The 65,877-nt window shown below is 40.4% G+C and overlaps 2 protein-coding genes across 2 annotated transcripts; one reads left to right on the plus strand and one right to left on the minus strand.

The window, feature by feature from the left end:
* Positions 1-2,436: 2,436 nt before the first annotated feature.
* On the minus strand, positions 2,437-8,760 carry MRPL44 (mitochondrial ribosomal protein L44). Its single transcript, XM_011364087.2, has 4 exons — positions 8,514-8,760; positions 5,459-5,927; positions 3,570-3,748; positions 2,437-2,742 (listed from the first exon to the last, which is right to left on the minus strand). The coding sequence occupies exons 1-4, from the start codon at positions 8,693-8,695 to the stop codon at positions 2,571-2,573; spliced, it is 1,002 nt and encodes a 333-aa protein (XP_011362389.1). The 5' UTR covers positions 8,696-8,760; the 3' UTR covers positions 2,437-2,570.
* A 3,640-nt stretch (positions 8,761-12,400) lies between these two features.
* Positions 12,401-56,259, plus strand: WDFY1 (WD repeat and FYVE domain containing 1). Its single transcript, XM_011364088.2, has 12 exons — positions 12,401-12,623; positions 26,879-26,946; positions 31,658-31,731; positions 34,474-34,528; positions 35,954-36,104; positions 38,190-38,302; positions 40,109-40,235; positions 41,254-41,359; positions 46,323-46,424; positions 50,675-50,805; positions 52,145-52,253; positions 52,906-56,259. Exons 1-12 carry the CDS (start codon positions 12,487-12,489, stop codon positions 52,963-52,965), a joined length of 1,233 nt encoding a protein of 410 aa, XP_011362390.1. The 5' UTR covers positions 12,401-12,486; the 3' UTR covers positions 52,966-56,259.
* Positions 56,260-65,877: the final 9,618 nt, after the last annotated feature.

A 65,877-nucleotide genomic window follows, 5' to 3' on the forward strand; every position in this document is an offset into this window, starting at 1 on the left:
GGGAAGACAGATGAGCTGGTTTCCGCAGACATAGTCATAGGATATTAGAGCTGTAAAGGGCCTAGAAAAGGCATGTTTCACTGTAATCACATGCCCTATTCATACATAATCTTTCCTGTATAGGGAGAAAAGGCAGTGTCTCCCATAGACACTTTGCACGCTACTTAACTCTAAAGTGGGACTAGGACACCATCTTGTGGCCAAAATCTATAACATTCTGAACACAACGAACAGCCCCTATCCCATTCTTACTTGGAAATTTAATAGTTCACTTTCTCATGACCATATAAAACACTTTGAGAATCATAGTCCCTATTTTATATACACATATAATAAAAACGTAATATTTACTAAAAAGAACAAGGCTTATTTAATTGAATCGGTAGCCATCAATCTTACATCTTGGCCTAAGAACTTTTTTGGTGCCATTGTATTTTGGGCTTAGGGAACTGGAGAGTGGGAAAAGGTGAGAAAGGTGTCAGAATTTCAAAGTAAATGACTAATGTCTTTCTCTGGTGCCAATTCAAGTACCAGTGTTTTTACATCCTACCAACTTCTATAGTCGTCAACAACTGTCTTCTCAAAATGAAGTATACCTTAGTCGAAAAGCCAGTCCTCCAAATGATCACTGAATGCTCTTGGTTACACACCCCTTGTGACAATATCCTCATAACCTTTGTGTTCCTCTTGCCCACACATCAAACTTATGCAGGATTTCTTCTCATAGAGCAGATTAGCTGTCCAGGTTGGTTCCAAGTTTCTAACTATTCATATGGAACAGCAAAAGTATGTTAATTTGTTTTCTGCATCCCAGCCCATCCTATTTTCACGGATGCTCTTAAAAAGTGCAACTTAATTTAGGTTCGATGACTTTACTTAGAAATGTGTTGAAATCACATTCTTTATAAGGGATTTGGATGTCTTTACTTGCAAAGCTGTGTTTACGAACTGGAGCTGGATCTGTTCCACATGCACATCTAAAAGCTCTCAAGGTTTAGGAGCTTGAAAACCTAAGGCTGAGGACTGTTTCCCTCCAACCTGGTAGGTTAAGGTCCCGCTAACCACCCTAAGCAGGAGAAATTTGGGGTCACGTTATCAGTAATATCAATGGGGGTAGAGATTATTGACTTTGCAACTAAATTCTCTAAAAATCTTTAAAAAACTGTTTACCTAAAATAAAATTCAAATACTCTAGATAGAATCTGACGTTTTCCATATGCCGGATGAGTAAGTGGTTGGAGGACATTTACTGTCTTTTGCTTCCAAGAAACCTTCTGTAATCTCTTTTCTCCTCTGGTGTCAATGAGACGCTTATCAAATGTTTACTTGTTGTGAATGACACACGTAAGTGTGGCGTTCTACTACTGTGTTAAGTCCTCTGTGTCAGGAATTGAAGTTAACTCTCAAAAGAAAGGTGACAACACTTACATTTAACCTACCAATTCAAACAACTATGTAATTCTCAAAACTTCCACTCCAAAAACAGTCTCTGCATTAGCTCCGATGGCTGTAAACCTCTTACATATAAGTTCCACTTTCCTACCCAGTCTCAGGAAAGGAGTTTCAAAGGTCTTTCATCTTCCTTTATAAAAAGACTACATGGCAAAAGTGCTGTCAGTTTAAACATATTACCTTTTCTATTCTAAGCTCTTAATTCCTACTCTTTGTGTTAATTCCTGGAATTGACTACTGGCAGACTGAAACTAAAAATTATTACTGTTGCTGAAAAGTTAAAAAGAAATAAATCAAAGGGAATTTGCAGTTGGAGAATTACTGAACTGAACACAAAGGGTTAAAGAACCAGAAGGACACACTCTCAAGATGTGTTCTCTACCGAATTAAACGTGTTACAGTAACTAAGAACAGTGCTTGCCACAGTGGCTACGATTATGACTGTGGAATATTAAATTGACAAATATACACTTTACTCTTCCATTAGCATCAGCATCAACATTTTAGCTGCTTTTGATTTTCATGTTTTCCTTTAAAAGCCTAAAATGTACCTGTTCTGCCACTTGTTTTATAAAAATTGAATAACTATGTAGCTACTATTCAGAATTTTAAACCTAGAAGCAATCTAGAGATCATGTAAATACCTAATTGTTAGAATTTGTACCTTGTACTTCTAAAAGTTAAGAGTTATATAACATTACTATTTTAGCTAAAATTGTATTAGAGAAGCAAAGTTCACCAACCTGGGTATATCAAATTAAACTACAGTGAAACAATTAGAGGAAGTAACTTTTTTACTGGTATTACAGTAAAATATAAATATAAAATATATCTTCAAATTATGATACCTCAAAGTAGAAGGAAATAACATTGTACGAGTTATATACAATAATAAAATCAAGGACTCTAGGAAAAAATTATTGGGAAAACATCAAAAAAGACTTTTTGACAAAACAGAAGTGATTTAAAAAAACAAACACGTGATCTGACGAATACTTGTTTAATTTTAAGAATAAGATATACTTCTCTACAATTTGAAAAATGTCCAGCTTTGAACATCTTTGACACCTGTCTCATTGCTATGCTGACAAATTTCAGGTTCCCACATCTTTGGCTGGTTAGCTGGCAGCGACAGTCTTCTCTGACCTTAAATTCGATTTGGGCTTGGAGTAGTCCCAGGGCCGCCTGTTCTCAGCAAGTCCGTAGAGTTTCCTAAGTGCCACTCGAGCAGCTTCTTCTTCTGCAACCAGTACTGTCTCCCCAGGTCCTTCTGCGATCAACTTTTTATCACTAGAAAAAAAAACCAACAGTAGCCCAGACTTACACCGTGCATCAGAAAACGCAGTCCACAATCAGTTTTGCCTTGAAAATCTCATTTTGGCACTAACATCCAGCAGAAGTAACAGAAATGTTGTACCATTTTTCTACCAGCAGTAGTGTATGAACTACCAATAAAGAGTGCGTATAAGGTTTGCCAATCAGATAAGCAAGAGTATTTTATTGTTTTGCTTTGCACTAATTAAAACTAAAGATGAAACTTTACACCACTATTCATTTTCTCCTTTGTGATGTCTTCCATTGCTTTAATACCTATAAAATTTTATATAAAGAGTAGAAAAATATTTACCTAAATTCTTAGTTATCTTAGATAGTCACTGTTTACATTTAACACTTCAATCCACCTGAAATCAATTTGAGGCAGGTCAAATGTTTATTGAGAAAACCAAAAAAGCTCTGAATATAAGTTGATTTATACATTTTGCTGGACAACTAAACTCTTCCTTTTCCAGTTCTAGGCTCGGCTAAAGCTGTTACAAGTACGGATTAGGGTTATATCTGTAAAACTCATGAGTCAAAACTTTTATTTTTCTACAGAAATGTCCATGAAATTCTATAGTGCATAGTTTGGCTATCAAAAGCTACTATTAGCAAATCATAGATTATTTACCTTCCCCTAAGAATGACCAGCAGGAAAGGAAGTAGTAAATAGATCGTCATGGAAACGAGATTTTTAGAAATCTTTTAATCCAAGTAGAGGTTCTCTTAAGAAATTATAAAAAGTCAGTTTTTAAGGCTTCCAATCAATACTATGAAGTTGAGATTAAGGTTTTACTAACCAGTATAAGCCAACGAAATACACAGCCAAAGCTGTGGTGCTTCCAGACTGCCTAGTAAGTCTAGATTCCGGAGCTGAAATATTCCTTTTCTTCAGTTCTTCCACCAGGAGACCCATGGGATTTGCTATCTTCCAAATCTCAAAGAGTTCTTTTCCAGTCATTTGGGTAATTAAGAAGTCCTGCATTAAAAACAAAAAAAATTTATACATTTAAATTAGTATAAAGAAAATAAGTATATTATTAACAGAAATTAAAAACAATGAGAAATTTTAAAAAATGTATATTCGTTTTCATGCTCATATAATTTTTTCAGCTAAATTTTATTATAAAAATAGTGGTCGAAGGTGAAACCTATTTTATAATTTAGAAATACATTCTTATCAATAAGAAAAATATTTTTAAATAGAGTTGAATTAATGAATAAATAGTAATAACTTCTGGCAAAAACTCTTGTAAAAAAAAAGCACTAAGTGCTTCTTAGTCTAAGTTCATGATTTTAAAAAATCATTTAAATAATTTCACATTAACCGCCTTTTAAAAATGTTTATGATTTGATAATACTTTCATTTAATAAGATTAAAAAAACTGAAGAACAAATTATGAATATTCAAAGCAGAAGAGAATTCTTTTTGGCAATAAAAAATTATGTTGTATAGAAAATATGGGAACACTGATTTTCAAAATACACTGCATTTAACTCATGTTAACAAACAGTATATAACAGGATAAGTAAATGACACTGGTGAGCAGAAATTAAAAAAGATCTCTTAGTTCAAGAAGTAGAGTTAATTTCACTTCCTCAAGCATCAGACCTCTATTTTAGCTTTTGAATCTTTCAATTTCAGAGATAGAGATGCCTTATGACAGGGATCCCCAAGCCCTGGGCTGCGGGGTGCAGTGGCCTCTGCATCTGGGGTGAGGGATGCACAGTCTACTGGCGGCTAACACACACTCCTGGCTTAAAGGCAGTAGGCTGGCAGAAGCTGCCTGTACTAGGGCAGAAGTCTGCAACTGATGTCAAGGGTGTAAAAATCCTTACGACCTGATGTGGAACTCACAGAAGGGATGTCATTTTTAAAGAAATCCTTCCAGGAAACCAGAAGCTGAGAAAGGAAGGAGCAGCCAACAGCCATGTCAAGGAACATGGCTGGAAGGTTCCAGCAAGGGACACGATGCCCAATAGTGTGTTTTCAACATCGACCAGGCTCAGAAAGCACTACGCCGGCGCAGAGTCATCAAGTAAAAATCTGCTCTTTTTCCTTCTCCTTCCCTGAGCTCCCACTCCAGAGGGGTCAGTTAACATACCTGCTTCCCAAAGGCAGACAGGTACCCATCTATTATAGGCCCTAGTTGAGGAAGAAGACAGGTTTTATCTGTGAACGATGCCCGAGTATTGGTTAATACAGACATCACTGTCTATAAAAATGATCAAATTTATTAACAAAACTAAATGAACAGATTCCAAGGGACGCTGGTTTAAAGGACCCAACATTCAAATGTCTGAATCAAGATGCACAAAGGTCCCTATGCACACTAGTTCCTCCAGTGGTGTCCTTTGTTCTCATTCATTCACTAAACATCCACTGAGCATCTACTATGAAGGCACTATTCATGTACCAGAGGAGGTTAAAGCTAGAGACATTGCTTGTAGTCCTTACAAACTCACAGCCCAGCATGTAATATTCATCTGTGATGATGCCCCCGGTAACAGATAACTGGAATAATTAAGATACTACCATAAAAAAGCTTTAGGTCTTTCTTGGTTTTGGTAGCGAGAAAGTTTCACATGTCACCTTCCAAGGTCATATAGCACAGAAATGAATCACTAAAAGAAATGTCTCCTTCTGTGCACCTCAAGTATGTCCCAGTACTTGCAGTTAGTGACCTACCCTGATGAAAAGTGCAGTCCTCTCAGGTCCGCTGCTCTGCAGCAGGGCTCCGATTACCGCAAAGAAAGTCTGCTGTAATACAGCCGGGGGGACTGGAAATTCTGCACTCAGTGTTAACTGCTCCACAGCCAAGTTTCTGGCCACATGACACACGACTTCCTCACCAGAGAGAAAGTCAACAAGACTTTGAACGCCTTCGGTGGGCAAGTCTGGGTATGCGTCCTCAAGAAACCGTGTGAGGCACGCTTGTGAAAAAGATGACCCTTGGTCAGAGAGTTCCTGGTTATCTTTAAGGTTCAGAAGAACAGCTTCTTTCTCTATTCCAAGTTTTTGGCGTTTGGCCTCCTCACTTTTAATATAGCAGCTATTAACAAATGCAGTTTTGAGAAGCTCTAAGGAAAAGTTTTCCTGTAACCGATGTCCAAATGCTTGTATTTCAGCATGGTAATCCCAGTTGGGCTTCTCTGAACTGCAAATGTAAAAAAGAAGACAGTAAGAGGTTGTCAAGAGAACGAGATGTTACAGGTATAAAGAAGAGGCATGAGAACTACAAAAATGGACTAAATATTCACCCAAGCTGTATTCCAAGCCTGCAATGTGCTGCCAGACCATGGAGAACCTATAGAACTCAGGCTGAGATCACTAACATGTCTTTAACGATGCATACTCATCCCATAAAACAGGGAAACAAAGTCTTTAAACTGTAACTCACAGAAACTAAGAATCACATATAAACTGAATTCCTTGAACACCTGAGGTCTCTTCATTCTCTGTCTCTGAGAGAAGACCGCGTCTGGCATTCCTTCTGTAATAAACTTTCCTTTTGTCTCTAACTCTAGCTTGCACTTGAATTCTTTCCTGTGCCCAGTGAGGAACCCTCTCTCTGAGTGCAGCACATTGGGGCAGGGTTCGCCCAGCGCGGCATCATTGCAAAAATTTTGCATTGCGAGGCAATTTAATTAATTATACAAAGGAACTAAAAAAAGATTAAGTTTCATTTTAATACCAGGCTTTGATTTTCTAAGCTAAAATTCAAATTGGATTACCTTTCTTTGCTAGAATTATTGTTGAATTAATTTTCCCTTTGAACAACTGCCACGCTGAAGTGGTTCTTCAACATCAGAGACTAACCCATTATCCTAACTTTTAGTTTCCTCATTTTTGCTCTAACAATGGAACTACACTTAAATACCTAGGTGTGAAATACGATCTATAATTTGACAGGTTCAAGCCATAAACAATTAATTGTATTTATCTTACAATTTCTTAAGTTTTGAAAACATCTATTTAAATAAGCAATTAAACAGTTCAGCATCAAGATTATAAATAGGTTAAAAGTCATAATCATTCCCAAGAACTACTAAAAAGTCTTTTTTTTAAAGAAAGACAATAAATCCAAAATAAAACTTGTTCAAGTAAAAAACGGGCAGAAAAGTACAAAAGTCTAGGTCATAAATCATAAAATGTATACAATCTATATAATCCATAGTTTCTTCCAACTATAAAAGCCTAAGATGACCATCCTCACAATAATCAAAGAAACATGAATTAGGAAGAAATTCTACTTTTCTTTGCTTATTAGTGAAAGAACTTATTACTCTTTGCTTAAAAATAAGTATAAGAATATGAACATGTATAGTCCTACCTGTAGGTGTATACACTGAATTAACTTTTTTTTGAGGGCAATATTAAAGTAGCTATCAAATTTTCATACTAAATCTCCAAAGGAATAATAACTTCAAAGCTATTCATTGTTACACTGTAAAAACAATAACATGGAACTCAAATACCCATAAATGGAGCCATACAAGAGTGAAGTGCATCTATTTGTGCTGCCATGACCACATATCAAAGACACATTAAAGAGATAAAAAATGCTGTGGATGAAAAGGGGCCACATGCTAACCCTGACAAGCTCAGGGAAGGTCGGCAATACAAACTCAGAGACAGAAAGTAACCACATAGATGATCTGAACATAAAAATTCCTAAAAGCAAGTCATGGAGGATAGTCACACCCTAGCCTGGAGCTTCCTTGACAGAAGTCAAACTTTATCTTAAGGGAAGCTGTCTATTGCCTATTTGCATCTAAGATCACAAACTCTTGAAATGTCAGAGTAATCTCTTCCAGACCCTGAGGGTATAATCAGGCATCAAAGTATGTGACCACAGAACCCTCATTGTTATGTTGTAGCCTGCATACCATCTCTATGTGCTGAAAATGTTCATTATTAACTATCCTGTACCCAGTAATGTAAAAGTATCTCTCCATTTGACTTTTTATCCAATCCTGGAGATTTCCCCCGCTTTGCTTTTTCCCACTTCCCATTGGTAAATGGATTTCATGGAATCTTCTTTAAGTCTCCTCCTTTGATTCTAATGCATAAAATAAGCCACAAACTGCCATTCTCTGGAGTGTTTTCTCAATCAGCTGAGATTTTTGCTTTCCAGCAACTGTCATCAGTTTGGCTCAAACTCATAAAAATTCTCTACAGGTTTGGACGTGCTGACAACGCAAAACCTCATGTATAGTAAGATTTCATTTGAAGCTATAAAGATCTGCATCTCTTTCTGCTAGACCTTCCTTCTACTGCTGAAACAAGGTTAGGGCAAAAATCTAAAGTTGAACTGTTTCCCTTTAATTCTGGACAGCGGATTTGTGGCTGCATACACTTATTATTATTATTTTTTCTTCCTCTAAATCACAATGCTGTGAAGTGCTTTCTTCCTTCTCAGTACCCAACAAATTCTCAGGCATTACAAAACGGGCTACAACACCCACGCCCACATAAAGGTGACCCTCCAGCCGGCCTCATTTCTCAGAACTCTCGGTTGACAGGCTTCTAAGTGGGAGCTCGGAAGCGTCGGGGGGCAGACCGCGCTCTAACCCTCAGTCCACCCGCCCACGTCACATGGCTTCTATATTGTAAACGTCCTAGGCTCAAACCAGGAGCGCATCAGTGACGAGCTACCCTCCCCGACGCTGCCGGCCGGATGCCACGCAAGAGGCGGCCCCGGGGCCAAGCCACCACGACCCCTCCCCGAGGCGGCTCCTACCGGCGCACGGGCGGCGGCGGGGACCGGAGCAGGCGCCACCGCTCTAACTCCTTCTGGAAGCGGAAGGCGGCCCGGAATCCTTTCTTCACTCCCCGAACCGGCGGGGCGGAAGTGAGGACGACCGGTGCCAGGAGGCAGCGAGGCCCCCGCAGCAACAGCAGCCTCACCAGCCCGGATGCCATTGCAGGGGAGAAAGCAATGGAGGACGGAAGGAAAAATAGTCGGAACAGTGTCGCGGTTACACAGTTCCCCCGGAACTGGGGAGCTGAGCGAGGCCGGGGCGGGGCCAGCATGCAGAGGGCGGGGCGGCTGCGGTTGGGTTTTACTGCGCGTGCGCGAACGCTTGTTCTTGCTGAACCTAGTTCGCGCACGTTAATGTGGGGGGATGAAGGACGTTTGAATCCAGAAGTTTGTGAAACAAATTGCTTCACCCTGTCAGTTGCTCTCTTGTTTCTTTCTTTCTCATTAAATCAGAAAAAAAGGTGTTTCATGTTCAGTTTAAAGGAAATACTAGTTCTCAAGAAAATACTTCTTTTCAACTTATAGTTTAGTTTTAGTTTCAGACTATCGATGCAGCCACTGTTTATGAGCAAATATTTACCAGGCACGTCTCCAAAAGACTTTCTTTCAGGAGCCATGGAATAAGAAATACTGACTTATCCAACATTAAAGTTTTTATTTAAAAACAATCTAACAGTACAAACGTTTTTTAAAGCATAAAAGAAAGACTGGGGAAAAATACATCGAAACGAGAATAATGGAATTATAAATCGTTTTTTTCTTTATCTCTCACTCTTTAGCAATATCATATTGCTTTCCTACCAAAAGGTTAATATAGCTTTTAAAAAATCTAATATTAATTTACAAAGGAAAACTTGCCTGAATTCTCAATTTTGAGTTGCCTGCTTAACATCTAATCCCTCAGCGGAGCACCTCTCTGTGATCTCTCTACTTGTTAAGGGCATCAGTGTCCCCTGCAATCACCCAGATTGGGCTCCTATGTCTTCAATTGTTCCTGCTTCCACAAACATCTTTTATCCAGTTGCCAAGTCCTTTTTCAATTTATTTCCACAGCAGCTGCCTGATCGCTGGCCTTATCTCTCTCTCAGGTTATTGTAATCAGCCTCCAAACAGGTGTTATCGCTTTCTCCCTTAACTGGACACTGTTCACCTACACTTATCTCCCTGAAACACAGACCTGAGCATGTTACTACTTAGCTCAACAATTTCATTAGCCTCCCGATTGACACCCCCTACTTTTAAAATCGAAGGCAGATTAAGCCTGCTCAAACCCTCCAAAGGCTTTCCATCTCAAAGTAATAATTCAAGTCCTTACCGTGGCCTTGACGTTCAACGTGGTCTGTCTGGTGACCCTTCTGTCCTCATTTCTCTCTGTAGTCTTCACTCACTCTGCTCCAGCCACCCTAGATGCCTTGCCAATCTAAGAAACACCCAAGGATGCTCTCACCTCAGGGCCTTGGCACTTGCTGTTCACTTTTCTAGGACAGTACTCCACTCATATTTTTACATAGCCTACTCCCTTCTCTCCTTGGTTCAGATGTCACTTTTTCCATGACATCTTCCCTGGCCACCTGTCTCAGGTTACATTCTCTAGAAGTAGATGCTGACACAGAGGTTGGCACGCAAGGTGTTTATTAGGAATCAATAGCTGGGAAGGAAGGAAGATGTAACAGGACTAGGCAGATGAAGTCAGCTGCAATGCAGGCCTCACAAAGCCTTATCGAACCCAGGAGAGAGATCTGGAGCAAGTATTGCCCATCAGTGTGTCCTTGATCAGGTTGAAATGGCCAGGCCTTTATATTCCTGTCTCATCTAGTTACTGAATTCGGTTGTCCAGTGGAGGGTATGGCTGAGCCACGGTGGTTCTCTGAAGCTGAGGTAGATTCTGGAAGAGGTGAAAGCTAGAGATTACTGACTGCCCTCCTTCCACAAAGGTGGATCTGTGTAGTATATCTCGGATCTATCACACTATCCTACATAAAAGCTCAACAACTCCTATAGTCCCTATCACCCTTTCCAGCTTTATTTTCTCCACAGCATTTAACATCTTTTAATATACTATGTAATTTAGTTATTTATTTTGTTTATTATCTGGTTCTTTCACTGGAATAGACGTTCTAATGATAGAGTGATTTTGTCTCGCTTAAGCACAGCAGCATTTAGAATGGTGCCAGGCTCCCAGAGGCACTCAATAAATATTTGTTATTTGAAATAAACAAACAAACAAACAAACAGTTCGATAGCCTGTCTAGCCATTATACTGTACAAGTCTTGCAAGAACCATGTCTTATTCATCTTGTCAGTGCATGGCGCATAGTAGGTGTACAATACACACTTGTTGAATAGATGAATAATGAATGAATAGTATTAACTTCATCATAAGAAAGTACTAGTACAGTATTGTCCAACAGAAACACTATGTGAGCCACATATGTAATTTAAAATGAATAAGCTGTATTAAAAAATAAGGAGAAACAGGTAATATTAATTTTAATATCTTATTTAACTCAATGCATCTAAAATTTATTATTTCAACATGTAATCATTATAAAATTATTTATAAAATATCTTACATTCTTTTTGTTCTGTACTAAGTCTTTAAAATTTGGTATGAATTTTTCACTCACAGCACATCTCAAGTAGGACTAGCCACATTACAAGTGATGGATAGACATGTGGGTAGCACAGTTCTAGTGCAATTCTGCATCTCAAGAGTCAAAATAATATAGAACGTTTGTGAGCAGGGGGTAGTTTGGAGAGTGGAGGTCTCAGGAGTCAGTGACATCCTGGGTCCCAATCATGAGTCTTTAACTTACTAGCTGTTGATGTTCTCTAGCTAAAAGCCACCAGGAACACACTTGTAGTTGAACAAGTGGAATTAATCGGTTGTTGGAGGGAGAAAGCATATAATGGGAACTAGGGAAAGTCGGTGATAGAAGGGACTTGTAGGATTTAGGTTTGTGTTAGGTGATTTAGTGGAGTGTTTAAGGGAAGAAGGGCTTCCCTCTGGGCTGGATGTTGTTGGAGAGTGAGTGTAATTTATGATTGGATGTCTTAAATTTTCTCTAGACGCAGGAAGACTAGACCGAGGCTAACGCTGTAATTGGTAAAAGAAACAGGAGTCACTCATATTAGCCAGAATAGGGGAATAATGGTCATTTTTGTGGTTTGGACAATGTTCATGTTCTGGCTGTGTTTAGATATGCTTATGAAGTCGCCCTGTTTAGTGTTTACATTTCAAAGGAATGAGCTGAGAGCAAGCAGCCGGCTCCTAGCAACACGGAAACCTGGCTGATAACAGCAGGCCAGCTCCTGGAAGTCAAGAGCTACTTTTCTTTTTCTCATAGCTCTGTTACTTTAAGGAAGTTATTTAATGTCTCTGCAGTTTATTTTTCTTATCTCGAAAATAAGAATACGAGATCACTTATCTCGCCGTCTCTTAAGGTTATCAGTATTAGAAGAGATAATCCACGTAAAGCAATTGGTATGTCTGGTATGTAGTCAACAATCAATGAGTGTCACGTAATGTCTTTCAAAGATTCTAAATTGCACTATATTTTTTCACACTAACAGCTCTGAAATGGAGACGCCTTCCAAATAATGGCTTCTTAGGATGAATACAATGTAGTATCATTATTTTCTGAAGGCTCTGGCTTGGGGGACAATTCGTCTTCCCCAACTGCTCAATCTATTCTTGGGTGAATGCCTTTTCAACCTTCATAACTTCCCCCTCTTCTCGGCAGGCGTCCTCTGTGGCTCTCTCCCGTCCACGTAAATTTAGTTGCGCGGCTTCCCTAGGCAATACGGGCGGCGGCAGTACTCGGGAGTTTACGGCGGCGCAGCTCCCACGCGGCCCCGGGAGCCCAAGCGAAACCGGCGCGTCCCCGCCCGCCCCGCCGTCAGCTGATGGGCCGTCCGCCCGGGAGGCCGCCGCCGCCGCCGCCGCGCGAACATGGCGGCCGAGATCCACTCCAGGCCGCAGAGCAGCCGCCCGGTGCTGCTGAGCAAGATCGAGGGGCACCAGGACGCCGTCACTACCGCGCTGCTCATCCCCAAGGAAGACGGCGTGATCACAGCCAGCGAGGACAGGTGGGGCCGGCAGGTCGAGCGCGGGCCAAGGCGCGACAGGGGCAGCCAGTCCTCCCGCCCGCGACGGGCCGTGAGGGCGGCAGGGTCCGCGGCCCAGTCCCTCTCTGCGTGGGGGCGTCCACGGCCCCCTGGGCGCGCCCCTCTCTCGGCTGGGCCCCCCAGTTTCCACCCGCAAGTCCTCCAGTCTCGACCCCCGCCTCTCCCTTCCCATCTGGGACCCTGGTCCCTGCCACGCCCCTCCAGTCCTGGACCCCTGACCCCCGGCACCCTGCCAGCCGGAGAACGCCCCATCCCCCGGTCCCAGTGCGCCCCTCTAGCCTGACTCGCTTTCCCGCCGCGCCCCTCCAGCTCCGCCCTCGCCCCTTTCAGCCAGACCCCCGCCCGGGCCTCTCTTTTGTGGGATGTCGCCTAGAGCTGGAGGCGTCCCGACCTTTGGGGGGTTTCTCGGCTCTCCCTGTTCCAACCCTTCCCTGAGAGCCAGGAGGACGTGCGGCCAGTTACCGCGCATCCCGGTGCCCCGGTCCCCTTAAGCAGCAAACCTCTAGGGCTTTCGCTCTCTTCCCTCCGGGCTGTACACCTACCTCTCTTGCGCAACACCAAGGTCTCTAGATCATTTATTTTTCCACAGCTACTAGAACCACCTGAACTCTTATTTACTAGTTTTTTGTTGTTTTGTTGTTGTTTTTTAATAAAAGCGACCCATTTTTTTTTTAAAAAAAAAAGTCTTAGATGCTTATATTTTAGAGAACATTTTATATTTCCGCCGTTAATGGAAAACCAATATCATTTGCCATGACGAATTAAACTGATAGCTAAACATGTTAAGCTGTGTGCATCTGAAGTCATCTCTTGTACTAAGGTCTTGCACTGAATGCCCATTGTACTTTGGGAAACGCTGACCTGATCCGATTTTCTTTTTACCCAAGAGTTACAGAGAAACTAGAGAAGCCAGAAGGGCAACCCAGGACTCCCCACTGCAGCAATCTGGTCTTCTCAGGACTCTGTAATTGATTGGAGAGAGATTTGTTTAAAATTTTAGCGTTTTTAAAACCCTAAACGTTTAAAAGCTTAGTGCTTTAGTGTGGGAATTTGGAGGAAATGAGTGATGTTTATTGAGTGGAACTGTTTCCTCGGTACAGTGAGCGGTCTTAAATGGTGATATTTCAAAAGTCGAAAGCCTTTCTGGAATGTGGAAGGTCTTGATATTCTCTTAAAGCCGAAGGCATAGTGACCAGCCTTTCATAATTATCTCTTTGGAAATAAGTAACTTTGAGAGCCTGTCCTGAATGGGAAAAGAAAACCTGAAGCCCGCAGTGCCTGTTTGACCTCTGAACTTTGCTTCCAAGTAAGATTGTTGTGAGCCGGCAGTGGCCTCTCCCTGCTGCTGCTTTACGAGTTTCTGGCCTCAAACGAGGCAGGGAGTGATTTGGTGTGTGTAAGCAGGAAGGGAGTGGGAGAGAGAGGGGCGCCCCGGGAGAAGAGGGGAATGCGGAAAAGAGGCGAAGTTCAGAATCTGCATGATATGAACATAGATGTGGACAACACTTTATAAAAGTTTTTTGTGTTTATCCAGAAGAATATTGTATTCATGACTCATGCTTGTGGGGGTAAATTGCTGGCTATTTGAGATTACTGTCCAGGAGCAGTGCTGATAAATATTTTGTGGGACGTGATTACTTAGCTGCTCTGGGACTAAAGTGTTCTCGGGGAGCCTTAGATCTGCTCCTTTTTTCACTCGGGCACAGCGGTGCCCTAGCAGATGACTGAGGGTTGCCACCTTGGGTTTTTAAATTACGTTTCAGGCCCATGGAACGTCATTGAAGGTAAGACATCCTTTTTCGCATTTTATGAGATTTAATGAAAGCATATGGCTATGGGGCTTTTCTGGTTGTTGATCGTGGTGGTTTGTTTTTACAGTCATAAGTATGTGTCATACTCTTCAATCATTCATTATTTACTCATTCAGATATTTATAAATACTGTGCTCATTGAGTACCAGGCCCCTGAGAAAAACAGAGAACAAAAGCCATAGTACCTGCCCTCGTATAACTTCTGATTCAGTGATTTTTGTGGCCCCCAAGTACCTGACAGAACCAACATGTTGAACAAATAGAACGCTGACCACCTTTTTCACCAAACAAGTATTTATTGCTAGACTTGTGGGCTGGAAAGACACCTGATTCCGAAATCACCTTCCAGAGGGCTAGACAGTATAGTGAAGAGATGGCCCAGGGCTGTCCGCTTCCAGGTTGCTGGGAAGACACCGAGTGGCCTTGGGCGAGGACCAGGGTTCAAGGAAAGCCTCCTAGAGAAGATGCCGTCGGATAGAGGAGACTTCTGTGTGAAAAAAGGAGGATGTGCATCCACGTTCCAGCTGGAGGAAAAAATAGGAGGGAATAAAAAGCCAGTTATTTCTAGGGGACCAAAGCCAACGCGTATGGTGGCCATGGCAGGAGAGAGTAATGAGAGCTGGAAGGCCCAGTGTCCAGTTTTGGAAGGGCCTTTTTTGTGGGCCACTCTTGGGAATTTGGACTTTATTTTGTAGGCAGTGAGGAACCATCATAGTTCAAAGCAAACAGATGACATGATCAAAATTTAATTTGTACTTTAGAAATAACAATAGCTAGCTAAACTTTTAAAAATCTTTTCTCTGCGTCAGTACGGAATTAGACCTTACGTATGTTACTGCATCCGGTCCTATATGTCCCCGTTAGGTGGGTATAGTACCTTCCCTTAACAGCAGTTCCAAAATTCAGTACATTCTAAAAGTCAAAAGTGTTTTTTGTTTGTTTTTGTAAATTGGGCCTGAAAACTCTTTGGTGCTAAAACTTGACCTGAGTAGGTGAGATATTTATAATCTTTGTTTATTCCATGCAATATGAATATTTGTTTTTCTGCAGAAATAGCAATGCATTCAATTGCAGGTGCTGTCCCAGGTCTCGCTGGGAGTGTTATGGAATGTGTAGTATGCATATCCTACACATTTGTGGACATTGGACAGTTTAGAAATCAGAGGCACCAAAGCCATTGAGGTAACTGTCCATAGTAACTAATAGGACAGATTTTGATCCCAGGTCTGGCTCTGAGGCTTTAGTTCTTTCTGCCATGCGTCCAGTTTTTCCACATATTTGGAGAAACTGAGCCTGGGCAGTATCAGTCAGTGATCGACTACTCTGGCAGTAAGTAAAATATTAGGATTCACTTTTTGCTATGAATCATATATACTGCTTGCTTTATACTAGTTTTCAGGGCTAAAGAAAATTGGCTTTCACCTTTACAACTTTTTTAATGCTAAGAAAAGTAACTTTTAACCTTTAAAGTAGAGTCCAGCTGAAGTTAATTCATTTATAAAACTAAAAGCAGTGAGAACTAGCTGAGAGCATTGTGAACGGAAAAGTGAAAAATGAGAGGGTCATCCTGAATTTAGTGTCCATTTTTCTAAACTCTAGGCCAGTGATTCTCAGCCTGGATTTTGTCCCCCAGGGGACATTTGGCAGTATCTGGAGACATTCTGGTTGTCATTCCTGGAAGAAGATACTACTGGCACTTAGTAGGTAGAGGCCAAGGATGCCACTCAACATTTTATAATGCACATTACAGTTCCTCATAAAAAGAATTCTCCAGCCCCAAATGTCAGTAGTGCCAAGGCTGAGAAACCGTGGTCTGGGCCAGTGCACTTGTTCATCTCTAAAAATGCTTCTCAAATTTGAGCGAGCATCAGAATCACATTGGTCTTGTTAACACACAGATGGCTGGGCCCCACCCAAAGGTGCTGATTCAGTAAGTCTGGGGTGGGCCCTGAGAGTTTGTGCTTTTGAGGAGTTCCCAGGGATGCCGATGCTGATGGTGCTGGTCCCGGAACCACACTTTGAGAACCACTGCTCTACAAAAAAGGCGAGTGATTAGACACTGCGCTTGCCTGCGTAGACCCACTAGGAGACACAGCTGTTTACACTTTGTCCACTTGTTTTGTCAGCTTCTGGGATATATTTACTTGGAGTTTGCATGTACCCACCTGCTTCCCAGTAAAACCAAACTGTATATGACAGACCTAAATACAAATAATCCCCCCAAATGTATTACACCACTGGGGACTGTTGAGCTTAATTCCATCACACCTGGAGTCTACTGGTCATGGTTTGGGCAGGGAGCTTAAGGGTCTAATCAGAAACCTTCAGGGTTTCTGTGCTCTGACGGGGTGACAGTGGGGCGCTGATCTTTTGTATGCGTTCATTTCTATCCTGTGGGCTAATAAATGCCCTAAGCTCCTTTGCTTAAACTTGGTGCTCCCACTAAACCTAAATCAGTATTTTTAACTTTAGTTTTAAGTTGCCTGCACTTTGGAACTAGAGTATTTAAACATGCAAAGCGTAAGAATGATAAATTTGTCAAGTTTAAAAACAAATTCTGGATTCAACAAAGTATGACTATCTATTCTAGCCAGGAAACTGTAAAAATAAAATAACCTGAATAGTAAGTTGCAGAATTTGAACTGTAGCCGTCATTTTCCCAATGGGGAAACAGAAAATGAGACTCCGCTTTCAGAATAGAACTGAAATGTGGTGACGGAGCAGGAACCGATTCCCTAGGCACAGTTGCCTTTTGAACTTCTTTCCTATGGAATGCACCAAAAATTTATACGTCAGTTGGTTGAAGGATAGAACTTTTAAAAGGCAAAAACTTTATTATAAAGACTTATAAATAAGTTAAGGCCATAAGCCTGCTGTCTTCGTTTTTGGAAAATAGAGTTTGGAGATGAGAGTGTTTATACTATTTATTGCTTCAGAGCCAAGATTGATTTCTGCGAGAAACTCAATTTTACCTGGCCTAAGTCAAACAGAGACATCTTGTGTGTTTTAAAACATCTTACGATGTTTTACTTAGGCTGGCAAACAATAAAGATTACAGAAAACCAACTTTAAAACCATTTTGGTAGCATCATCTTTTTTGTCGTTGTTATACCTTAATATATTTGTTTCTCCTTAAGACATTTCTAAACATAAGAGGGTTTGAGGGGAAAGTTGTATATCTACTAACTGTTCACAGGGAAACAATCTTAAATAAGCAAGTTGTTCTTTTTTTTTTTTTTTTAAGTGTGATGCTTAGGAAACCTGGCATAGCTGGAAGTCAATAGTTTATCCAGAAAACCAGGGTGCTAACTGCTTTATTTTTGTTGTCGTGCAGTGCCTAAAAGTGGACTCTTAATCTGTGTTGATGAGTGAAGAAGTGAGAAGGCGGCGGCCCGGGCGGCCTTTATTCCTCTGTCGTTACAAACTTTTTCCTTTTATAGCATAGCTAAGAACAGATTCTGGGCCCAGAATGCCCGAGTTTGAATCCCAGCCATGTGACATCAGGCAGGTTACTTATTCTCTCCGTATCATAGTTTTCTCATTTGCAAAATGGAGATAATAATAGCACCTAGCTCATAGGGGTTTGTGAGTAATGCATGAATTAATATACGTAAAGCACATAGCACAGCACCCAGCACAGAGAAAGCACTGGTGTTTCGGCTATTATTATTTTCATTCTCTTTTAGTTTCCATGTAATTATTTCAGTCCCATCAAAAGCTAAAGATGTCTCTGTTTACTGGGTATATTTGTGTATGTCTTTGTGTGTGTGCAAATAAAATAAAAATTGCCCTGTCTGAATAAGACACAGTAGCATTTGGGGGGTGCTTAGAGACGTAAGTTCTTAGACCTGTCGTTGAGTCATGCCTTTTCATCATTTCCATATTTGTTCACTCACAAGTCACATCAGTCATTAGTTTTCCGCTATAAAATCTTTGCCCTGCTGTGTTAGGGGGCTCCGAGACCATCCCCAAGTTCGTTGATTCACTAGGACTGCCACCGTATGGTCGTCCTCACTGTCATGACTTATCATAGCAAAAGGACACAAAACAAAACCTGTGCAGTCTCAAGGAGACCAGACCGGAGTTTCCAAGAGTCCTCGCCCCTTAGAGTCACACAGGAGGTGGGTCCTTCCTCCCTGCACTGAGTTCTGACCACGTGTGAGGTGGTCTCCCAGGAAGCTCATGAGAGATTAGTACCCAGGGTCTTCATGGGCAGCTGATCACGCAGGCACCCTCTCTGTAGCACTTGCCAAAATTCCGTATTTCTAGAAGGAAAGGCGACGTTCAGTGGTCTCTCAAATGTTAAGGTTAATTTAAGTGAATCGATAAATAATCCTGCAGGAATAAGGAAGCAGTAGACGTGGAAGTTTAAAAAAAAAACAGACTACTCTTCCTTTCTGTGTCAAACTGTGCCTCTTCGAGGTTAGTTTCACCTTGTGTTTCAAGACTTTCAAGCTATGGCTAGAGTTTGAACCTTTTTTTTTTTTTTTAAGCTAATTAAGAAACAGTGAGTGTTGCATAAATCCTGCATTAACTCCATCCTGTCCAGATGACTCCTGCTCTTCAGAGGCCGATGGTTTTACCGGTCTCTGTGGCACAGAGACCACAGAAAATCATTTTGTTGCTAAGTGAAAAGATAGCAGGATGGTTTTTAAGCAAAAAGGAAACATCTGCAGGTAGAAAAGCAGCCGTCTGGCTTCAGAAGAGGCACATTCCTTTAGGTTCTGGTGCAGATGCCACAAAAGTGGCCTTGCTCCAGGGATGAAGAAAAATCTGCTTGTGACAAAATCAGCAGTCTAAGCGTCAGCATTGTCACGGACCCTTGAGGCTGTCCTGCATTCCTCCCTATTCTGTAGAAGGGGATGGAAATTTTAATTTTTTTCAGCCAATCTGATTCTCTATAAAAAGAGTCTGGTTTTGCTCTGCCTTTCAGTTTAGTTAATTTGGTAAAAATCTCATGCTTTCCCCTTTTGTTACCAAAGCAGAAAGACTTCTTTCTGCAGCAGGAACTCAGAGGGCAGAGTTCAGGAGACTTGGCTGCAAGGAAATTGCTATTTGTTTGATAACGTTTAATAATTTTTTTAAAAAAGTTTGCACTAATGACCCTGCCTGTTCCTCTTCATTTCAGGCTAACATCTCAGTGTTATAGAAACCATCCAGGCTATCAGAATTACCCCTTTTCTGTCTGTAGCCCCTGGCGGGGGGGGTGGGGGGGTGTCAGAGTAGGAAAAATATCCTTTTCTGTAGAGAATAGAAATGTTTGGAGATTTACCAAGATATGAAATAGTATCAGCAGCCCTAAGAGTGACCGGAAAATCAGATTTCCTCATACTTAAACTATTTGCTCACAGTTTAAAAGAAAGTTGGCCTTGGGGCTTAATTTGTAATGTATGCCATACTCTATTCTCTTTTTATTTGATTAATTGAATAATCCTTATATGTCAGTTTATAATTTAAAGATGGTTAAATTGCTTTAATTTAGCTGTTTGGGGTTGATTAGTCTGTTTTTTGAGACATTTTTAAAGAGTTCTGGTTTTAAGAATGCTGATATGTCCGGAGGGGTAGAATTTGGCCTCGTGATTTTGCAGAAACACTTGGGTGCTATTAGAATCTATCCATCCAAGTGTGGGCATGATTTTCAAGGTGATTATACTGGACAAGAACATGAACTGAACCTAAATGTAAGTTTTCATGGAGTTATAGATTTAAAAATGACATCGTGACTCTCACAGATGCCTCCTGGCTTGAGAACCAGTGCTTTTCAGAAGAAAGAACTTGCTTTGAATCTCTCTTTGCTCCTACTGTATTATAGCTTAAGTAGATGAGGCTTTATAAATTGGGTGATTCCCTAAAGTATATTTTTAACTTCCTTATAATCAAGTCTTTGAGGGAGTTCAACAAAGGGGCTGTAGGAAATTAAAAGGAGCCTCTATGCCTATTCTGATCATCAGACATATCTCTGAGCAGATCAAAGATCAATCTTCCTGGAATAAATACTGCATTTTAAATAAGAACTGTGGGTTTTAGTCTGCTTTTCATCTATCTACTGTAGTAAAATAAGAGAACATACAGAATTATTATCCTTGGTAAACAGGATGAAAAATCTTGAACAACGTTTGAGTAATAATTCATTTATGCTTTTACAGTAATTTCTTCAGTTTCTTTGCCTTCAAGTTAGCATCTGCGCAAAGTGAGGATCTTGCATTTCAATTAATATTTAAGTGGAGTTATTTGTTTGCTAAGTACTTTGAAATCGTTGGCATTCAGTAAATGCCAAAGGCAATTTTTAATTTTTTAAGTTCAGATTCCTAAGTATTCTTAAAGGTATACTATTTGTAACAGATGACACTGTATCAGTTAGTTATTGCTATGTAACAAACCACCTCAAAATTCAGTGGCTTAAAACAGCAAGTATTATCAAATATTCATGAGCCTGTGGGTCACCTAGACAATCTTTTTGGTCACAGCCAGGCTCACGCATACGTGTGTCAGCCCTGCTGATCTTAGCTGGTCTTTTTCACATGTTTGGGGGTTAGCTGGCTACAAGCTCGTGGAGGATGGCTTCCGCTGGCTCATGAGGAGGTGTTTGATTGTTGGCTTGTTGTAAATGCTTACTGGGTGGGGGACAGAGAGCCTGCTCTTCTTCCCTTCTCAGCTTAGCTCCAAGTCTTTTTTTCTCGGGGCCCCTACGAGGAGCCAAAGGAGCCTGCCTCTCAGGTAGGTTACCTTCTCTCCTACCTGTCCCAATCAGCCTCCACACCTGCCCTGCCCAGACTGACTCAGCATAGTTATGGAATTTAGTTATATCATTTTATGTTATGCTTTAAAAAAACTTAACGTTTCAAAACTTTTTCCATAGCTCCACAGTCTTCATCTTATTTTTAATGACTGTATGAGCTATTGAATTTATATGTCATTAACCTCTTTCATCACTTAACATTTTCCCAATTTTTATTCCTTTGAATAATACTCATATGAATTTTGTTTAATGTGTAATTCCTTTATTTCTTATTAAATAATTTCTTCAGAATAACTTGCCAAGCCTGGAAATCAATTTATCATTGTTGTCATTGTCATTATTATTACTATTATTAGGTGGGAAATATGTTTCTCACTATATGAAGCAAAATTCTTGCCAGCGAGTTAGTTCTAATTTACAATGCTGGCAAAAAATTACGAGAACCTGCAAAATAGCACTTTATTATTGTTTTCAGCTACTCCTTTGTTTATCCCTGCACAGCAGTACATTTTTAAAATGTTTCAATTTGAAGTATTAAAATATAGAACTACGATCCAACTTCGGCATTTCACTTATCTCAAAAATAAATGGGTCATCTACCACATCAAACATGGGTAGACAAGTTCGTAGTTATGTATAAATCACGCATTACTGCCTTACATACAGATTCCTTTTTTTTTGTGTTTCCATGGAAAATATTGTAGAACTATGTGAGTCTGTGCTTCTCTAACTAGAAGGCCAAAGAATATTGATGGTAGAGCCCTTCACAAGGATTTCAGTAGCGTAGGGAAGTTTGGAAAACATTTATTATGTAGGCTCTGAAAGAAATGACACATTTCCTTTCTAAGTACCTTTTGGAAAAATATCAGACTATTGTTTTTAACTTAACTTAAAAATAGAGCTTGGCAAAGAATCAACATGGTTCTAAGGTTTTGGTTTTAAGAGAAGACTTCTTTTCAGTTTGATATGGTCTTGAACTATCGGAAAAAAAAAAAAAATTCATCCACTAGAAAAATGGGTCGTATAAGCAGCAAGAAAAACATAAAATGAGTTTAGGTGAGTGGGTATAAAGTCACAATATTAAAGGAAAAGTTAAGCTATTTTATCATAGTGGAGAGAACAGCTTAGATATCCATCTAGGCAGAAAATATTGTGTTTTTTTGTGAAAATAAAGCCATCTGATCTTGACACTCACTGTAGTGCTCGTATGGTTTATTAATATCATCCTGGAATTTTTAATAGTTTGCTCCTGTAAATTAACGAAACTCTATTATTGCATTGCTTTCAACTTATTGAATAGTAGATTTTGTTTCCAATTTACTGAATAGTAATTTTTTTGGTCTGTGGAATTTGTTGACTTTTTAATAAGCAGCACAGCTTAAGCCTGTTTTTATAACCATTTGTTAAACGATGTATTAAGACAATACAAAACAAATTCCTGTATTACTTAATAGAAATTATACCGCTTTGTTCAGTTCTTAGGAGTGCTGGAGTGTTAGGGGTCAAACTTAACGTTGTTTTGATTTAATCTTGGATGTAGGAGATTTTAATGCATTGTCTAAGGAAGGGAAAGAATATGTCTTGAAAAAGAGAAGGAAGGGAATCCCAGGTAGAAGGTGTGAGAGGTAGAGCTGACTGTCCAGGTCAGGTGCCTAATTTGGAACCTGATTCCCAAGCAGAGAGGATGGTTTTCTCTCAGCCTGGATGTGGTAAACAAGTTTCGAATGAAACACCGCATGAGATCATTTAAGTCTTGCTAACTTCCTAGTGTGTCAGCCACGTACAGACTAAGTCATAGTACTAATGTTTGTCCCCCAAAGGAAATAATATTGTGCTTCAAAAGTGCTGGGGTCTAGGTGGGTTCCATTTTGACCCCGGGCTAGTTTAAATATTATTCTGACGCTGCATGAAATTAAAATTTGACTTTTCAGATTAGGTGATTGGTTGGAAGAGACAAGCCTGTAAGGTTTCCCACTCACAGTGGACTTCTCTGCTATCTGAATTTGCTTGTCTTTCAAGAGGACACAGGAAAGAGCATGTGCCGCTGAGTCCTCCATTGAGCTACCTGCACATTCATAACCTACAACTTTTGGGGTTGATTTGAAGAGTTTTAAAATATATCAGCATTCTTTTCTTTAGAATGTTAAAAAAAAAAAAAAAAAGAACTAACAGGTAGCTAGCAGATTTAACCCCTTTGTGATCCCGTGTGTGAATGAAGGCCAGTGAACTTGACAAGGCACTGCATGATGCCCTGAACTTCAAATGTCCTGGCCTTTGCTACTCTCTCTGGACATGGAGTAGAATCCTTGAGCCCGTTTAATGCTGGGGAGCGAGCCTTTCACCTATTACACCTCCTTTGGCTTTATCCCCTATGATGAACATAAGCTACAAAATGTATCCATAAGCATTCTGTGTTAAGTAACATAGAATATAACCAATAAATGCAATATTGTGTTAGTAGTTCAGGCCTCAGCATCAGCATTATAAGCTCTGGGAGTCATGCAGAAACGGTACTCATCCTGCAACGTACCTGGAGAGAAACGCCCTTGGTAGGGTGGCGAGAGAGGAGGGCTTCGGTCGTACCCGGAGTTCGCCATATTCGGGCCACTTGAGGATCACAGCTCACTGGGATGCAGAGTCTGGGTTGGGAGGTCACAGGCATTAAGTGATCAGTCAACTCCCTGATTTGAGACAACCAACCACTGCATGCAGGATGGGCACTGCATGCAGGAGCATCGGGGATGCCTGGCTCCTGGGGGAGATGCTGTAGCTGGTGGTTGATGTGCCCAAAGTGGACCAGAGGGAAGAGCCCACCAGGTCATCTGAGAAGGGGCTGCACTGTGATGTGAGTGACGAGGGCCAGACCCTGGTGGGTTTGCTGAGAACAGAGAACAAGGGCCAGCATCTCATTTAGGAATTATTGCTTCTTCCTAAAAAACAAACAAAAACCTACAACACCATTATCACACCTAAGTAAATGAACAGTATTTTTAATGTCATCAAAGATCTAGTCAGTGTTCATATTTTTTGTTCATGTTTTCAATTGTTTCATAATGATATACGTGTATTCAACAGTTTGAATCAGCATCCAAATAAATTATGCATTGTGATTACTTGATAACGTCTCTTGAACCTCTTTAATCATCAGCTGGTTCTCCATCTCTATTTTTTTTACCCCTTGTAAATTTATTTGTAGAAAAAAACTAGGTCATTTGTCTATAGACTTTCTTGCAAACTTGATTTTTGCTGAATGCACCCGTGGTGATGTTTATTGTGTTCTTCTGTGTTTCCTATAAATTGGTAGTTGGATCTAGAGGTTTGATCAGATTATATTTTAAAATGAAATTGGTATTATACTGCACTTATCAGTCTTCTACAGGGCTTTCACTTAACATCATATTGTAAACATTTCTCCATGCCATTAAATATTTTTTACAACTCGATTTAAATAGTTTCAAACTAGAAAGAGCCATATCAAGAAAAGTTGTAACTTCTGAGGTTTGTGAGAGTAGAAAGCCAAGTAATTAGGAACAGTAACCAAGAACCCACAAATAATAATAGTGTTTACACATTATCTCAAAGAGTTTTAAATTTTGGTTTAAGATGTCAGATTACAAACTGTAAAAATCATAGATCTGGTTATACATGCTTTATAGTCTGATCTTCCTCTCTTTTAATTTTGAATTTGAACTACTACTTTCTAGAACTACCTGTGACAATATAAATACCTCAAAAAACAAGCAAACAAAGAAAAGTCTGCCTGATTTCTTGCCTTGTGAACCTTGCCATGTAGGAGCTTAAGCAGTTATGGTGTTTGAACGAAGAGGCTGTGTTTGGGATTCCTCTTGGTGTCTCATGAAGACATAGTATATTAGTCCCTGCTTATTGCCAGCAACAGAGATAACGTAGGCTGGCTTAAGCTGCCGAGGGTGTTTATGGTAAGGACGCTGGGGTGTCTGCCTCACAGAACCCAAGTCTTGGGAAATAGCTCAGCGTCATGAGCCACTGTCACGAAGCACTCTTCCTGGACTGGCTTCAGCTCATTTCGGCTTCTCCATACGTTGCTTCATTCTTTCTCTCTTTTTTTTTGGGGGGGGGGCATAGAATATTCTCCATTCCCAATTGTAATACATGTGACCAGAAACAACCATTTCAACTACTGGAGATATACTCATCTGTTTTTCTCTCGCTCCTGGTTTCCAGTTTCCTAGGGAAGGAACTGATTTATCCACCTAGGATCAGATGCCATTTCTGGTCTAGCCAGTTGTGATCAAGAATGGGATGTGAAGAAAAATTCTGAGTGGCTCAGCTTGGCAAAGATTCTATTACGATCAGAAGCGGTGGCCAGAAGACAGGGCATGTTGTACAAATGGCTGCTCTTACAGTAAGGCCTGTATCCAGTTCACATGCAGAATGGCATCACACCCACTGTGCTGCTGGGTCATCTTATTTATTTATTTGAATGAACGAAGGTCAACATCTAGTCTTTGTTTTCTTTTATTGCAATTTAATCATTTACAGTAATCTGTGCGGATCTTAAGTATAGTCGGGCAAGTTCTGACAAATGCATACACCCACGTAACCAACTCCCCAGAGCTTTGCCATTACCCTAGAAAGTTCCCTCATCTTGCTTTGCATTCTGTCCTCCCCTAGCGGTGATTACTAGTCTGATTTTATCCTCATAGATCAGTCTTACTCGTCTTGAACTTCAGTCAGAATGGAAACATACAGTGTCAGCATTTAGTCTTAATATGTTTTAGTCCAAGATTGTAAACAGTAATTTAGTGCTGGCTGTGTGCCGGAATCTCTATTGCTGTTAGAAATACAGGAATGAATGTTAACAGCTGACAATAAGGGACAATAAGTTCGTTAGGAGTCATCGCAGAGGCAGAGCTGGGCCACGCCGTGAGAGGCAGCGAGCGTCCTGGGGATTCTGAAGAGGAAGAGGCCCAGGGTCTCGAGGAGGTTCTGAGAACAGGAGAGAGAGGTCACAGTCTTCTTTCTTATTCTTCCGAGGCGATAAGCCAAAATGTTAAATTTTGGCTGTTTTAGTGATGTGTCCTTTTCTTGCCTGTGTAGCAGATTTTGCCCTCTCCCTGTGTGTGTGCTGATGAAAGCAGAGGCCCAGAGACCGGTGGGGAATGTTTCCTCCCAGGGGTGCGGAGACCGGGAAGTTTTGCTGGATGAGCAGGGGCGTGGACGCCGAGTGTATCACAGCTCCCGGGTGTCAGTCCGTTTCCGTCTGCTGCTCCTCATGCGGCTCACATGTCAAGCAACCAAGTTCAATTTGTCTTACCAAGAAAAGCAGTTAATAGTTCTCGGTTTTCTTTGTATGTGTATCATTATATAATGAGCATTTTCTGTATTGTTAATGATTTGAAATCCTGATTCCTAGCTACTGCATAACTTAGCATATATGGTGATACTATATGTAACAAGCGTGTATATATATTTATAGTATATGTACTGTATATAAATATACTATATACGGTATGAATATTTGTCCCATGTATTTGTCCCATGTCCATGTATTTGTCCCATTTGCCTAATTGATTACAAGGTCAGTTGGGAAATAGTATTGAAAATAAAATAAACAATTAAGTTTTACAGGAGCACAAAAGCAAAGATAAAATTAACTACTCTTTTTTTCTTTTCTTTCTCCACAGAACCATCCGAGTATGGCTGAAAAGAGACAGTGGCCAGTACTGGCCCAGCATTTACCACACGATGGCCTGTACGTAGCTGAACTATAAAACTTGAGAAAAATGTCTGTAATGTCTTCGATGATTTAAAATTCAAGCTGCCTGATTAAAAAGCGCTACTAGATTTCAAAACGAGTGTCTTAGTTGCCTAATAGCTCTGACAGGCTGTGACAAACTGCAGGAAAACTTTTCTTTTGCAAAGAAAGTTGTGTCTACTGGTCTAACTGAAGCCAGCTTGAACAAAACTGAAAGGAAAAAAGGAAAAAGGCATACCCCCACCCCTGGATTTCCTCCAGTTTGCCAGTTTACTTCGGTAGTGACTTCGTGCCTAGTAATAGCTGGGACTGACACCGACACAGGGTTCTGTCCACTTAACACCCTCATAACCGGCCTTTTGCCCACCCTTTTCACAGACCTTGGGGTACTGTTGAGAGAGTTGGTCCAAGGTATGGCACATTCTAAGTAGAGAATTTTCTCAGTAGTTAAGTCTGTTCTGAAAATAAATCTAGTAGAAGATGGAGCTTTTTGCATTGAGATTTTAAAACAGCCTTGAGCTGTAGTGATATAAAATCACATTTAAATTCTACCCCTTCGTGCAGAATCTAAGCAGCATCCCCATCCTTCTCTCTCCCTTCTTTTCTTAATCTTTCTTGAAAAGATAGCCCTGTGGAGGATGCCTGATTACCACCTAGGCCCAGGTAGGGGTAGAATCCTTCTGTCTCCAGTGGCCACACAGAAGCGTCCAGAGCTGCTAATTTCTTTGTGGTTTGGTCCTTAATGAGGAATCTTCCTCAGTTAAGGGTTCCAGTGTTCAGAGGCCCCCCGGGAAAAGAGAAAAGGCTTTGGGGCGTCCTTCATGGTTTTACTTCTGAAGACCATTATGAAATTCTCCAAAGAAGACCTCTTGCCAGTTGTTCTAGACCCTGATGACACTGTCAGCTTTCCTACGAGTTCTTCCAGAGACAGTGGAGTTTGTTATAAACACAGCACAGCCACTCATTCAGCCAATTCCATATCATGAGTTTGAGTCCTCCTTCCAGGCACCTCCTTTCTTGGCTAGCACTTTCTCATTTGCACACTTCTTCCAATGTGTGTGCACTGTTCAGATCCTGTCATTAGTTTTAAAAATTAGCAGTTTATCAGAATTTTTATTTGTTCTACCTTCCACTGACAGCTTGGGCAGACTGGTCTATCTTGATAATCAATGAAAATAAAGTAGACTTTTTAGACTACTGGTGTAAATATTACTATTATAAGAGGAACCATAAAACTTTAAAATCTGGAGCCCATTAGAAGACTGCTTGAGAACCTAATCATAACTTATCGTGCCGAGCAGCAGTGTCTCCTGTCATCCATGTGCTGTGGATGCAGGACCGACCTCTAAAACGCAAGGTGACCGATATCTTTGAAAAGGTGCTCGTGCAGCCCATTTGATGAAATTACTTTGGGATTTTTCTTTTTTTTTGGAGGGGTGGGGGAGTGGGTGGGACATCTTGGGCCTCTGAGCCCACCCTTTACCCGACCCAAAAACAAAAAAGCTTCTCTTAGACTAATAACTCCTTACTTCCAGTGGCCTGGTGATCAGTCTCATAGCTGGAAGTAGCAAAGCCTGAGCAGCTCATGCCTGTGCTGGGGAATGCTTCGTCATCTTTGTGGACAGTCTCCACAAAGCTATTGCTCTTTTCCTCCCATCCCTCACTTCCCCCGCACTTCACATTTTGGCCATAGCTTAATCTCCTTGAGTCCTCACCTTGAAGTTTATACTCATTAGAATAGAGAGAGAGATGGATATGGATTTTGTTCTACATTTAGTTCAGTTGTTCCTTGGCTTGTATTTTCCTCAGATATTTAGTAGAGCTTTGTAATTGATTTTTGTCGCAGGGCACCAAACCCTCGCAGTAGAAGTGAGCACCCTTCCTTGGCACTTGGGCCTTGGGTATGCGCCTTTGGCTCTCTCTGTCGCCATCCCTCGCCAGCTTGGTTTAACGTATCCTCTGGAAGTAGCTCCCAGAATGCGGTGGCTGGAAAGACTGGTAAAAACTGGAAAGAATGAGCACAGTGACTCTGCTATTGGTGGCAGACGCCCTCATGTTTGTACATAACACAATTCAACTTGTTGCTTCCAGAAGCTTCTTTATCGCATTCATCTGGAGTGGAATATACTGATGAAACTGCAGAAACATTGCCAGAAGAAGAAGAATGAATGAATGAATGAATGAATGAATGATGAGAAATAACTGTCTGTTTTACGATGACTTTTATTTTAAAATGAAATTCAAAATATGAGAAGAAAAGTGCCACGTTGGTTCCAAAAACTCTGTAGATTTCTCAATTTAGGATATTTTAGTGGTCATCTACCAATGTAAACTTTTTCCTGAGACCTGACCGAGTGAGCAAGGAACCAAACCTTAGTGTATTGATTGCTATATGTTTCATAACGTTACCTCACATAACAAAAACAATTTTCTGAATCTGCTTTAGCTGAAGAAAAATGGAAACTCTTAGTTTCTATATCTATGTGCCTCGTGCATTTTTTTTGAAATATCATTATATGAAATCATCACAACAGATATGCAAGGTAGATAATACTTTCACCATTTCATCGATGGGGAAACTGAGACCAGAGGGGTTAAGTCCACTGCTTGTGGCTGAAATTCTAATCCATGCCTCTCTGACTCAAAGCTATGCAGTCAGGTGGGTCCATGAACTTTTTCTGCAAAGGGCCAGACAGTAAATATTTAGACTTTGTGGGCCATACGATCTCTGTAGCAACTATTCAACTTTCTGCCCTGTATCATGAAAGCAACCATAAACAATGCATAAAAGAAAGAGCCTAGCTGTTTAACACAAAAGCAAAAAAACAAAACCTTTATTTACAAAACTAGAGTTTAAGTATATACTTTCAGACAGAGTGATGCCTTTTTAAAAGGCCACTAATTTGTATTTTGTTTGTTTATCAAATTATGTGAATATCCACACTTTTTTTTTTTTTTTTAATTATATAACTCATCTCACTAGAAACTTCCATTCTAGGAAAAAAAGACAGGACATCTTTATATACAAAACAAATAAACTAGGGAAGCTTTCTTTTTTTTAACTGTAAGAATTCTCTAGCGTCATAAAATTACTCAGCACATTGTAGCTTTTACACAGAAGAAGGATCTGACATGCTTATGTATACTTTGATTAAGAGTTAGGCTTAAAAAGAATTGAAGAGAACCCTAAAGCATTAAGATTTAGTAGCAACTAAAAAGTAAACAAAAATAATTACAATGAATCTTTGAAATCACCCAAGCATGATTTGATTTGTCAGATAATTTTATGCAAGGTTATTGAAGGGCAGTTTCCACATAGTTCGTATGAAGATTTGTATATCTTTGTGGTTATAATTCTTAAACACGATCATTCTTTACAGTCTCCAGCATCGATAAAGTGGGTAAAGGTGTATAGGCTTCTTGTCAATTCTGATTGTTTTGTGTACAGACAATTGCGGTACCTACCTTCTTTGAATGCATCTCAGTCTCTTTCTGTGGTCTGATCGTGCAGTTAGCTGTGTTTTTGATTTGGGTACAATCTAGTATTATAGTTTATTTTCTTCTTTTGGTGGAGAATATCAGCCTATTGTAGAGAGAGACCTTTAAACAATTTTTAAACGGTAACTTCATGTATAAGGGGTTTTTTTGCAGGGAAGAGGGAGGAAGACAGGGATAAAGGGGGTCAAATATTTGGTGACAGAAGGAAATTTAACTGGTGAACACACAATGCAGTATATGTACAACGTATTGTAGATCTTATTAACTAGTGTCACTCCAATAATTTTAATTTAAAAAAAAATCTAAAAATAACTTTTTTCAATTATATTGATTTTCTGACTTGAAATACAATCACACCTTTAAAAAATAAAAAAAATAATTAAAGAAGATTTTTCTCTTTTACTTTTTTTGAGCAGTTTTATTTCAAAGTAAAATCAAGTTTGTTTGTTTCCTGGCATGCAGTTCCTTGTTGTGGTTCTTCCATAGTCAATTAAAATTCTTTAGACTGAAATGAACCCCAACAATTCTTTTTTCAAATGTTCCATTTTCTAAATCACTTTCTCATCTGTAGCAGTGGGAGACGATTTGCAGATTCTCCTTTCTGAAAGTCATTCTCTGACCCGAGCTTTCTGGAAGGATAGGTAGAACCCACTGTGGACAAAAAAACAAGTCTGTACCTCACAACTCCACTTACTGTAAACCGGTGTTGTCTGTGTCATTGGAGAAGGGAACATTTTTTTGGACATTGGGGTAAAAAGTAATTCCAAAGTGGCTTTCCCAGCTTGCTCGCACATACCTTGGAGTAGGAATTTTGATGCTGGGAACTCCTCTTTCCTCAGATCCCAGCTTCTCTTTTACCTGTGATGGAGAAGGACGGGCAGGGGCAGGATGACTTGCTGAGTTTGGGGTGCAAATCACCTACTGTAAGCACAGGTGCCCAGGCCTTTCCAGAAACCGGTAGGAGTTTCAGTCGGATAAAACTTTATGCCGGAACACTTTATCCATAGCTTTAAAAATAACTTTATATGAGAACTTAAAACAACAGAAAGAACTTTAATAACATTTTCAATTCACATCATTATTTTTTTATAAAACATTCCCCCCCCCGCCCCCTTTTTTAACCTAACTTGTGTAGGTGTTTTCAATAACATACTTTGAACAGTGACAGGCTACTTAACTTGGCCAGTAACGTGGTCTTTGTCTTCGACAGCTCCTTGCTCCGCCATGGCTTACCACCATGACAGCAGGCGGGTGTTTGTGGGCCAGGATGACGGAGCCGTAATGGTAGGTAGCTTCCAGAACCTATTCTTTATGTTGACAGTGTACTCCTTATATTGACCTCCATGTTCATCCCTGTGGACAGTTTAAATAAAGTTACTAATGAATACCTGATCGGCATAAGAAATGTTGAACTCAGTATAGGTATTAGACCTTAAAATGGGCTAATTTAAATTAGTGCTTAATTTTAAACTATTTCTGTGGAACTCAGTGCTGTCATAGTTGATGGTTGAATGCTCAGGCTAGCCCACCAAACACAGTCTCCATACAGTGAATGTGAGACTGTAGCAGCCCCCATTCCTGAACCAGGAAGGAGGGAGGGAGGGAGGGAGGGAGAGAGAGAGAGAGAGAGAGAGAGAGAGAGAGAGAGAGAGAGAGAGAGACCGACCGACCAGTATTTTGGGGGATTGAATTGTGTGTTTATGTATATGTACGTATATTTTTTCTTAATTGAGATAGAATTCATTTTAAAGTATGGAATTCAGTGATTTCCCCAAGATTAGTATATTCCCAAGATTATGCAACCATTAACTCTCTAATTCCAGAACATTTCATCACACCCCCTCCCCCAAAGAAACCCCAAACCCATTAGTAGTCGCTCCCCATTCCCCCTTTCCCCAGCTCCTGGCAATCTTTTTGAGCCAGAGATTTGCCTATTTAGATATTTTATGTAAGTAGAATTATATGATATGCATTAACTTTTATGTCTGACTTAATGTTTTCAAGTTCATCTGTATTGTAGTTTGAATTAGTACTTCATTCCTTTTTTGTTTTTTTAATGTAAAAATACTTTGTTTATTCATTCACCAGTTGATGGACATTTAGGTTGTTGCCACTTTTTGGCTATTATATCCCTTTTTGGCTATTATGTCCCTTTCCACTGCAGATCTATAAGAGTTTTTATATGCCATCCTAGAACCTATATATACCGTTGAACCAAGAGCCACAAGAAGGGTCCCTGGAAAAATAAATGCACAACTGCTGCCGTCACTGGAGAAGCTATTTGAAGCTTGCGGTTTGTGGCTTCTGGTTGTATTTGTGCATGCACATCACCATGATATTCCTATAAAATGTTGCTATGAACATTTACGTGCAAGTTTGTGTGTGAATCAAAGTTTTTAATTCTATTAGGCATATATAACTGCCAGTGGAATACGGTAAGTCTGTATTGAACTTACTGAGGAACCGCCAAACTGTTCTCTAAAGTGGCTGTACCATCATCGTACGTTCCCACCAGCAATGCGTAAGGGATCCAGTGACTCTGCATCATTGCCAACACTTGTTATTTTCTGTTGGTTTTTTTTTTTTTTATTAGGCCATCCTAGTAGGCACGAAATGGTATTTCATTATGGTTTTGATTTGCCTTTCCCTAATGACTAGTTATGTTGAGGAGCATCTTATGTGCTTATTGGTCATTTGTATATTTTCTTTGGAGAAATATCTATTCAAGTTCTTTGCCCACTTAAGCTTTTTTTATTTTTTATTTTATTTTATTTTAATTGTTGAGTTGTAAGAGATTCAGACTTGCAGCCTGGGAGAATTCACCGCTGAAACCATCTAGTCCTGGGTTTCTCACCTTGGAAAGTTTTTTGAGTACAAATTTAATCTCTTTACTTATTATATATTTTCCGTGTTTATTGTTTGTGCCTTTCTGGGCCATGAAACAAAGAGCCAGTACAAAAGACAGGCTTTCTGCCCAGGCAGTTCATGCAGCAGTAGGCAGGTGGTGAGGACTGGGGGCTGCGGGGCCAGGGGTTGATGCGCCCCATGCCTTGTCAGCTTGGGGCTGCTGTAAATAAATACATTATGTAGCAGGAAATGCCAACATTCTCCTTTTCATTCTCCTGTAAATTTTATAGGAATATCATGGTAACACATACCCACAAAAATAACAAGAAGCCACAAAGTGCAAGCCTCTCCAGTGGCGGCAGTGGTTGTGCATTTATTTTTCTAGGGACCCTTCTTGAGGCTCCTGGTTCAAGGGTATATGTTCTAGTATGGCATACAAAACTCTTATAGCTCCTCAGTGGAAAGGAGCAATGTAAATCCAAGTTATCATTAGTTAGCAATTGATCTATCGATCTTCCTCTCAGTAAAGATTAGTATCTCTAAAATGCTAATACATTTTTATACTTTGCAAAACCAAGATGGAGAACAATGGTTTTATGTTGAATTTCATTTTTTCATTAAGAAGTATATACTTTTAATTTTTCCTAGTTATAAAGTATTACATAGTCTATAAAAAATTGGAAAATACAAGCGTATAAAAGAAAACAACCCACGGTCTCTTCATTTGCCTTTTTTGTGAGTTTGTATATTAAATATGTATGATTCTCCCCTTACATTACTGACATGCCCTATGTTTCACTGTAGCTGAGAACTCTGTTAGTAATGGGTCTTTCTAATTGTGCTTTATATATGTCATCTTGAATTTTTGGTGTAGCCAAGAGAGAAAAATTAACAAGATGCCTCCTTTGCAGTTAGAAGGAGAGGGAATTCAAAGTGCTCGCTTGTGGAGGAAGAACTGGAATGCCGAGCTTCCTTAATGCTCTCTGGTCCCCAAAGGAAAAGGTGGCCCGAGGACAGGTCTGATGAAAGAAACAATCCCACATTATTGTTGTTGTATAGTTAATCTGGAGTCCCGAGTCTGGTGATAGCAACTTTTGTATTTTACTTTGTTTTGAAAGTTAAGTTCCTGTTATTTTTAAAACCATAATTGTTTTTCTTGTTGCATATGTTTACTTTTAGGAATTTCACGTTTCTGAAGATTTTAATAAAATGAACTTTATCAAGACCTACCCAGGTAATTACAATACTCACTCACTTGCAGATATATACATAGATCTGCATACATAAAACTAGCACGTCTCCTCTTATGAAAAATTAGGTTCAAATTAACTTTTTAGTTTTGTTACCCCAGTTATGTGAGGGGCTCTGACCTCTTTGGAGTTATTTACCATCTTTTGCCTGCTTATTAACATTTAAAATTTTGTATACTGTTTCATTGGGTGCATCTATCACACTTCACCATTCTTCTATTTTTGAACATGTGTACTGTTCCCAGTTTTTGATAGCACACACAAAAACACTGTATATGTGTGTGTGTGTGTGTGTGCGTATATATATGTATGTGTATTTCATATATATGTTTATACGTGTGTGTGTCTTGACTGTTACTCTGACTCTACATCTATTTAAGACAGAGTCATAAAAGTGGAGTAACTGGGTTAAATGTTAAAAAGTTTTTTAATGCTCTAGATGTATTTTGCAAACACCTTCCCACAATAGTATAAATTTTACAACTCTATGAGTAGTGGTTGAGAGTACCTGCTCTTTGAGTCTTGACAATAGTGGTCTTTGTGGGGTTTTTTTGCCAGTTTGATAGTCATAACAGTTCTCAAGCTAAAAATGATTTAAGCTTTATTTAACGTTAACCCTTTGTCATCTTTGATGAGTGTCTGTTCATGAATTTGCTCATATACCCAGAGAGTTGTAATGTCTTAACGGTTTATTTATAAGAAAGAGTTCCTTAATTTTTCTGAAGCTACCTGTATAGCTGAGAGCAAGGTCGGAGGCTTCTCTCTCTAGCCTCTGACTTCATTCATCAGACCAGGCATTTATTTCAGCTTGCATGCAAGGACCTGTACCAGATGTAGACAGATCACTGCCCCAGTGTGCCTTATAGTCGATCTGGAAACACAAATATTCCACAATTTAGGTCATAGATCGAATACTTTTCTCATTGTCAGCTATTATTTTGGAATACAGAACTTTACAAATATTTTGTCTTTATAAATAATAAAAAGTTACACACAAATTATTCCAGAAACAAAATACTTACACTATTTTTTAATTTCAGAAAATTGTAAGTGCTCTTGTTTACAATGCCAATATTTTCTAAAGGGTCAAAACACTAAAGTTATAAACAATAAAAAAAATTTGCTGTTTTAAGAAGAGACTGCGACTTTCTATATGGAAGTCATTGGTGGTGAAGGATTTTCTAAGAACAAAGTAATGTTCCCTACTTGGGGTAGGGCGGATTATCTGAAACTGTTCACAGAGGCAGGCATTTCCACGATAGGGCTGTGCAGGATAGGGCTGTGCAGACCGTGTGTCTCCGGGCCACCCAAGTTGAGAAGCTCAGCCTCAGTTCTCACCCCACGGGACCTGATTCTGAAGGTCACGTTTCTTCCTGAAGGCTGCAGACTTTTCCTTTCTGTTCCTACAGCGCATCAGAACCGGGTGTCTGCGATTATCTTTAGCTTGGCCACAGAGTGGATGGTCAGCACCGGCCATGACAAGTGTGTCAGCTGGATGTGCACCCGGAACGGGGACCTGCTCGGGAGGCACTTCTTCACGTCCTGGGCTTCGTGTTTACAGTATCCTTCCAAGGGCTGGCCCTTCGCCTGCCCTGGGCCTCCTTGTCCCTATAGTTAGTTTTGAATCGGATCATAAATTGTTAATTGAGATTCAAAGACTGAATGATTCCTGTATATTTCACATAAAATCCAAGAATTTCTGTATCTACTTTTCTTGATATAGAATTGATTTATCGAAAATAATTATTAAATGACATTTTTAATACAAAATCCTGGAAAACCTAAACTTTATTAATGCAACCTTCTGTCATTACATTTCAAAGTGAAAGAAAAGACTCTTTGTATAAAAAAAGAAATAAAAAGTAATCGATCTTCTAGTAATTGGTTATTAGCAGACACTGCAAGAGAATATAATAAGGGTTATTACCCTGGAGTTTATAACTGGGCTACAATGAGTTTTATAGCTTTTTGTATGTGGAGAGGGTTCATAAACCTTATAATACTCTCAGAGATGCCTCAGCATCCCCCAAAATGTTAAGAAATTGCTGCTTTAAAAACTTTCTACTACTAAATAGAATTCGTTTCATATAGAGCTCACCCTTGCTTAAGTCTATCTGTGGTGGCTGTGTATCTTAATGAAGACAAGATCAAGGCTGTCAGCAACAGGCAAATACCCCGCAGTGGTTTCTCTTTTAGAATTGGGCATCTGCTGTAGTAAAAATTTTTTTCCATCGAAAGCCTTTATAACAGATGCTTACTACAAATGAATGCACAACATAAGATATATAAAATAAGCATTTAAATTGTCCCATACACTGTAGAATAAAACAAGGGAAAATACTCAGATGTATCATGTGCTGAAGAACTGTTTCTGTTAGGTATTAGGCTTTTCATATAGATCAGGAGAAGATGGCACAGAAGAATCACAGTTGTCGTGGCCCAGCCTGCGGTGTTCGCTCGGACCTGTGTTTTTGAATTAAAATAGTGGTTATGCTATTCTGATTTGCCACAAATTTCTCTGGTCATAAAGTGACTGAGAAAGTAATAAGTTGTTAGCAATAGTTCATATATTTTTAAAATTGAAATTTACTACTGCCCCAAATAAGAGTCTTTTGGATGATTAAAGTGAAACTTTTCACAGCAATTTAAAGTAAACCATCCTTTTTACTTCACGCTGAATCATCTAAGCCAAAAGAAAGATGGGTTCATGTCCATATGTGCTGTCAGTTTTATATTATTTCTAGATATATTTCATGAATAATCATTTTCTGTTTTTTCTTGCTTTTTTCATTATTATTTTACTTTTTTGCACTTTATTATTATTTGATTATAACTGCTTGTTCTCATGTCTTTTCTATCAGCTTTTATCTTTTTTATTGCCAAGTTCTAGGATAGTAACAAGTACTCAATGAATTCTTGTTGAACAAATGATTAATAATTTTTCCAATAATTCCAGCTTACAATTTTTTCTTCAATATTTATATATTACATAGTTTTCAGTTAGGAGTTTCCTTTCCACAGTTTTAGGTTTACACGTATTCTCTTTAACTTATTTCCTGTTTAGAAAAAGTATGGCTCGCTGCCAGTGTTAATTTAATTTTACATAAACATGCTCTTTGAGGCTAAAACAAATCTAGTTTTCAATGTGAAAATAAAACATAAATAACTCTTCTAGGAGTTATTTCTAAACAATTTCTAGAACTTGTCTCTAATCCTAATGTAACAGAAATATGTACATAAATCGGATTTAAATGACTCTTTAGCTAACAACTGTTCCAGAACAATGTTAACATCACGCGCAGGAATGCTGCATTTCCTAGGATTTGACATTTTCAGCGATCGAGAATGACTATATTTTATCAATGGAGATACTACTACTAAAAACAGAATGATGTAAATGGAATGATGTCATTTGTTTCCAAAAACTATTGATATACTAGAGTGATTCGAAAGTAATAATAAAAGCCAGATATTTCATGGCAGACTTTGGGGGTGATGTTGGGACTATAATCCACGAGTTATCTCGGGGTAAACGCTGCAGCCACAAGCATTGCTGGCAAATGTTCTCAGGGCAAACGGGAAACGGGTTAAAGTACACATTTTCTACTTTGAGATGGATTTAGATCCTTGACTGCTTCTCCACAGATATGATTTTGATACCCAGTATGCTTTCGTCGGTGATTATTCTGGACAGATCACACTGCTAAAGCTTGAACAGAACACCTGTTCAGTCATCACAACCCTCAAAGGACATGAAGGTAGGCTGTGTAATCACCCACAGGTTTTCCACCTATTTGGGCATCCAGATTTAGTTCTCAGCTCCGTGGTTTCATGAATGATCAGCTCCTTATGATCTGGCAGATTTCAGTTCGATTGGCGAGATGGGGGATTTAGATCTCAAACAGAGTGAAAACTTAGCGAAGGTAGGGTGTTCGGATGGGTTTTGTCTTGTCAAGATCTCTTCCAGATTGCTTTCAAATTTGTTGACCTTTTTCATTTAAATTATATTCAGAAGGCCTTTAAATTTTCCTGTAGATGGTAAGAGCTTCAGAGGAATGTTGTTGTTGTTGTTATTATTTCTTTTTTTTTTAATTGATTAGTTTCAAGAGTGCTGAACAAGGCCGGGTGGATCAATACGATTAGGAGAAACATCCGGTTCGGTTCAGCCTCAGCTTGAGAAACCTCCCAGGATAGGGACTGAGGGAAGAGAATGACGAGGTGGCATTTCATTGTTTCTTCAGGGCAGTGAGTTGGTGAGCCTCTGTGGAAGGGTTTTAAAACTCAACTGGCTGTATTGGGTAACAAATGAGAAACTTGGTGGCCATCTGGTTTAGATCGAAGAATTGAGGATTTACTGAAATAATCAAAGACTTTTATGAAAATGTTTTAAGTTTAACAAGTTAAATGCTCTCTATGCTTTCTAGACAATCTGTTTAGGTGAAATCTAGTCTGTCATATCAGGGACCTTGTAGAGAAAAAGAGAAAAAGGAAGAACAGTAAGTTAAAATAGATTTGGGCAAGAAAGCACAGCCCTTGAAGACACCAGTTTCCATCTGTAACTAATGGTCTCATGACCCAGGTTCTTCAGTCTTCTCCCGGGTGCTGAGGACAGTAGGTTCTGGTAACCACTGAGTTGAGTTCTTAGAGAAAGACCATGTTTATTTTATCTGCCTTTAGGCCTCTGGCTGTATGAGCCACAGGATTAAACAAGGCCAGGATTCATGCAAAATTATCCCTGAAGCCAGTTTTGCAAAATACTTTTCTATTCACTTTTGTTGTTTCTGTGAGAGACCAGTTCTGTTGTTTGCTTTTGAATATGGCTTCATCCATTTTCTATATACCACCAAAAATATTACCAGCTTGTGTGACTGGTTCAATTTTATTAGGTTTATTAATAATTTTTTATAGACAAGCAACAATCAATGGAACAATGAAGAGATTTGTTGGAAGAGAAATCTGTAGAAAGAAAGATTTCTCAAGGGTATCAAATTTGATAAGTTTAGCCAATATAGAGTACAAAATGTAAGATTTGGATTTTTACCTAAATTCTCTGGCATAATTGTGTGGTGCACCTACAAATTTTTTTTTTTTTTGAGACACAATTTAATTTTCCTAAACATAGTCATCTTGGGGTGAAACCACCTACAAGGTCCCAGAGACCTGGAATAAGCTAGATTTTTATCTTATATAAGATGACTGAAGTAATCTTAACTGCCTTTTCTCATTAAATATTAACAGCTATTTTTTCAAAAGCTTTTACTAAACTAACCCTTCATGTATAGCTGTTCACAGTTTTATGGTACAAAACAAGGAAAAATTTCTTTAAACATCTTTGCATTCAGTTTGATATACAGCTGAACATCCTAACCTTACAACTCTGGATCATGAATGTGCAGTGTCTTCTTTGTGACTCGTGATAAAGCATTGAATGGGCCTTTGCACAACAAAGATACAGTTTTACTGAAAGACTCAGCCGGTGCCAGTTCAGTCTTAGCTGTCAAATGTGGGTGTCCCAATGTGCGGTTATAGTTAACACCCCACCTCTGTCTCCCTCTCACCCCCAGGTAGCATCGCCTGCCTCTGGTGGGACCCTATCCAACGGCTGCTCTTTTCAGGAGCCTCTGACAACAGCATCATCATGTGGGACATCGGCGGAAGGAAAGGCCGCACACTCTTGCTCCAGGGCCATCAGTGCGTGACTGGTCACGGGGGTGGGGGAGAATCTGAGTTTGGGCGAGGCAAGGGAGACATTAGTACTTTGGAGACGGCCATTTGACGAGTCTACTATTGACTGTTTTTCTGTTAGCCCTGAGCGCCTGGTGTTCTGTAGCAAAAGGGAAAAAAAAGCACAGGGTCTTTGTAGTCAAGGAGCACGTCCACGTTTCCATCCCAGTGAGCCACCCCATGGAAACGTCTGCTTAAGGCTGACGTGGGTCAGGGACCCCAGGTGCCGACTTTGACCACGGAAGATTGCGTGTCATGCACTACTGAGCCAGCCTCGGACTGGATGTCTAACTCATTTTCTTAAATTCAAAGATGTTTCATTGCAAAGTAACGTGTGATTTGATGTAGTCATTTTCGTGAGCTATGACATTAGGCTCGTGCCACTTAGTCTTAAAAGGAAAAGGAAGCCTTTCCTCCTTGTTGGTTAGGCTGTCCTCAGTCACTGTGAGCAGCCAAGGAAGGGCTGTCCACACAAGCCTGCAGGTCAGGAGACTGCATTGCGGGCACCAGCGGAGCATCAGGGAGGGGCCGATCGCTTCCCCCCACCCCCCACCGGTGTGCGTGGGCAGGGGCGTGCGCGTGCGTGTGTGCCAGCAGCCTCCGCAGTGTGTGATTACTCGCTCCTAGGACTGTGTGCCGGTGAGGGAGTTAGGCCTCCTTTGTTCCTTGTTTCTGACAGGCAGGTAAATCTTGTACACCTGAAATGGGAATCATGGTGATTGGTCTAGAAAACTCTAGTATCATCTCATCTCTGACTACATCTCTTAACGACTGACTTAAAAGTAGTGTTTACTTCCTAGAAACTATTATTCTGTACAGTAAGTTGTAGACTGTCAGGTAGTTTATGCTAGAATCCAAATTACCATACCAAAGAGCGATAAAATGCCAGTGGCTGATTCTAACCAGGAAAGAGAGTTGAGCCTGAATGAAGACGGTTGCTGGTTTCCCCACCAAGACAAGTGACTGTTGTGTGTGTCGCTTGCAGTGACCGGGTGCAGTCACTGTGTTACCTTCAACTCACGAGGCAGCTCGTCTCCTGCTCGTCAGACGGTGGGATTGCGGTGTGGAACATGGACGTTAGCAGAGAGGAGGTAAGAGAAAGACCAAGGCAGGGCTGGCCAGGAGATGTCTCCAAGCACCCGCGTGGCCTTCCACCCTGCCCGCTGTAAACGCTGACCACGGTACAGACAGTCCTGTGCGTCACTTTGCATTGCGTCCTCTGCTCATTTGAGTTTCTCCAGTGACAAGAAGTTAGCATTTAGGCTGATTTTCAGCCTTGAGAAGTACACTGAGGGGACACTGGAGACAGCCTCCAGCACAGCCAGGGAACGGACTGCACCGTGTGGTCCCACAGCACAGCTGGTGCGCAAACTGAGAGGCGCGCCGGTGGCTAGCACGGGGACGTAGCTGGGTGCCTGGCGTTTTCTGGAAAAATATGTCTCTCTTCTCTTTTCCACGGAGTTCTGTTTCAGAGTCCATGTCGACAGTCTTCTTTTCAGGAGATCTGAGCTCTGACTTATTCGGGCTGCTAACTAGTTGTGGGCCCTAGTTTAGACAAGTGCCTCAATTTCCCTAAGTCTCTGTTCCCTCTTCCACAAAGGGAAACGGCTGAATGACGTGACTTCTAAGGTCCTTTCAGTTCTTTAGACAAACACTCTAATCATCCAAACAATCTGCCTTTTTCCTTATTTTAAATAATGCCGTAGTGAACATTCTTGACCTTGTCATTGTGTGATTATTCAGTTATTTATTTCAGACAAATTGCTGAAAATAGACCCTTTGGGCCAAGGGTATGTCAACTCTTAAGGCTTTTTATAGATGTTATCACATGATTTCCAGTCAGAATTTCCATTCTCGTCTTTGCTAGCAATGATGTTATCTCTCTTTTCCAAATGGCATTGATAGCCTGTGACGTAGATAGCAAAAGAGTTGATTCCAGAGAAGATCTGAAAGTATGAGCGATATTAAAGACTTAGTGTTTAGCTTCAGAAACATTAATTGAGCACCTACAGGGCGACCATAAAATCTGGAAACTTAGTGAATATACATCAAAAACGGCTTATTGATACTGCATTGCATTGCAATGCTGTGTTGCCTGACGTCACATAGTTTGCTCAGTGTGCAGGTCAGCGCGCTGTGCAGCATTGCAGTAGATGCACCGTTGCCACTGTCCCCTGCATGCCTGCTACGGGTCGCCTCCGATTGCTTGTGAGTCTGATTCCAGCTGAATAAACCTACATACCACAAAAATGTAATCAAGGGGGTTTAACCTGTTTTTTAAAAAATAGTGACATTACTCACTTCCAGTCTTATATTTACCATGTTCTATACACAAATATTCTTGCCTGCAAGACGCTCGTAATCTGGTAAAGGAACTATACTACCCTATAAATAATAAAATGCACTCCATAATATGGAGAACTTCTGGTTGCTAGTTTTTTAGTGATCTTGTCAGATAAGTCGAATAGAGAAAATCTTGATTACGTGTTCACTGGTTAATTACTTTTTGAATTTTCTAAAATCTTTTAGTAGGGCTTAGAGTAATTTGTTATTAAACATATGTAACAGTGGCTTAATAGTACAGAATGTGTCATATTTTCTCTGGAAAGAGTTATCGAACTTTGTTTTGTATTTACCAACTGCTAGTTACATACGTCAGGAACAGCTAGTAGACCATTCTGTTTTCTAGACTCTTGGCCTGTCATGTTTCAGTACTCTGAGGGAGTGGGGAGCTCAGGAGAGAGGGGACCTTTGGAGCCCAGTGGCTGCTAGTGGCTCTTCCAAGGGTTTAACAACTTGAATTTCAATCCACTATTCTTATCCTTGGTAAGTCCTTTTAGAAAAAATAGTTAGAAAGTAGAAGCAATATCTCTACCTTCAAGGTTACACGATTGTGGAATTTATTTGTACATGAGGGGAAAGAAAAGACAGTTCTATCATTCAAGGTGCTTCCTGTGTGGGCGGTTCTCTTCCTTGTAGTCGCTTTTGGAAGATTACCTCAAACCACATGCGTGCTGGCCTGGAACATATTTTGCTCTACTGGCTTGTCTGTCTCAATGGTTGCTAGTGTTGGTGGGAAAGCAATTTGCGCCAAAAAGATGCATCATATTTAGTAGGTTTTTTTTTTCATTAGCTGAATAAATATTAGTGCAAAGTAAGCAGCCTATAATCTATAAGATTTTGACTACTCTGAGTTAGAGTTTTGTACAATTTGTAGGACTTCTTTAGGCAAGGGCAGAGAGGATGAACCCCAGATCCTCTAGCCCCACAATGCTTGCCTCCAGTTTCTGCGTCCCCTGGAGATGTGACTAGGGCGTGTCCAACCCGCTGTGGCTGTGGGCACCACACTCGGAAGTGGGCAGCAAGTTCGCCTCTCTGCCAGATCATAAGTAGAGGGGTTTCTTTGGGGTTGTACGCATGAAACCCAAATGAACAAGTAACAGTAATTAGAGAATGTTATTTTAAGGTGGTCGATGGCAGAGTAGATGGTATTTTATACATTAGTGCTAAGTAGATTCGCAGTGCAGGTGGATTCTTGCCGCATCATCTTTGCCTGGATCAGAATACTTGATTAATGTTCTCTTTTGCTCTTCTCAGCACAAAACAAAAGTCTCCCTAAGGAATAGGTGTATAACAGGATGATTCATCATAGTTTCAGCATGACACTTAATCCTGTTAAAAGAAACAAACTTACGGGTATTTCTTAATTAAAATGTGTGCCAAAAAGCCTGTTTATTTCTGATTTTGGTTTTTCGTTTGTTATCTCAACTCTTTTAAGCCTATTTCTTCCATGTGCCCCTCTGCCCTCCAGCTCAGCAAAGTAATATTCTCTGCTAAACCCCTAGACGGAATTATGCTCCCTGAGGGCGGACACAGTTGTCTTGGTCGTCATTCCGCAGGACCATGTTTAGAGACCCTTGCGTGTGGGAATGGTTAGGACCTATTTACAGAATCTGTGTGGAGTACAGTGGACAAGTGTAGAGGCGCTGTCTGGACGCCTGGGTCTCCATCCACTAACGCACCGTGGACAGTTGCTTCAGTCCCCGAGCCATTTCTTTGCCTGTAAAATAGGGATGATGTTGCTCTGTATCTCCTATGATTGTGATGAAAATGAAGTGGAATGGGCCTATAAAACCTTCGGCACACTGCCTGGACACTTATGACCCTTGCTGTATACCAGGCACTATGCAAACATTTCACAGTGTCAACTCATTTAATCCTCACAACCTTATGAGATGTGTACTAATGCTCAAATATTGCTGTTGTCAGTACATTTCGCACTGTTTTTTGTTCCACGTGACTTTTCCCTGTATATGTGGTTCTGTAGAAGTTACGCTGGCCTGTGTCGCAGACATGAGACTAGGCGGTGGTACCTGCTTTCCTCCCCGCCGCAATTCAACACCCCCATGCTGTTAGCAGCAGGACCTGCCGCGTCATCTGTATCCCTCAGGGATGTTGTCACGGGCAGTGTTCCCAAACCACCTCCCGTCTCCCATCGATCACAGAAATGAGGAAGAATCCCACATCAGGACAGCGCTCTTCCTCACGTAGGCACACATCTCCATCACTCTCTATCCTCCCTTCTCATTCCCAGCATCGCCCCAGTTATGTAAAGAAACCTCGTTTCTCTGTCAGCCCATTTCCTTTTATTTGCGAGTGTCCCCCTCAAAAGAAAGGCATTTGTAATGGCTGTCATATGTAGACATATTTCTAGTGACACATCTAAAATACTAAGGAATTTTTGCTGCAATAGGAAACAAAGAATGAGGGGGCACTCATCCTTTAAACCAGTGGTCCCCAACCTTTTTGGCACCAGGCACTGGTGCTCCTACGAGAACCTAACGCCTGATGATCTGAGGTGGAGCTGAGGCAGTGATGCTAGCGCTGGGGAGCGGCTGCGAATGCAGATGCAGCTTCGCTCGCTGGCCCGCCACTCATCTGCTGTGCCGCCTGGTTCTTAACAGGCCACGGACCGGTACCCGGTCTGTGGCCCGGAGGATGGCGACCCCTGCTTTAAACCACCAGAGTTCCCTTTTGGATCTCTGTAAAGTTTTCCATCTTCGCCGCATATTTTATAAGGGTCAGTATAATTCAGTTTCTGTGATTCTCCTATTATCGTCCCCTCTTATCAGATATAGTTTTCTTGAGTGTTAACTTTCAAGATCAAGAGAAGATGAATTACTTTATAATGTTCATTTGGTTTAATTTTGTAGAAATTTGTATTTTCTACTATTTTTATTCTCCATATATAATAAGTATATAATAACAAGTGATTGAGGTTAAATAGGCTTTTGACAGGTTCATCTTGTAATCAAGTACAATTTGTAATGTCTTATTTAGAGAAATATTTTCTGAGTTTTCAAGAAAGTAATTTTGAGACTTCAGTTTCCCTGTTTCAACCAAAATTCATTGAGAACCTACTGTATGACAGGCTATATATGTATATAAAGGTGAATAAGACCAATGAATAACTCAAACGTTAGTGGAGGGTGGGGGGGAAGAATCCCATAGGTTAGTGGTGGGGGGAGAAATGTGCATAAAGAATTAAAGTACAGAGAGTTCACTGCTAGAATGAGGTCTGCGGGCCAGCTGTGTGGGCCCCCACTGGGGAGGGCTGGGAGGTGGGCGGTGGCAAATCTGTCTGACACGATGCTGCCCACCCAGAATTCTCTTGTTAGTTATCTTGTGACCTCACAAGATTTCCTAAGTGGTAGTTCACCAGATTTTGTAAGAAATAGGTTTTTACTCAACTGAATATAGATTTAAAGCAGAAAAAAGAAATATAGAAAGACAACTCTAAGAATTCACAATTAAAATGGAATTACTGCCTCTTAATCTATTGATTAAAACTCGAACGATCCTGTAAACATTACTAAAATTATAAAGATTACTCAGAACACAAACAGTGTTGAATATGGCAACAGCGATACTATATGGAGGAATTAAAAAAAAAATGCTAACCCCAACAAGGTCTAGAACCGCTGAATGATTTCTGAAACATCAGTATAGGTGTACAGGTGCACTGATGTTGGCTCTGCCCTTCCCTTCCCCCAGGCTCCTCAGTGGTTAGAAAGTGATTCGTGTCAGAAATGTGAGCAGCCCTTTTTCTGGAATATAAAGCAGATGTGGGACACGAAGACACTGGGATTGCGGCAGGTAAGTAGCCCGCAGTGACTCACACCGGGTTAATCACGTATTTTATTATTGGTGTAATTAATCTCTCATTTTGTTTGACATCACTTTTCCCTATAACTGCTGTTCATTCCTGCTTTTTTTGATCACTATCATCGTGTGACTAATGATCAGCAAGACCTTCCCTGGGGCCAGGGAGACTGTTACCTAACCATCCCGTTGCTCACCCCGCACTGGGAGAGCTGGGACGCGTAGAAGACCCGAGAGTCTGTCTGTAAATAGATACGGATCTTTCAGTTTATGACTATTACTTATTAAAGTGTTTCTACTAGCTAAGCACAAAATTAGAATGAATTAGGGCATATAATTACAAGCCTTGCACTTTCACAAACAGGAAGTAACGATTTATTCCTCCCTGGAATACTCTGACACTAAGAATTTTAGATGATTCGTAAATTGTACCATATAAGTACACCAGGAATATCTTGATTAAGCATGTTTCGAGTACTATTTTTTATTTTATAAATTAAAGAAACATGTCCCAAATAGCCTGTAGATTTCAAAGATGCTCTTATCACTAGGTATTCACGTAATACTAAAGTTCTACAAAAAATATAGATTTCGGACAGTTGCTTCAGTCCCCGAGCCATTTCTTTGCCTGTAAAATAGGGATGATGTTGCCCTGTATCTCCTATGATTGTGATGAAAATGAAGTGGGATGGGCCTATAAAACCTTCGGCACACTGCCTGGACACTTATGACCCTTGCTGTATACCAGGCACTATGCAAACATTTCACAGTGTCAACTCATTTAATCCTCACAACCTTATGAGATGTGTACTAATGCTCAAATATTGCTGTTGTCAGTACATTTCGCACTGTTTTTTGTTCCACGTGACTTTTCCCTGTACATGTGGTTCTGTAGAAGTTACGCTGGCCTGTGTCGCAGACACGAGACTAGGCGGTGGTACCTGCTTTCCTCCCCGCCGCAATTCAACACCCCCATGCTGTTAGCAGCAGGACCTGCCGCGTCATCTGTATCCCTCGGGGATGTTGTCACGGGCAGTGTTCCCAAACCACCTCCCGTCTCCCATCGATCACAGAAATGAGGAAGAATCCCACATCAGGACAGCGCTCTTCCTCACGTAGGCACACATCTCCATCACTCTCTATCCTCCCTTCTCATTCCCAGCATCGCCCCAGTTATGTAAAGAAACCTCGTTTCTCTGTCAGCCCATTTCCTTTTATTTGCGAGTGTCCCCCTCAAAAGAAAGGCATTTGTAATGGCTGTCATATGTAGACATATTTCTAGTGACACATCTAAAATACTAAGGAATTTTTGCTGCAATAGGAAACAAAGAATGAGGGGGCACTCATCCTTTAAACCAGTGGTCCCCAACCTTTTTGGCACCAGGCACTGGTGCTCCTACGAGAACCTAACGCCTGATGATCTGAGGTGGAGCTGAGGCAGTGATGCTAGCGCTGGGGAGCGGCTGCGAATGCAGATGCAGCTTCGCTCGCTGGCCCGCCACTCATCTGCTGTGCCGCCTGGTTCTTAACAGGCCACGGACCGGTACCCGGTCTGTGGCCCGGAGGATGGCGACCCCTGCTTTAAACCACCAGAGTTCCCTTTTGGATCTCTGTAAAGTTTTCCATCTTCGCCGCATATTTTATAAGGGTCAGTATAATTCAGTTTCTGTGATTCTCCTATTATCGTCCCCTCTTATCAGATATAGTTTTCTTGAGTGTTAACTTTCAAGATCAAGAGAAGATGAATTACTTTATAATGTTCATTTGGTTTAATTTTGTAGAAATTTGTATTTTCTACTATTTTTATTCTCCATATATAATAAGTATATAATAACAAGTGATTGAGGTTAAATAGGCTTTTGACAGGTTCATCTTGTAATCAAGTACAATTTGTAATGTCTTATTTAGAGAAATATTTTCTGAGTTTTCAAGAAAGTAATTTTGAGACTTCAGTTTCCCTGTTTCAACCAAAATTCATTGAGAACCTACTGTATGACAGGCTATATATGTATATAAAGGTGAATAAGACCAATGAATAACTCAAACGTTAGTGGAGGGTGGGGGGGAAGAATCCCATAGGTTAGTGGTGGGGGGAGAAATGTGCATAAAGAATTAAAGTACAGAGAGTTCACTGCTAGAATGAGGTCTGCGGGCCAGCTGTGTGGGCCCCCACTGGGGAGGGCTGGGAGGTGGGCGGTGGCAAATCTGTCTGACACGATGCTGCCCACCCAGAATTCTCTTGTTAGTTATCTTGTGACCTCACAAGATTTCCTAAGTGGTAGTTCACCAGATTTTGTAAGAAATAGGTTTTTACTCAACTGAATATAGATTTAAAGCAGAAAAAAGAAATATAGAAAGACAACTCTAAGAATTCACAATTAAAATGGAATTACTGCCTCTTAATCTATTGATTAAAACTCGAACGATCCTGTAAACATTACTAAAATTATAAAGATTACTCAGAACACAAACAGTGTTGAATATGGCAACAGCGATACTATATGGAGGAATTAAAAAAAAAATGCTAACCCCAACAAGGTCTAGAACCGCTGAATGATTTCTGAAACATCAGTATAGGTGTACAGGTGCACTGATGTTGGCTCTGCCCTTCCCTTCCCCCAGGCTCCTCAGTGGTTAGAAAGTGATTCGTGTCAGAAATGTGAGCAGCCCTTTTTCTGGAATATAAAGCAGATGTGGGACACGAAGACACTGGGATTGCGGCAGGTAAGTAGCCCGCAGTGACTCACACCGGGTTAATCACGTATTTTATTATTGGTGTAATTAATCTCTCATTTTGTTTGACATCACTTTTCCCTATAACCGCTGTTCATTCCTGCTTTTTTTGATCACTATCATCGTGTGACTAATGATCAGCAAGACCTTCCCTGGGGCCAGGGAGACTGTTACCTAACCATCCCGTTGCTCACCCCGCACTGGGAGAGCTGGGACGCGTAGAAGACCCGAGAGTCTGTCTGTAAATAGATACGGATCTTTCAGTTTATGACTATTACTTATTAAAGTGTTTCTACTAGCTAAGCACAAAATTAGAACGAATTAGGGCATATAATTACAAGCCTTGCACTTTCACAAACAGAAAGTAACGATTTATTCCTCCCTGGAATACTCTGACACTAAGAATTTTAGATGATTCGTAAATTGTACCATATAAGTACACCAGGAATATCTTGATTAAGCATGTTTCGAGTACTATTTTTTATTTTATAAATTAAAGAAACATGTCCCAAATAGCCTGTAGATTTCAAAGATGCTCTTATCACTAGGTATTCACGTAATACTAAAGTTCTACAAAAAATATAGATTTCTATAGCAGCCTTGAAGGTAGCCACTCACTCAGGTTGAAAATGAATTTGTGCAGGTAAGTAAAAAAGAATGCCGATTTTATTCCTTTGATTACTGGTTATACCTCTATGAAGGATTGGCCTAAAGTTTGTGTGTGTTGATAAACTTTCTTTGATTTTACTTACAAAGCTATTCTCCAACAAGGTCTAGTATGAGACTGGTAGTTAATGCCAGGAGTATTGTAGCACTCGGGCTAATACTCTGAAGTAGCACCTGAATTCTCTCATTAGCTAGTTCTCACAGTGCATGTCTGGTGATAACTAGTGGGTTGTAATTGATGGGCAAATTCATTCCTACTTCTAAAGGAAAGACAAAGAAATGAATTTTTCTCCTATGAGTTAATAGGAGTGAGAGGAAATGTACAGGCCACTAAACTTTTAGTGTCCAAAAAATATGTTAAAATAAGTAATAATAAGTGGACTACTTTGGAATGTTCTTGAACCTTATTTCCAGAGTCACAGTTTGAAAGACTAAAATAAAGAGTAAAACATTTGGTTATGGATATTTGTTTCTTAATGAGGGTATATTACATTTAAAACTTCATTTCAAAATTGTTCTTTAACATAGGAATAGATTTTTCCTGCCCCAAATCTCTAGTTTAGGCTTCTGGTTGAATTTAAACTTGGTTTTAATGTTTGTTGTGACATCACGACAGATAACATGAATGAACAAAAAGCTGTACTTGACCAATAAAGTGATGTTGTTTGTAAATCCTTGACAAATGTTGAAATTGTCTACCTGTTGTGTGCTGATTGCTGCGTTGAAATGGGGTGGTTATAATTCAAGGCGAGCCCTCCCACTCCCACTCCCCTACTCTAAAGGGAAACCATGAGCATTAAAGCGAAATTAAACCCCTCTTTTTCCTCCTTCCCGTGGTCCGGAAGCATCACTGCAGGAAATGCGGGCAGGCCGTCTGTGGGAAGTGCAGCAGCAAGCGCTCAAGTTACCCCATCATGGGCTTCGAGTTCCAGGTCCGGATGTGTGATTCCTGTTACGACTCCATCAAAGAGGAGGAGTGAGTGTTTGCACATCCCTGTCTCACCGTGCATCTGAAATGGGAAGAGTGAGCCCGAGAAACAACACAAGTGTCCTGTTGTCTCTTCCCAATTTCATAAATGACTTTTAAAGAAAGATTCCATCCTAACTTCATGACTTAAGACAAAATTCTCTGAAACACTGCAAGGAATGATGTTGGTAGGACCAGCCCAGCAGTCAGGTGCACCGTCTTGAGCCCATGTCACTTGGTGCAGTGCACGGTCAAGGCCACGTGCACACTGATGCAGTGGCTGAGCTGGCTCTCTCCAAAAGCATCCCTTGCTCCTACCTGGGCTCACACATGCATGGAAATTCAATTACTAGGAAAACTCTAGAGACCAACGATTTTTCTTCCACCAAAATCGGATCTAGCAATCTGTTCTTAAATAACTATTTGTACATAAGACAGATCTGTCTGCTCCTCACTCCGTCCTGACTCAGGCAGATCCATCAAGGCAGAACCATCATTTTCTTTTCCTTCCCTTTGAATCATTTTTGAAAGTAGTAGGTGGGCAAACCCAGGCAGAGGCCGGAGTTGGAAAGCTGGAGGGCACCATTGGTGTCGGTCAGTGAGCTTGCGATGGAGGCTAAGGCTGTGGGCTTCGAAGCAGAGCAAGGGCCAGCGCTGCAAGAGAGCGCTGCTCCCTAGACACCAGAGAAGTTTGGGCGAAGCCCGGCCCCTTCTTATGGATGTTGGGCCCACGCCGCATGATCTCACACAGTGCAGTTCTTCTTCTGTGCTAAAGGTTTCTGTTTTCATGTTTAGGGACATATGACCTTTCCACTAAAAAAAAAATAGTTTTTTAAATCTTTTATAAAACAGTCTTGCAACTTGTCATGCTTTCTTCATCCTTTAATTATAAAGCTAGTTTTTAAAAGTGTAGCCACATTTTGGGGAGCAAATTTTAACACTTATTATATGTATAGTTGACCTTTGAACAATGGGGGGAGGTGGGTGGTTAAGGGTGCCAGCCCCTGTGCAGTCAAAAATTCGAGTATAACTTTTGACTTCCCCACAACCTACTAATAGCCTACTGTTGATTGGAAGCCTTACCAATAACATAGCACGCATTTTGTATGTCACGTGTATTATGTACTGTATTTTTACAATTAAGTAAGCTAGAGAAAAAAATGTCATTAAAATCGCAAGGAAGAGAAAATACATTTACAGTACTGCACATATTTAATGAAAAAAATTTGCATAAAAGTGGATCCAAACCAGTGTTGTTCAGGGGTCAGCTGTGTATATGTTGCTAAGAAACGTGTCTTAGCTCTAGGTACAGCCAGGTGTTTTAAATGGTCTCTTTTCTCTTTGTTAGTCGAACTTCTCTAGCAACCTTTCATGAAGGAAAACATAACATTTCCCACATGTCCATGGACGTTGCTAGGGGACTGATGGTGACCTGTGGGACCGATCGAGTTGTAAAGGTAACCTGCTTAATTGTCTCAATTAGCATCTCAGTGTAGATTGCTCTGTCTTCTCGCTGTAGTGGGTATAAGACATTTCGAGTCCAGTGTCGTTCTCTGATTGGCAGGCTTGCCGTCCCTCTTCATAAGCATCCTATAGTATAACCAGGTGAAAACTCTGAGTAACACTTGGTGCATCATTTTACTTTAATAAACCTTTCTCTCTACAAAAAAGGAAAGAGTGAAAAAAAGAAAAAAGAGAGCAATGAATAACAAACTGCATGCTTGTGATTCACCTCCCCTTGGCCTTGTTCACCGCCGTGGCATTTCCCTTTGCCTTGTCCGTCAGGGCCTGGCACCCCCCTGTCGCTGTCCGGCTGAGGTAGCCCAGGGTTCCAGCTCCCCAGCTGGCGGAGGCCTTAGCTGACCCCTCGCTCTGATCACTCGTTCGCATGTTAATGCTCCTTGCATCCTGCGCAGAGGACTTCCTGCTTGTAAGAAGTAACCACACATTTTTTCGTTAAGTCCCTGGGCTGCTAACAACAGAAACCAAAAGTAACTGTCTTATACTCAGTACCACTCTTCAGCTGTGAAACTGACATCTGTCTCAAGGTTGGCTCCCTGCGTAGCCCGGGTGACCAGTGCTGCCTTCTCCGCATCTTGTTTCTTGCAGATCTGGGACATGACGCCTGTGGTGGGCTGCAGTCTGGCCACCGGGTTCTCGCCACACTGATCCGGGCGCTGGTGAGGTCTGCACCTTCCCAGCGGCAGCCCGCAGCCAACGCAGCCCTTCCCTGTGGCGCCACAGCCCCCGTCACGGGGACCGGCAGGAGCCACTTAAACACAGAGCAACATTTTTCAAAAGGAAAAAGCGGAAAGGTGTGTTTCGGGCATTTGTGGAACCACCTGTGGGAGTGACTAATATGGAGAAGGTCCCTTTGTAGTGGTTCCGGGAGGAACGGAATTCCTTCAGCGAAACTTCCTCGTGGACAGCGAGCGAACGTGTCCTCCAAGATTGTCCTCTTGGGAGTTTTAGAGAAGAAATGTTGACTTAATGCCTAGAACTTTGTTAAAGCGGTTGCAGATCACACACACTTCCCCCAAGACCCGCTGGCTCTCCACGTGCTCCCTGCCGTCAGAGCAGGAATGGGGGGAAGGATGCCTCGTTCTCTCTTTCTTGAGGGGTGCAGTAGGAACTTAAGAACCCAGAGGTCTCCCCTTATGTACTGGTAGAATGTGACTGTGCTTTATACTTAGTTAATGACAGACTTCTTAAAGATACCTGTTCTCTTCAGGTAGCGCCATTACCTGCAGTTAGTGTCTGGCCCGCTTCACTTGCTTCTGCTGGTCAGTCTGCCATGGGTGACCCTCACAGTTGCTGTGACTTGTGACATTTCTGTGTAGTCAGAGACAGCCCACATACTTCCTAACCCCCCACATGTGTTCTAAAGACAAAATGTTTTTATGGTGCTGTTACCCCAGGAGTCACACAAGCCGCCTGACATCTTCTCATGGCAGTTAGTAACGGCTAAGGGGAAACCCAGCTCCCAGCGTGAGTGTGACGGGCAATGACCAGTCTGTTCCATGGAACAGCCCCGTCCTGACCGACACATTGTATTTCTGGGTCCAAGATGCACCCCTGTGATACTGTGGCAATTTAATATACCCCTCCGACAAGAACTCTAAAGCTTTTTAAATTATGTTGACTTATAGGCTAACTGATACTGTTACTGTCCCACAGAAGGAAGTGGGTAACCCAGAGCAGCGATCGTTAGCCAGGTCCTGCACAGTAATTCCCAACTGGTGAATCGCTTTCACAACAACTTGCAAAATCTGTTGTGTCACATGGTGTTTGAAAGGGTTTTGGCCACTTAGTACCAGGATGGGGAAGAGGTGTGTGTGTGTGTGGGGGGGTGAAGAACCTACTTTTAATATTCAAATATTTATTCGTGTGATTATTTTTAACAATAGAACATGTATCTATTGCTTTAGGACTGTGTAAGGGAGTGGAAAGAGGCCTACTTGTTTTAAGGACAAATTTAAAAATAGCAACAGTATTTTTGTTGGTCTTACTAATGGATAGTGATAAAAACTCACTACTGCATTACTGTATTGGGGTCATATCAAGACCACATAGTCATTTTATATGACACAACTGGGTTTTTTTACAACAGCTAAGAGGGACTATAGCGTTTGACAGGCAATGAAACTAAGATGTCTTAATGGCCAAGTGATACAAATACTAAGGAAAGGGAAGGCGGTCAGTCAGTCACATCCTGTTTTAGAATGATCTGCATTAAAAGTTGACTTGCCTTCAGAAATAAGACAAGGGTTTTGTCACTCCTTATAATTTTTGTGTCATATCACCTGAAAAAGATGTTTCCTTTAAGAATTTCTGTGCTTTTCAGAAAATGTGCATTACTAACATAGTCCAGAAGAAAAATTGAGCAATGGTAACTTTTAAATGGCAGTGTTGAATGTCAGCTTGAGTTCAGTTACTGATTCAGCCCACACAAAGGTGCTATCCTGGGGATTTTACGGGGTCTTAAAAGGAAAATAGAATATGACCAATTCCTTGCCACGTGGAAGAGTGCTGAACTGTGGTTTTGTTTTCCTTTATTCTGTAAAATGTGATTTTTTTTTTTAATGTCTGTGATAGACTGAGCAGAACATCACAGCTTCCAAGAATATGCCATAGCTTTCAAACATTTTTACTTTTAAAATTTTTTAATGAAAAACCCCAGGATTCCTTAGAGACCGTAAGGTTGTTGCAGCGCCACCTAGGGGTTAAGCTGATACAAATCAAGGGGGAAATGAAGACTTGTTTAGTGTGGTGTGCAGAAAAGGAAAGAATGTTTCAGTGTAGTTTTCTCTCCATCCGAGCCTCTTATCATTTATCTGTTTGAAAACACACATGGCAGGCTTGTCTTGTCTCTGTCACACACTAGGTAGCAAAGGGGGTAATATTTTTTATAGAAGTGGACAAAAATTATTTTCTCAATTTTACCGACTGGGCACATAAGGAAAGTACAGCTAGCCCTGTAGTTATTGCCTTATTTTGACTGCATTACTCCCAGACGGGTCATTTAAAATAGTTCTTTAAGTAACAGTTGCTGGGTTTTCCATTCCTGAATATTTACGCCGATCTGTACAAATAGGGATTAAAAAGTACAGAATGTTAGAGAAGATCCTTGTGTTTAGATCTAGTATGTATGGGATAAGAAAATGACTTTTTTTTATTTTGAACATGTTTTTAAATTGCCCTTTTTTAGTGCAAATGATAGAAATACCCCTGTAGCGTTAGTGGACACATTATTTATCTCATTTTACATCTCTGTTTGCTAAGCCCTAGCTCAGTCCTGCTGCGTAGAGGATATAAACAAGATACATTGCTTTAGAATGTGCCACTTTGCTCTCCGCCTAAAGAATTCAGTTTGCTAGCTTCCACGTTTTTAAACTGTTGAACGGCTTACGTATATAATAAACATTATACTGGCTCAGACCAAGGAGATATTTTCTAAAATCATTTTTCTTTAAATTACTTTCTACTTCTGTTACTGGATCTGGTATCTCTTAAAATGTAAGAAACCAGTCACTTACTATTAATGGTAAACCATCTGCTCATTATAAATGTGAGATTTAACAAATAAGTAATACATGCTATATTTATTCCAGTGTCTATTGCTTACTTGTTAATTGTGAGCAGATTGTTGAATGCCAACTCTATTTTCTGCAGTTTATTATACAGTAACTCTATGAGCAAGTTGAAGTTTAATTGTGCAACAAATTTATATTAGAATACAATAAAGCGTTTTTCTCTATAGCCTTTTTGACTGGGGAAGCAGGGCAATGTTGATTAGCACATTTATTTATCTTAATACTGGTTGTGTTTCTATCAGATACGGTGCCCTGCCTCTCCTAGAGAGCTAGAAGACTGTCCTTTTCTCCTATATGTGGGTTCTGTTTTTGTTTGTTTTGTTTTGTTTTTTTGAGAATATGCATACAATAAAATGTTCCTCGCTTGTTACTCTGTTGCTTAATTTAGCTTTTGTTGTGTTTGATCTGGACACAGGGCGGTAATAGTAGCCACCAAGTGTTTAGCATCCTCTGTGTGCTGGGTGCTCTACCTATGTTATATTATCCAGTCCTAGCAATTCCTCTGCCAGGCATCATTGTCCTCATTTACAGCTGAGAAAACCAAGAGGAAAGATCCTGTCTGTCTGTCTGTCTGTCTGTCTGTCTGTCTGTCTGTCTGAGTTGAAAGCACATGTCTTCCCCACACCACCTGCTTTAATGTGCTAGTGTGGAATGAGTGTTTTATATAAGAAAAGTGGGTATTTTCTCTTCTGAAGTTTGTGAAGCCCCGGAGTCAGATTGCTCAGGATGCCGAGGTTCTCGGAGGTTCTCGGAGCGTGCTGAGCTACGAGGGGGTCCCGTGATCTTGTCCTCGTCTCCACCTCGGCAGCTGTTTTGTCAACATGGGGTGGTTCTGACCTAGGAGAAGTGCTTCCTCAGCTTAACTGAGAAGTCGATTTAGAAATCAGAATGGCAGTTTACCGTGCTATTTAAAAAAAGATATAGCTTTATTTTCTCTCATCATCAAAATAATGTTTTTTATTATAATAAAAAGGAAAGGAAAATAAAAAGACAATACCAAAAAATATAAAAAGATTTTTTTATTTTATTGTTATTTTTTAAAGAGAAAAAACATTTTAATTATAGAAGTATGCATGGAAATTTCACCAAAAAATGAGACTCTAAGATGATTTTTTAAAAATCTCCCGTCCTGCCACCTAGGGAAAATATTGTTAAACTTAACGCTATATTCCCAGTGTCTTTTTAAATGCATGTATACGTATATAACACACACTTATGGGATATATTTTTAATGGGGCTATGCTTTTTTTTCCCACTTGATAGGTTTGCCATGTCAGAAAATAGAACTCCACATTGCATTTGTAGTTAGCCCTGTGCGTCCTGGCATGACTGACCAGGATTGCCAGTCTCCAGCCCTTTGAGGTTAGGTCAGGCCATGTGACTTGCTTTAGCCGGTGACTTTCAGGCAGAAGCATTAATTGCAGGTGAGAGGCTTAGCCACAACCGTTTCTTCCACAGTGGTCCCGAAGCACATGTTGGTAGCGAAGTGGGACATCGAACCATCCCTTGGACCTGCAGTGGACTTTGCACGAGGGAAAAATAAGTCCGTCGTGTTAGTCCACTGAGGTAGGGTATGCGCGTGTGTGTTTTACCTACTGCATAATCCTGCCTGGACAGCAATAGTCCATTGTTCCATTATGTGGCTAAACTGTTATTTATTTCACCAATTCCATGTTGAAATAAGGTTATACATTTTTAGAGTATTTGTAATTTTAATTAAAACACAAAACATTTAAAAATGCTAAACTCAGTATGCTTTTATGTTCATCTTTGCCCACTTTTCCAATTATTTTCTTAGGATAAAGTCTTAGAAGTGGGATTTACTAGGTCAAAGAATATGCACATTGTAAGTTTTTAAATTTTTATTGCTAATATCCTGACAGCATTACCAACACTTGAATTTATTCCTTTGAATAAATAGGTAATAAAAAGGCATATCTTAGTGTCTTGATTTATAAAATTCCAGTTTATTCATTTACAACGAGAATTCTGTCTGCCAAGCAGACCCCAGTTTCCGTAGGACAGTCTAGGTAGAACCCAAGTTGTCATTGGAAGGCTGCTTAGAGGACAAGGACACAGAAAGAAAGTTTGGCTGGATGACCTCGATGCCGTCACAGCAGCCTGTGGTGGTCACCGCCGAGGTTGCTGGAGAGTCAGCTGGTCTCTTCACTTGGAAGGTGGAAGCACAGCAGCAAGTTCTTGTTTCTGACCTTCCCTTTTTAGGTTTCACCAAGCTGACCATCCATCTGTAAAAACGTTCTCAGGTCGGTCATGCAGGTACTTGGGTTACAGCTTTCTCTCCCATCCATCACTCGGTCTCCGAGTCCCCTTGGCTGTGCGGAGACCTCTCTCTCATTCTTTTCACTTCCCATACAAGCCATCCCTCAGGAAGCTCATTCATACCGAGGGCGCGATTTCTCATGACGTCCTGGGCCACTTCTTGATTTCGGTCTCACCATTCGTAATACAGGCATGGAGCCTGAGATATAACTCTCAGGTCAAGCCCAAGGGAAAAACCGAAGTGGTCTGCCTGACCTCAAAGCCCACGCTCTTATTTCTAGTTCCCATCTGGCTCTTTCATATTTGAAGAAATTTTAGATTCTAAATTGGACATTCGAGAGGAAAATTAAGTAATAGGAATTTCTTTATACCATTAGCACTGGCAGTGTGGCAGATTTTCTCACACTCTAGAGCTTAAGATCAAAAGGGGCATGAGAACTCTATTCACTATTTTTTTTCCTGGCATCATGAATCAATGGTGGCACTGATATGTGGCTTCTGTGATGACATAATGCCAAGTTTATTACAAACCAATTATTTGTTTCCCATATAGTCTAAAGAGCTGTGATCCTTAATCTGTATTTTATGATACTCTACTATTTTAAGTAATTTTAAACTGTTATAAAAAATTTCTCTTAGTGAACTTTATTTTTATCTGAAACTGATTATATTAATTCACAGTAAAGAACATAGGGGTGTCCCAAAATCAAGCTAATTAATTAATTAATTTGAAATAACTTAGGAATCACTCTTTTAAAGTATGACTGTTGAACTTGTGACATTCTTAAGGGACTATTACTTAAATCTGCCCTCATAACAGGGATTGTCATCTATTCTTCTAACATTTAAGAGTAGTCAATAGCCTGTAGACACTACCATGAAAATCAAGCCCAACAAATAAAGTTACAAACCAATCACATGATTGTAATATTTTGGTATTCTAGGCATCATTCCCTTATTAAAAAATGCTTTTAAGTTTTGACAAGATGAGGTAAACAACCAGATCAATAGTTGTGGATTCTTTAGTTAATTCTGTGATAACATAATTTGCTTGATCTCATGATTTGTTTAATTCACGGTAACTTAAGTCATAGAAAGAAATATATTTTGAAATGTTGCAAGTTTATTTAAGCATTCTCCTGGACCCACCACATGCTTTAACTCACATGGCGAGACTTGAGACGCATGCATGGTAATGGCCTGCTAATGAGCTCTGGTTCACAATTGGGAGCCTCTAAGGCAGGGACCAGCCTTTGTCTACATCCTCAGTGGCCATCACATAAGACCTGCTCGACCTTTGAAGGCTTTATCAGCCCTTGGATTCTCTAAATCTTTTCTGCATTTCATTCATTTATTCAACAGATTGGGGAGCAAACCTACGTGTGTTTCTTCCCATCCTTTGACAATGCCATATTAGGCTAAATACGTAAAAAATTATGTTATGTGCACTTCAGCGAGCCATTACCTGGAGTTAGAGGAACTCATTGGAGAGCAACTTCTATAACTATGTAGGAACATCTGTTTGAGTTAACCCTGTGTAGTATTAAAAAGAAGAAAGGAAGAAATAAAAGCAGATGGTTAAACAGAAATTTGTTCCTTTCTGGATTTACTTGTGTAAAAATTCTTAACTGGTTTGGGGGCTGTACTTCTAAGTTCTTAATGTACTTTTGTATTTCTTGTATTTTATTGTCAGACATGACATCTAATATCTTTTGCTGCAGGAGTCACATCTGCTTTTAATCTATCACATGAATCCCAAGTTGCAAATGTGTCCTGAAAACATAGGCCAGCTTGCAGACACCTACAAGCCCATTGGTCTTACCTTCAAAATGCGTCCCAATACAGCCACTTTTCACCATTCAGCTATTAACCGTGGTCCAGCCCACCGTCAACCGAATCATCCTAGTATCCCAGTCTCCCTGATCTTAGCACAGGTGTTAAAACAACTCAGAACATTCCATTCCTGTACACAAAAGCCTCACAGCTCCCATCCCATTCACAGCAGAAACCCAAGCTCTAAAAAGGTCCCTTATTATCCCTTCGACATCTGCGATGCTCCTTGCTTACTCCTATCTAGCTACATTTCTTGTTTTCCTCCCTGTAACTTCTATGAGGACATCAAATTTGTATATAGGATAGTACTGAGCACAGTGTCAGGCACATAACAGGCACTTAATAAATAACGGTGCTTGTATGTGTACAATTTGGATGCTCTGTACATAAATGGAAAGGAACTTAACGTGCTTTTGTTAGGGAGTGAATCTAGTGAAGCCACTGAGTGGCTGTCACGCCCTGCCCCATCATTTCCACCCACCCCACTCCACCTGCCCAGCTACTGTTAACATTTTGCAGAGACTAAAAGGAGCACTCAGAGGAAAGCGTAGAGAGGTTACAGAGGATAAGCACACAAAGGACGTGGTGAGATGTTTCTAAGATATCAACCGCTAGTTCTGGGTGTCTGATCATCCTAAGACTTAATTGAAGACAACTCTACTTTGCAGCTTCATGTTCGGTGGGTTTGGTGGTTTTCAAATTCTTCTGCAAATTCTCATACCCTCTTACAGAGTGGTGGGATTTATGTTTTTTTCCCTTGAATCTGGGCCAACCTTAGCGCCTCACTAATAGCATATAGCTGAAGTGACACAGTACAATGTCTGAGGCTAGATCAAAAAGTGCTATGCAGCTTCCACCTGGTTTTCTGAGGGGAACCAGCCAACTGGGACCAGAAGCTGAGCAGAGCTTCCAGCTGACAGCCAGCATTAACTGCCAGCCATGTGAATTGAATGCACCAGGTGATGTCCAGCCCAGGTGAGCGTTCAGATGGCTGTAGACCGAGCCAACAAGCGGCTACCATCGCAGGGCTGCCCGCCCACGTGACCCCTCCCCGAATTCCTGACTCCCAAGATTGTGAACAAAATAAAATGATCGTTTAAAGCTACTAAGTGTGGAGTGATTTTTTTTCACAGCAACAGTGACCTAAACAATCGGCCACTAGATGCTTCATTCCGTACCTAGGAGCCACGGGGCAGAGCACACCCCACCCCCGCCCCAAGCAAGAGAACTAAGGTGGAAACAGAGCGACATAGGGTACACGTGAGCTTCCTCGAAACAAGCCATTTTCCATAAGGATACTCTAGGAGCTTGTGGCTAATGGGTCATGGTCCTCATCTTTCTTCAGACTTCCTCCATGTCCCTGCCCCCAAAGCTCATCCCCCTACCGCTACTTCAAAGTTTTCTTTGAGATTTTTCATTTGGCCATATTGAACTTGGTTTTGAACTAACCCACTCTAGAGTTAGCATGTTCAGATTTTTAGCCATATTCGCAGGCACTGAATTTTTCAGTGTTTTTACCCGCTATGTAAATGCAAATTATGCACCGTGCCCAGAGATGGAGTGTTCCAAATTAGGAGATTTTGTTTCCCAAGCACTGAAATATAACTATGTGTGATGGGTATTATATATATTGTGTTTATCGACACAATACAACTTATTCGTTGAAAAAATATCGAGTGCTTATCATTTATAAGCATTCTAGATTCTTGAAAAAACATCAGTGAACAAAGCAAAGATCCTGACTCTTGTGGAGTTTACTTTCTTGCAGAGAGAGACAGACAATAAACAATAAAGCTAATAAATAGATAAATCATACAGTATGATAGAAGGCAATAATTACTATGGAGGAGAAAAGCAGATTACCAGAAATAGAGAGTGCACGTGGGTGGGGCACCTGGAGAAATAACATGATCAGGGTGATAACACGTACAAAGAATTCAAAGGAAGTGAGTAAGACAGCTAAGTGGAGTCAAGGAGAGAGGTTCGGGCAGAGAAAACATCTAGATCAAAGGCTCCAGAACAGGAGAGAGCTCGCTGTGTCCAGGGGAGAGCAAGACCAGAGTGGCTGCAATGGGGTGAGTGCAGGGGAGCCTTTGTCAGAGAAGGTGAGAGTTCGGGGGGGGGGCGGTAAGGGTGGGGTGCTGGGTCATGGAGGGCCTGGGAGGGCATTGGCTTTTACCAAGAGTGAGGCCGGAACGTTAGAGCATCTTGTTCATTTTTCTAGCAGGTGTTTTGATCCTTTTGACCTCAATTCTGAGTTCATTACATATTAGTGGAATAGCCCTTTATCTATGCTTATATGTTGCAAATGCTTTTCTCCTAGTTTTTTGTTTGTCTTTTGATTTTTGACCTCGTGGGTTTTTTTTTTTTTCTTCCCTGCAATTAAAGTAAAAACAATTTTTCTATGTAGTCAAATTTATCAATCTTTTAAAAACCGGATTCTGGTTCTTGTTAGAAAACTCCTATATGCAGGTTAAGGAGGAATTTATACGTATTTTCCTGCAGTACTTGCCTGGTGCCTTCTGTTCCCCTTGCCTCCTGCCTTTCTTTTACATTTAGATCCCTGATTCACGTGGACTTTACTCTCATTGTGGTGCGGCATATGAAACTAATTTTATCTTTTTTCAAATGGTAAATCCATTGACCAATGGCAAATGGTGTCCCAGCGCCACTTATTTAAATGAATGAATGAATGAATGAATGAATGAGACAGCAGCTTTGTCATCACGTTCCAGACGTGCTCGGGTCTGTTTCTAGACTCGATACGCCACTCGCCTGCTCTGTTTTCTCCCGTCACAGTGCTGGACCCGCATCCGTTACAGAGGCCTGATAGTACGAGTTAGTGTCTAGCCGGGCTCGTCCCATGTCGTAGCTTTTCTTTGTAAATGTTTTCTAACTGCTCTCGCATGCTTATTTTTCCATATAAACTTGATTTCTTCTTACCTAGTTCTGTAAACAATGTCTTGGCATTTTTATTAAGATAAGCTATTTTATAACAAATTTATAAATTAAAGAGAACTGACATCTTTATAATGTTGAGTTAGCCATACAAAACAGAATGTTTCCTTTGGTTCAAATCTACTCCTGTGTCTTTCAGGACAATTAGGATTTTCCTCTAAGGTATTGCCCATTTCATTTTAAATTTATTTCCAAGTGTTTTTTTGTTTTTGTTTTTGTTTTTCATTTTAGTTGATACGGTAAATGGGAGTTTCTCTACTATTATATTCTCTCACCAGTAATTATGTACATGAAGGTTATTAATTTTTTCTTGTCTTCAGAAATTATTTCTTGCTTCTTACTGACTTCTTTTATTGTTTGAGTCTGAGCGCTTTTAAACAATTTTGTGTTTCTCCTTCACCCCCAAAACCTGTTGGTCTTCATAAAACCTGACATCAGTCGCAAAGTTATAATGAATTATTTGAAGATTTTTTTCCCTGCTACATTTCAACCACAATTATGAAAGTGGATAAATGAAAATTTAAAAATAAATGAAAATTAAGAAGTGTATATTTTAACAGTGTTATCTCAAATCTTCATACTTAATTATAGTAAAAAAAATTTCAGTCCTAATTATGTGAGAAAGTTAATTTTGTGGCTGGTATCTGGCAGTGTGAGGTGTACTTCTTTTACATGGTTCCTTCCATATTTTTTTGAAAAACTTTAACCATCGTTTACAAATACTCAGATTATACTTGTGTGAATTTGAAGCATTTGAAACTGTAGTAATGTATCAGGTGGAGGGTAAGGATAAAGCTTCATATATTTTTCAGATTTCCAAAGGTAGTTTTAAAAAAATCTAATGTCTTATGTGTTAAAATATATTAACTAAGAATAGTACACAATTCAGCACCTATTGCACATTTAGGAAAATTCACCCTAGCTTTGAGGTTATTTCTGTGCTCCTATAAACTTTTCATTTGCTCTTTAGTCTCCCTATTTAAACTATTTATTTGCATCTTGATGAAGGCAGCGAACACTTCTAATGCTGGATTGATTTGCCCCTATTGTCTGAGTCTCAAACCAAACCAGAACCAGATACATCTCAGAAAATAAAATACCATTACAGAATTTATCTCAGAAAGCATTCAGTTTACAGTGAGTGTCTAGAAATCAAATACGGAAAGGTATGTAAAAGGAAGTGTGTGTATTTCAAGTAAGTCTTGAAGCCAAGTTGCCTTTCTTCTAGCACCAAGGACATTAGAGTTAATTCATTGAAAATAAAAAAAAGTATCTCAGTATATTCTTCAAGGTAGCTCTGGTGAAATGAAGGCAAATCGGGTTATTACTTAGAGCCAATTGGTGACTTCAACAGTCAAATGAAAATGTAGAACATCGATGAACCAGAATTTCCAAGAGGGTAGATATTGATTCATTTGTTTATTTATTCATTTGAATATTCTCTTCCCATTTCTAGGTTCTGGCACTGGCTTGAACCAAATGCTAGGGATATAGCAATAAACAAAATGTGTGAATCCCTGCACTTCTGGACATTATACTGTGCTGCGATGGAATGAAACAGGGAAATGGTTAGCTGAAACTTTGGTGTCCAGGGACTACTGATAATTAATCTATCTGGATCTTCATTAAAATTCCAGGATCTTTAGGGCAATATACAGAGCTCAGTAGAATGGAAGTCCATCTTCCTGGGAAGCTTCATTTACTTAGAGGTGAGTCCTTAGTTGGGCCGAGTGGGGAGCACAGAGTTGGATGTGAAGATGGTCAGTGAAAGGCTAGTTAGATTAGTCAGTGAAGAATCCCTAGGGGTTGTGTCTGCAGTTCTGAGAGTTATCAAAGAGGACATGGGCAAGATGGTGGAATGAGTCAACCGCTGAGGTAGGATCCGTATGATTTGTGTCAGGGCATAAAAGGTTTGGAGGGGAGAGGCGGGGCCTTCCTCTGCCCCACCATATATGCCTTCTGGCTTAAGAGACACTGTGACTGAAGAGGAACTAGCATGATGACTAGTTATACCCAGTGGGGAGGGCAGTGGCGTGGTAGGTAGAGCTGTAAAAGGTTGGACATCTAGGTGCAGTCTCATATGACATCGAATCATATGAATCAGTCATTTAATTCCTTTTTTTTTTTTTTTCTGACCTCTGACCATGGTCCCTTTCCCATACACTTTTTAAAGACAGCCCTGTAAGTCTCAATTTTAAAAAGGGTTAAGTGTTGGAATAAAAGAAGAAGCAGACTTCTATTTCCAGTCTTAAGATGACATGTGCAAGATCTGCCAAGATGCTCAGTACCATTTTGAAAGGGTCTGGACGTCAGAAGAGAGCTTCCATTTTTTCTTTTCTTTTCAGCTAATCTCCATCTTCAATGTGGTCAACGTCTACAGATACAGAAGAGAAGGGATTCTTTATTTTCCACTAGTGAGAATATGAAATCATACTATCAGTCCCTCTTTTCATCTCATGTTAACCAAGGGCAAAAATAAGACCTGACTGACAGCGAAATACTCCTTGGTTTTGCCTGCAGGGGTGAACGCCCTTTGTTTCAATTAGTGTTCTTTTTGTTCTGAGTTGTTGAAGTCTTTAGACATTTTAGCGATCAATTTTTGAGGTGGATTTAAATTTGGCGTACATATTTATTATTTAATGATGATTACCTGAGTAATCCGATATAAATTCCATTCTCCTTGCCTTCATGCAGAAAGAAGGCAGTGGGGAGTGGTTTTGTTAGTCTCCAATTACTAGTGAGTAATTTGGTTTAAAGTTTTCCTCAAGGTAGGGAAGCAAGGTTGGGAAGAATGGTACATTAATGAAATTCATGCTGGAAGTCCCAAATCTTGATTGTAGCTCACTTCTTCCTTCCTTCCTTTCTACTTTCCTTCCTTCCTTCCTTCCTTCCTTCCTTCCTTCCTTCCTTCCTTCCT

The sequence above is a fragment of the Pteropus vampyrus genome, unplaced genomic scaffold, assembly GCF_000151845.1.
Source record: "Pteropus vampyrus isolate Shadow unplaced genomic scaffold, Pvam_2.0 Scaffold93, whole genome shotgun sequence".
NCBI classification, from domain to species: domain Eukaryota; kingdom Metazoa; phylum Chordata; class Mammalia; order Chiroptera; family Pteropodidae; genus Pteropus; species Pteropus vampyrus.

What these genes read in the sequence shown, in the direction of transcription:
- MRPL44 (XM_011364087.2), bottom strand. Translation starts at nt 8,695, where the DNA reads ATGGCATCCGGGCTGGTGAGGCTGCTGTTGCTGCGGGGGCCTCGCTGC. An exon ending in GGACTGCACTTTTCATCAGG is followed by an intron (nt 3,749 to 5,458) that starts GTAGGTCACTAA and finishes TTTTTAATGCAG; the next exon opens with GACTTCTTAATTACCCAAAT. An exon ending in TATTTCGTTGGCTTATACTG is followed by an intron (nt 2,743 to 3,569) that starts GTTAGTAAAACC and finishes TTTTTTTTCTAG; the next exon opens with TGATAAAAAGTTGATCGCAG.
- WDFY1 (XM_011364088.2), top strand. Translation starts at nt 12,487, where the DNA reads ATGGCGGCCGAGATCCACTCCAGGCCGCAGAGCAGCCGCCCGGTGCTG. An exon ending in TCCTGGGCTTCGTGTTTACA is followed by an intron (nt 36,105 to 38,189) that starts GTATCCTTCCAA and finishes GCTTCTCCACAG; the next exon opens with ATATGATTTTGATACCCAGT. An exon ending in GACTCCATCAAAGAGGAGGA is followed by an intron (nt 50,806 to 52,144) that starts GTGAGTGTTTGC and finishes TCTCTTTGTTAG; the next exon opens with TCGAACTTCTCTAGCAACCT.